At 39.3% G+C, this 72,089-nt stretch overlaps 2 protein-coding genes across 4 annotated transcripts; both read right to left on the bottom strand.

Moving 5' to 3' along the window:
* Nucleotides 1–22,369: 22,369 nt before the first annotated feature.
* On the bottom strand, nt 22,370–22,825 carry LOC149188594 (uncharacterized). The gene has a single exon (XM_089410004.1). The coding sequence runs from the start codon at nt 22,823–22,825 to the stop codon at nt 22,370–22,372; it is 456 nt and encodes a 151-aa protein (XP_089266130.1).
* Nucleotides 22,826–27,991: 5,166 nt separating this feature from the next.
* On the bottom strand, nt 27,992–33,261 carry LOC149188593 (putative LRR receptor-like serine/threonine-protein kinase At5g48740). Of its 3 annotated transcripts, none has more exons than XM_089413053.1 (15): nt 33,033–33,260; nt 32,326–32,863; nt 31,587–32,095; nt 31,377–31,503; nt 31,223–31,294; nt 30,858–30,926; nt 30,691–30,762; nt 30,499–30,570; nt 30,088–30,320; nt 29,786–29,994; nt 29,570–29,696; nt 29,402–29,470; nt 29,062–29,251; nt 28,738–28,870; nt 27,993–28,623 (listed from the first exon to the last, which is right to left on the bottom strand). In XM_089413053.1, exons 1-15 carry the CDS (start codon nt 33,121–33,123, stop codon nt 28,288–28,290), a joined length of 2,847 nt encoding a protein of 948 aa, XP_089269179.1. In that variant the 5' UTR covers nt 33,124–33,260; the 3' UTR covers nt 27,993–28,287. The 3 variants fall into 3 exon arrangements, with proteins under 3 accessions (XP_089269182.1, XP_089269179.1, XP_089269181.1); XM_089413055.1 differs by having other exon boundaries at nt 27,994–28,623; nt 30,127–30,320; nt 33,033–33,259; XM_089413056.1 differs by lacking the exon at nt 30,499–30,570 and having other exon boundaries at nt 27,992–28,623; nt 33,033–33,261.
* Nucleotides 33,262–72,089: the final 38,828 nt, after the last annotated feature.

Below are 72,089 nucleotides of genomic sequence, written 5' to 3'. Positions count from 1 at the left end.
GAAAATCGCTGTGCACACTTATTGCAAATTGTTCTCTGAATGCAGCTTCCACAGATTCATCACACAGTTGTCATGCTACTTTGTGATCCCGATGTACAAAATGATATTTACGAAAGATCCACCTTGTATGTTGTAGGCAACAATGGAGGCATTAATCGACATGGAAGATTGGTATGCCTCACCCCTTGGCACCTTCATACGGATGTACAACGTGGAGAAGCCTCCGCATGTTTAATTGAAGTTTTCCATGGACAAGCTCATCATGCAAGAAGTGTCGTATTACATCTCGACAGGGTTGTCAGCTAGACTGCATAGGAAGAATAAGGCACCTTGGCTCGCTTTTCCTTTGCGGATCAAGTTGTATGAGATACGAAATCTCAAGCATGTTGATGCCGAGACAAAAGAGTTCAAAAGATTTACTTTCAGCACCAGAAGTTTCAATCTGTATGACCCACATTCCTTTGTAAAGGACCACTGAGCGAGAGTGCAATTTCCTTGGATCCACGAGGCATGTCATTGGGCTGTGGAAGACCCATGGAGATATTGTCACAACTTCTCTAGGCTTAATGAAGTGGTTGGCATTGCTATGGAATGGTTAGCGAAACAATGTGAAGCAACATCTAGAGAGCACCATCATCAGCAACAGCAAAAGGTAACAGACCTGTGCACGACAAAGGCAAGAGAAAGGTTGATGATGATGCAGAGGAAAAACAAAGCCACAAGTTCAAAGAAGATCCACTCGTGATGAAAGCAGCTTTGGAGATTGAGTCTAAGAGGTGGCAGCACGGCAAGAGGAACACGCAAAGGCAAAGAGATAGACAGAGGATGGGGGAAGTAGAAAAGGAGTTGCAAGAGTTGAAGCAACAACTCCGGGAAGAACAAGAGTTTCTCAAAAGAGAGAGGAAGTGTAGCAGGGATAGACACAACAGGAGGTGCATCATCCACAGATTGAAGAAACTGCGCCCGTATAGGTTATAGACTCATCCGAGAATCTGACACAAAGCAGACGGGGTGAACAGTCATAGGAGCAGGACTTAGCTAAAGAGATTGAACATATGCTAGAGCAAATGGATACAGATGTGGTGCAGCCAGAGTTAGATCAAGATACAAACTTCATGCCTCATAACCAAGAGGTCGCCCCACCAGCTTCATCAGATCCAGATGTAGAGAAAGTCCCAAGCAATCAAGGAGACACAAAGATCGTTGAAGACGATCTGGAAGTGGAGATGCACAAGATATCTTTCGGCGAGTCGCAACACAGAGCTGTGCAATCGTGTAGACTGCATACTCTCGATGTCCACACATCTCCCACGTAGTTTGCAGAACGATTGATCGTATATGATATGCACAAGCATCCAACAACATTGGCCAATGCTACCAGAGAATATGCCGAAGCCACCAACTCGAGTGTCCGATTCTTGATAGCAGAGAATGAACAAATGGCTAAGGAGTTACAATCAACCAAGCAGGGAGGAGAACAACTCACATCATCTGCAAGAGCAAAGTTGAAAAGAGAGATACTGGATGAAGTATCGTCCCTTGATACAATCATGTGGATGTTGTATTCCATATTTGATACTGTGCATAAGGCAGTTGTCCATCTCAATAGTTGGCAACAACGTTGTGCTAGGAAAGCACAAATCTTGTGAAATCTGCATAGTTCTTTTGACGGCATGCAAACATGGATAATGAGATACAAAGGAGCCCCATTACATTTGCCAAATATGCTGAAGCCCAAGGTGGTAGAGTTGAAGGCATGCATCCGGAGTCAGATCTGGAACTATGAGGAACTCCCACAGCTCATCACCATTTTGCAGGCTTCGCATGCATGGGTGTTCAGAAGCTTGGATGTCATTGTGCACACGCACGTGATCCCATCTATTGGTATGCTCACCGAAGCGAAGTCAAAGAACCAAGTCCGAACGAAGTTGGACAAGTACTTCGATGAGTTGATGCGTGTAGCCACCAGCAAAGACATGGAAATCATCGCAGACATTATGCATAAGTATGTTGCTGGCCCAGTTGCACTCAAGACCATGACACGCATGTTAGCAGACGAGTTGGACAAAGGTTCCAAATCAATGTACCGGATGCAACAGAGGGAAGAGTTCACTTTCAGCAAGATGTCACCATTGAGCACGCGGACACCATCACGGACTACCAAGCTTGGCATCAGTTCGCCACCATCGATCATTGCAAGGATGTCGAAGAATTTGTCTTCCCACAGTTGTCTGAGTCATAGTAGTGTCTTGCATGGCTTGCTCAAGCCTATTTTGTCTCGCATGGGTACATGTGCAGATTGTAATGTAACATCTTGTAAAAGTGAAAGACCAAGTGATGACGATCAAATGTAATAGTCATGTAGTAGTTGAAGAGTCATGAGGGTAGGTGAAGAGTCACAAAGGGAAATGTCAAGGGTCACTCCTTTGCTATTTATAGAACCTCATAACTCATTGTAAGGGATTTTGGTGGCCAATCTTCTGATAGGAGTATCTTAGAGAAAACTTGGAGTGTATTGTAATGAGCCTTGGCTTCTCCACAGTGCAGAGCTAGTACATCTCTTTGGAGGAGTAGGCGACAGTGACTGTAACGTTCCACTGTTGGAACTTGTTGTTGGTCATGGTTGTATTGTATGATTAGATCTTTCATTCTTAATATAACAGAGCCAACACGTTTCATGCATATGTTGTTATTGTATTTCAGCTGTCTTGATTACACTAACGATATATGTATATGTTTGCTTACGCATGTATGTATGGACTCTTTCTATATATGTATGTACGAATCTTGTTGATATGTGTTGTTGGTTTAACAATCACTTTGGATTGTTGGTTCACCTCCCTTCCATCTTGCGATGTATCTTTGCTCATGCGTTCCCTTCCATGCTACGTGTTTCCACGGGTTTCCAAGGGGTGCACTCATTCCACCTTCTGTGTGTTAGAACCCTTCATGCACCTTCCTTGGCTTGCTACGCTGGTCACACCCTTGCTACCAACAAGGACATCCTACTTGCCTCTGCGCGCAACCGTAGTCAAGGTGATGCTGTCCGACCCACTGCTGAGACTTCTACACCAAACAGTCTGAGGTCTAGTTGGGACTTCTTACATGGGAGATCCCTGACATGTTGGCGGGTCCAACACCATCAACACGAGTGGAAGGCTTTAAGTACAACATAAAAGAATTACATCAAAGCGTAAGAGGAAATTGTAACAAAGAGACAAATTCTATGCTTGATCGTTGCCATGCTTTAATGAAGTGGTTACTTTTCATGTTTACATATTAAATGAATACCAACCTCATCTTTACATTTATGCTGAAAAATTTATGGACAAATGATTTAGTAATGATTTCAAGGGAATCCATAATATTTTACAAGAAATTAGTTCTTTAAAAAATTTCTACAATGAAATAAAGGAGCCTATTTTAGAATCTACAAGTCATGAATTTCCTATACTTTTCCTATACTTGTTGCAACTTAGTAAGTGGGCAATGGTGAAAATGATGACAAATAAATTTTAATGTGAACATGGGCAACATGATGCTTTTTGAAAACATTAAACATGCATCTCCCTTTAATCCTAGCCTATGTTTGATCCCTTTAATCCTAGCCTATGTTTGACAGCATGTCCAGAGGCCTCTTTAGAATCCCGATCATAATCCAAGTGATGTTATTTTTCCAATAAAATAATTTTAACTATCTAGCTGTGAATATTTCCGTGATGGTGTAAGGCTTGGTCATGTGATCTATTTAACTCTCAAATTATATGTTCCATATTCAAAAACTTTCCACTTGCATGTGGACACTTGTTATACTCAATATCAAAGAAACATCTTCATTATCCTAACACTTGTTATACTCGATATAAAGCAAACATCTTCATTATCTTAACACTTGTTATACTCGATATCAAGAAAACATCTTCATTATCCTAAGTAAAGGAGAATTCCATTATTTCCAAAAAGAAATCTATTATTTCCGTTGCTTTTAGAAAATAAAACACACAATATGTTGACATTAGAATAAATCCAAGGCCTTTAAGGCTTGAAAGACACCAAGTGTTGAATGATAATTTCATGTGATAAAAATTAGAGATACGCTTAGCAATAGCAAACATACCAAAACTTTACAGATAGCTAAAGAAAAAGCCCAATAATATTAATAAAATCACAAGGCATCGGGCATACACACCAATGTTGCATTTATTATAATATCTATAAAATAATCAGACATAAAATAACCAGACATGGGGCATACAACCCAAGGTTGCATTTATTGTTATTGGCAATTTATTTCTGGGGTCTAGTATTTAAATTATTACCAATTTAAATTATCAGCAATATTAGGGAAAACATCAGAAATTATCTGAAACTTAAAAAATACAAAGATAATTATTTGTTTTTCATATTTTTAACTTTTAAAGCAACATCGACATCAAACATACACATTGCTACATAAATATGAAATTAAAATTGATATTTAAAATGTATAAGATGTCAAGTGGTACGATAAATATGATATCTATCTTGTGTCATAATAGTTCAAAGAATGATACAAAATCACGTCAAAACAAAAGTAGCTATAACTTATGAGATGAATCATGATAATGGAAACAATAGATTTCCCCTTATGTGTTTGATGGAAAACAGTCTCACAACATCTTCAACAATGTTATTAGAACCAAACCAAAAGATTGGTCAACCAAAAAATACATAAGATATTCAAATTTTGAAGATAACATATAATTAATGTGCATCCAGATGAATCCAAACCATTATACACAAATATGCCAAGCATTTCATGTATATAGCAACGGTGCATATAACCAAAATATTGTTGCTTCAGATGCATGTCTAGAATAAATGGCCATCACTACTCAGTCTGGAATAACATGAACCTTATTCTTCAACCACCTGTCTTAACTTGTCTTACACAAATAGAAGAAATGCTCATAGCTAGAGTCAACAAATATATATATCTCTATTTTCAAAATTAAATAATTTAATAACATTCAAATTGCAAATAAATCATTATTGTAATTCTCTTTTAAGAAACATTGATAACTAATATTTAAGAAAAAAAATTAGAATAATTTTCTTTCATTTAAACTGGACTACCAACATATGGCGTTTCCTTTGCAACATTCGATGTAATTGCTAGTTTATTTATTTTTATTTTTATGTAATTTGACTTAATCAAAATGTTAAACAATTCATTACAAAACCTCCACCGTAGTAAACTGGAAAGCAACCATTAACACAATCACAAAATTATAAATATTAATATAACATTCTACCCTACAAAATAAATATTTATTCTCAAATATTCATATTAAAAAATAATGATTTACAAATATTCATACTTTCTCTCTTATTAGCACTGCATCAAATTGATATACGTCTTGGTCTACTTGAAAACGACACCACAGCAAGGCAGATATCCCCTTACATAACTAATATAAGCACCGCAAAGCTGAAAAGCAGACCGTTTGAATACAAAAAGAAGCTAAAATTGTAATATATTTGTGGACATTTCCTAGCATAATGAGATTTGATGAGATTCATTGCAAGCTAAACATAACAATTTTCCGGGAATTTTAAAGCACTAAACTATTATTCGTTGGCAAGTTCAAATTACTATCCACATTGTATTTCATTGCAATGTTTCCAGATTGTGGAAACCACCCTGGCAGCATATTCATAATAGGAGACATACTATAAAGGAAAGGACTAGTCAGAGATTTTAACATAGTGGTTCCATGGAGTCCCTTTATTTTTAAACAAAAATGTAGAGAACAGTGTCAAGTTTTTTGGACAATTAAGTTAACAAAGTCAAGGTTTTTCCTACATGCTTTTGTGATCTGTCTAATTTGTGTCTGATTTGTCTAATTTGGACAATAAAGTTAACAAAGTCAAGGTTTTTCCTCCGTGCTTTTGTGATCTATCTAATTTGGAAAATAAGGGAAAGGATGGAACGCAAATTTTGCATACAACTTTATCCCATCTTCGCTTTTTGTGTGATAGTGAACATCCACTATCTCTACCACTTTTTCGCTTTTCAATCCTTATCCTTATGCGATAATGAATGCATATTTCAACTCATCATTTTTTATTTAGTAGGCCCATTATTTTATTTTATTTTTTTCTTTCTAAAGTCCTCATTAATCTTAACAGGGTAGGATAGAATATTTTTTTATTAAATGTTAACCCGGAGTGAAGAGTGTTTATTGTATCATAAATCCTTCTTAACTTTATTAGTCCTTGTTTTATTTTATGTGGTATAAGATTATTCCTTTGAGTTATTGGTTTTCGGTGGTAACGAGTTTGATTTGATTTTGGAAATTGTTTTAAACTATTTATAAAGTTTAGCAAAATTATTTATTAAATATGATTTTTTTAATGATATTATTTTAATTTAAAATTATATATTTTAATTAGATTAAAAAATTTAAAAAATAATTAATGGTATTTATTTTTATTACATGAGATTTGAATGATATACTTTATATTTTAAATTTCACTTAAAAAAACATGTTATTTTTCAAAACTATGGTCATTAAACTACCCATAACAACTTCCTCATTTTCCCGTGTATATTTATTGAATTTTCTGACTTATGATTGAATATTGTTCTCAGAGATTTTTCTATAAAGGGGACACCTCGATTTGTTCCTCTTCCCTGAATCTTCCATCTTTTGAGATCATTCATGAAAGATGCGGTCGTACATATGGGAAAAAAATAACTTTTCAAGGGGATTCATTTGTAACTTGTTTGATCTTTATGGTGGGGTTAAGGTAATTTATGTAAACTGATATTTCTATCTTATTTTTTGGGCTTATCATGTGTCCCTTGCATTCATGTATGAATAATCACAAGATCATATATGTGTGGTGTAACCCTATTCCGAAAGTACAACATGGTAACCTTACATCATCATTAATTTCCATAGTTTGCAAAGAACAAATTATATATTGTAATGTAAATCTCTTGATATTATACATGAAAGTAGAGATACCATGTATAAAATCTTTTTTTTTTTGTTTTTTGCTAATGCAAGAGACGTTCCTTCAAATTCATTAAACCAAAAATATGTTACATAGTGTACAACTGATTAGTAGGCACTGTGGACCCCCTAGACGGGAGTGCTTATGGCTTAAGGCCAGATTCCCAACCCAACAAAAGTTATCACTTAACCCTTTAGAAAACTTACATCCCGCTGAATACCCCACTATCAAACCCCAGACTTGCCTCTTAATCGTGACTGTCCAATCCATGTGCTCAATCCAACGACAGAGGAGGATTTCACACCGAGAAGACGCACACTGAATTACGCCCCGACCCCACCGAATTGCACGATCATTTCTGATCGTAGATTTTCTCCGCGGAATCCAATGGACGAGATCAATATCGCATGGTGCATTTGTACTGAACTTTAACATGCGATGAGGGCGGTTTACCGCATCATCCCTCAGCCACGTGTTGGAAGCTGTATGGAATCGCTTCCATTTCACAAAAACCACTTTTTGTTTGAGAGTGGTGCGATCACCTCCAAACCGCTCGGGAGGCGATATTTCCTCCCGAAAGCTGAAACCGTGGGTAAAATGGCCGCCGGAAAATTCCTGAACCCCGACCTTCTCCTCCTTATCGCTACTTCTTAACCCGAAACCATGGTTTGAGCTGATCTTTCCCTCTGGAATACTGAGTAGACCATTCAACTCCTCCTTCTCACCACTACTGAGTCCAAAACCTAGATTTGTATTGATCTTTCCAAAACAGAGCCCTCTGCCTAACCTATACCGTTGATTTCTGAAGTTGATATTGTCAGTGCTGCTAAAGCCGACCGCAATCTGCCTTCCACCAACAACCTGTTTGACCAAAAATAGAGAATCTCACCGAGAATTGGTCATTGAGACCTTTCCTTTTTAGCTTTATCTTGAAACACTTCTCTGTCCTTTTCCGCATGGTTATTATAAAGAATTTTTAGGTTGCCTTGAGGCATTACTTGCCACCTTATCGAAACTTTGCGTTCCTTGCAGCTCACACCTTGGTTGGCCAAGATGTCCGCCAGTTTATTAGCCTTTCTACGCATATGGTTGAATCTGACTGAGTTTAGTCCCTAAAGGTGACCCTGAATTCTTTGGAATACCCAGATTAACTTCCAGTGTTGTGAGACTTTCTCTGGCCCTGTTCCACAACTAATTCTCTTTACCGAGTTAACGACTAACTCAGAGTCAGCTTCTATAGTCACATTTCGGCAGTTCTCCTGCTTCAGAAAACCTAAGCATTGCTCCATAGCCATTAATTCCACCATGTTGTTGGTGGCTCTTCCTAAATGACAATGGAAGAGGAAGAGGATGCTACCTGCTTCATCTCGAAGAACCCCGCCAAAGCCTGCAATTCTGGGGTTACCTTTTGAAGCTCTATCTATGTTATATTTCAAAAAACCTTTCGGAGGAGGATGCCATAACTCCTTTTCAGTTTCCATTTTGCTTTCTTTTCTATCTAGGCCTTGTGGGATGATCCCCTACATACCTAACTACCTGAGAATTCTTAAATCAGCCTCTGAGGGAGGGCTTTTGGGGAGATTCCTTACTGAAGAGCTGACCGTTTCCTTAAGTTGTTTTAAGATCTGATCAAACAGGCGAAGAGTGAGACTCTTTCATTTTTTAAGATTCTCTTATTCCTTTCTTTCCAAATATTCCAAATAATAAAGCTTTACATAAGAGCCCAAGAAAAGTTGAGAACTTCATTATCCAAAAAATTTCTTCTCCATCTGCTTAGGGTGTTAGTAATACTCTCTTTGTCCCTGTCGAACTGTTGGAAAATGGTGGCAAATGAGTCCCATAACTAGGATGTGAAAATACAGCTGTTGAGAAGATGTTCCATTGTTTCCTCTTGGGCTTCACAGAGTTGGCATCTGGAAGGCCCCAACATACCCCTCTTTCTAATGTTGTCCCAAGTCAATATTTTCTTGTGATGAACTAGCCACATGAAGAGTTTGATCTTCATCCAACCTTGATGTCTCCATAGGTTTTGCCAGATCCTGTTCGGAGCCTTGGAATCCAGCTCGAGCAAAATACCTTTTGCTTCCTTAATATTAAAGATTCCTTCGTTGTTGTATCCCCATATTAGTTGGCCTTGCTCTCCCGATAGCAAAATCATCCTTTGTTCCAATATTTTTTCAAGAGCCTCTGCTTTTGTTTTCAGCGTTCTATCATTCCTGCAATCTATATTTATCCATGTCCTCCATTTTCCAGTATTGTGAGTATAATCCCAAAAATATTTTACTCTTGTCAATCTTTGGGTATCTATCTCATGCTTAAGGTCCAAAAAATCCTCTTTTAACAGTATTGGTTCTTGTTGCCATTTATCCTCCCAGAATAGAGCTAGATCTCCCTCTCTGATTTCCCAAAAGTTGTTTCTTTGTACTAAACCTCTGTTCTCCCAAGCTTTGTTCCAGATGGCAGAGCCCTTTATATTTCCAGACATCCTTATGAGATCAGTGTATTTCCAAGAGCTAGCATATTTTTCTTTCCAAATGCTTTCCCATTGAACCTTTGGATCTTTAACCCAATGCCACCAGAGTTTGGCCCCTAAAACATTGCTTAGAATCTCATGGTCATCCAAGCCTAGGCCCCCTTGATTCTTGGGTTTACAAATCTTTTCCCATGAGACCAAGGCCCATTTTTTCCTTGTCTCCTCCCTACCCCAGAGAAAGTTTCTTTGGATGTTTCTGAATTGCTGCAAGACTCCTTTTGGGGCAGGGAGTGATGATAGCATGAACATTGGAATTGATTGGAGCACCGCCTTTGTCAGCACCAGTCTACTAGCCAGATTTAAAGATCTGCTTGTCCATTTTCTGACTTTATCCTGCATTTTGTTGATCAACAGTTCCCAAATGTTCTTGTGCAAAGGTTTTGTAGTTAAAGGAACTCCCAAATACTTTGAAGGGAGGGAATCCCTTTGAAAGCCTAGAATTCTGGAGATATTTCTCTGAATAGCAATGTTGGTATTAAAGAAAAAAAAATTGGATTTGGAGAGATTAACTTCCATACCTGAAGCCATGGCAAAGTCATTCAGTATTTGTTTGTACGCTAGAGCCTCTTTGACTGTGGGGATTCCTTGTAACATGGTGTCATCTACAAATTGTTGATGAGTCAAAGCTTGTCCATTCTCCTTCAGTTGAAGACCCTGAATTTTACCCATAGCTCTAGCATGCTTGATAGACTGTCCAAGACCTTCCATCATGAGTATGAAGAGAAAGGGGGAGAGCGGATCTCCCTGCCTCAGACCTCTTGAAGGAAGAAAAATCTCAGAGGGAGAGCCATTAACTAGTATTGAAAAGCTGGAAGAGGTCACCAGGGCCATTAACCATCTTACCTAATTGTGATCAAAACCAAACGCCATTAGCACTTTCCCGATGTAGGTCCAGTTCACATTGTCATAAGCTTTGGCTATGTCTAGTTGCAGGATCATTCCAACTTTCGTCTTACTGGTTAGCGAGTGAACTACTTCATGAGATTGAATGATGTTATCAAATATTTGTCTGCCTTCAACATAACCTGATTGTTCCCCCGAAACCAGAGTAGGAAGCAGAGGTTTGAGTCTGTTGGCCACTACCTTGGATATTATCTTGTATACCATGTTGCATAGAGCTATGGGTCTATACCTATCTGGAGTTTGTGCATTGTCCTGTTTAGGGATTAGGGAGATGAAGGAGGTGTTGAGCACCTTCAAAATAGTTCTGTTCACCCTGGAATCCTCCACAACATTCAAAATATCCTCTTTTACAATATTCCAGCAAGCTTTAAAGAAATCCACATTGAAGCCATCCGGGCCTAGTGCTTTGCCATTCTGCATATCTTTGAGGACCTCACTAACCTCTTCTTCAGTCACTGGTCTGTTAAGATTGAAATTGTCCTCTCTAGACACCAGCTTAGGTATATGCTTGGTTAAGTCCCTGATGAAATGTTCTCTTTCTGAATTATTTTCCTGAGCTATTTCTCGGAAGTGTTGAACTAACACCGCCTCTATATCCTCATGGGATTGTAGAAGCTGTCCATCCTCATTTTTTATCGAAGAGATTCTGTTGTGAGCTTTGTTCGCCATGGTGGATCTGTGAAAAAATCTAGTGTTACACTCTCCTTCTTTTAGCCATTGGACTCTAGATTTTTGTCTCCAGAATATTTCCTCTTGTTTACACAAGTTATCCCATTCTTGATGATGTTTCTCCACTAGATCATTTTTGTCTTTATCAAAACCTTCCTTTGAGCCTCGTCTTTATGTGCTTTAATCTTTTATGTAGAAGGAACATTCTAGTTCCCTGAATCTATAAATCTTCTACCCACCATTTTTCAATATTGCTGATGAATTCTGGGTGTGAAAGCCAAATATTCTCAAATCTGAAAGGTCTATTCCGGGGGGTACCTATGCCCTGGATCTCCATTTGAACTGGCCAGTGATCTGAGCCTCCAAAGGGAAGAACACTCGCTATTATTTCCTTATCTATAAGTATAAGGTCCTCAGAGATAATGAATCAATCCAACTTGGAGGCTACATGAGACTCTCCTCCTCTCTTATTGTTCCATGTAAAGAGGCCATTGTTTTTCTCAATGTCCACTAGTTTCATATTATCTGTAAATATTTGAAATGATAAAGAGTCTTTACCTAGTGCTCTGGTTCCCCATTTTTTTTCCGAAAGTGATTTTATCATATTGAAGTCCCCTCCCATGATCCAGGGTATTCCTACATATCTCTCCCTGAGATTCGATAGGGAATCTGTAAGCCTAAGTTTCTCATCTATCCTTTGAGGGCCATACACATTCGTGACTAGATAGGTGCCCCTATCCCCTACAGGATGAATAACTACTAATAAATAATTCCTTGAAGCCTCAGCATCTATTATGTCAATTCTTTGAGGGTTCCAGAGAGTGAGAATGCCTCCTGCTGTGTTCTCTACTTTAACTTCTAGAAACTCAAACCTGTTGAGCCATTTACTATGTATTTGTCTTAACTTTTGAATGGAACATTTCGTTTCCTAGATGAAAATTATATCCGGAGCTGCATGTTTCATTCTATTACTAAGCATTCTCTATTTTCTTTTATTGCCTAGACCTCTAATATTCCAAGATATCAACTTCATAATTAAAGATTTGTAAAGGAGTAGCTGGTAAGATCTTTCATCTTACCTGAATCTATCATGAGCTTTCCACATTCCATCAATAGCTCGTTCTGCTTTTTTCTGCCTCTTTTCTTTCCTGGGTTTCTAGGAGCTAATCCCGGAGTAGTTTTTATCGTTTTCACACCTTCGTTACTCAGCCTGTTCGTGTTTTTTCCCCTCCGAACCCTTATCCTGATTTTTCCATAAATACAACTGTTGTATTCTATTGAGCTCTTCTTGAGGTAACAATTCTACCCCACCGGTTGTTCCCTGAATCAAGAACCCTTCCAGATCTAGGTGTTCTCTTTCAAGAATCTCCTATAGCTCACATTCCTCCAGTTCCATCTCCGGTTCTGTATCACTCATCATAATCCCTTTCTATTTATCATTTTCCTGTGTTTGTTCACGGTTGCCTTCTTTCTCCTTCTCCCCCGTACTCCCTTCCTATGCTTGATCTTTTGTTGTTCTTTCTTCGTCCTCTTCAAGAACTTGGAACTGATTCTGACTAACCTGTTTTCCCTCCTTTTTCTATTGCTTTTGCCCTCTTTTGCTGCCTTTTCCTCTTTGTACCACCTTGTGAAAGCTGTCCAGATCTTTCATTGTGTTAGTTTTGCTTTTATTCTCTGCTTTACTGAGAGGGCAGTCTCTGAGAAGGTGCCCATGTTCATGACATCTATGACATCTGAACGGGATATGCTCGTAGTCCACCGTTTGTACCCATTCTTCATCAAAAACTTCCAATATTACCTCATCCGGAAGAGCTCCAGATAGATCCATCTCAACACATATCCTTGCAAAGGAAGTATATTTTCCCCTTCTATTGGCTTCAGAAGCTTTGACAAACCTACCTAATTTATTGCCTATAGCAGCTAACGATTCAGGTTGCCAATAATCAAGAGGTAATGAATAGAGTCTTACCCAAACCGGGACCGAAGTAAAAGTTTCTCGTTCCGGGACAAATTTCATCTTCCATGGCCGCATATAGAGACCTATTGCTACGTAGAAGTAGGGCCCTCCTTCAAACACTCTATCTTTATCCTCAATACTTATGAACACCACGGTGAAGAATCCCTTTGACCCAAGATGTAGATCAATGCTCCCTTTTGGTTTCCAGTGGTATTTGATCCATGTTTATAAAGCTTTTTCGGTGGGCCATAATCCCATGAATTTGCAGATAATTGCGTAGGTTTGCATGTGATCCCTGTGCGCTTGTAGTGCAGGATCGTTTAAAACTACTCTGGGTCTAATTTCAGCTTTGGGTTTACAAGGTCCCTTTTGTTTTTCCTCTTTTGTTCCCTGTTTTTTGTCATCTTCCTCCTTGTCTGTAGCACTACTATTCTCCTTCATTTTGGCGCCATCAGTTTCCTCTTCCATGTTACTTCTTCCTTCTCCTACAAATCCTCTGACTTTTTCTTGGGGCTTCTTGCGCTTATTGGCCACGATCTCCTCATAGGAGGGAGTGGTGCTCCCTCCTCTGCGTCCTTCCATGGATGAAATCCCCTGCAGCAATCTGAAACCCTAGCTGTTTGCTCTCCGCCTCCTCTCCCGAATCCTGTTACCTAGTGTCGTTTTTCAGATCCTACCGATACCATGTATAAAATCATTTGGTCATTTACTCTATTATTATCATCATAAATTAACAATTTATTATTATACATTTCCCATACATGTTTTATACTACTATGGAAATTACTTCAAAATACCAATCATTACAACTTAGATGTTATCCTTGGTTCAAATGTCATGTAGCTAACATCATGAAACTTGTGAATAGATTATTCATGGTAGTGATTCTTATTGATTAAGAGCATAGCAACATTTACGAACTACCCAACATAGTTTCTTGAAGATTGTGATATGTTTTTAGCTACTAAATCCATGCTAGTAACAAAACAATGCACTGAACTACCAAAAACCAAAAGAAAAATTTAACAAATGGTCATGTTGACCCATGCTTCTCCTCCATAAACATAAAAAATTATGTAAACATGACCAACAATAAAAATACACTCATAATTCAACATTGTCACATTTAGAAACAACTTATAACTTATGGAGCATCACACTAAGACTTATATATATGCATGTATATATAAGCTATGTACATCGAAACTTATGAAAATTCACCTTTATTCAAAATTCCAACTATTCTAATATTTGTAATATATTATTAATATAGGAACTCCATGTTGCATTCATAATATAACAACTATCAATATTGAATTTCATTTAAAACTAAAAATTGTATATAAAACTTAGTTTAAAACAATATATCCAAAAACAATATTATTTGTGTGCATTGAAAATCTCAATTCATAAGGAAAAGTCATCGGAACTTAATTTTGACAGATATTGAAAATGATATTTGTACAAACTCTAGTATGATCAAAATGTTGTATGGGACTTGTTTAGCCTAAAATTGTTTTCTAGTGTAGCATTATAAAAGTTCACCTATCATCTTAGGATCAAAGAAATCTTTTATAATTATTTGTGCAAATGCTTGTCCATAGGAATTTATTAATATTTGGATTGCCTTATTTATTTGATGACATTATGATCTGAATAGATTCATCTCTATCCCACTAATTCTCAGTGAATGCTTATGATGGAACACAATAATTCTCATTATTATTGAACGTGTGCATTGATCGATTAGTTTTTATCATAATAATATGAGGAAAATGAAGAGGAGGAGAAGGATAAGGACTAGTTGCAATCAATCCAAGTTGGACATGTTGAATTTGTAATCAACCTAAGTTGGATCTATTGCCTATTGTATTTTATATGAATCATGCACAATGACATGAAGTTGTTGTCATTAGTAGTTAATTCCACCAAGTTTGAAGTAAAATTTTCAAAGTATTTGTTTTGGGTAATGATTGAATAATAGAGATAATGAAATGGAATTGATGAAAACAAGATATATGTTCACACCATTGTCAATCATGGTTAGGTACCTTATGGAAGCCTTCAAGGTAACCATGACAACTATCTTGTGGAAAATTAAATCATTGGCTCTTTGGAAACACATAATATGATATTTAACAATTGTTATCTCACTATATCAGAAATTGAATTAAGCATGGTACAAGGAAACAACCAATGAGAATCATATTAAGGAAATAATATCAAAAACTTGCGCAAGTAACTAAAGGTATCCTTCTTTTTAGTTAAGATGTAAAATAATGGAAAGGACACATTAACAATCTACAAAGCGAGTGCAATATAAGAAAAGACAAAGTTTCATGCAATGTTGTTGTCATAGACTTAAGAGACTTATTCAATTTTTTTTCTTGTCATCATATCTAGTTGTGCAACACTACATTTTCTTGACTATAATGGCTTGACCAACTTACACGCACTGCAATGACACTGAATCTCTTCACTTAGTGACCACCCATAAATTTTCTTTATACTACAATAATCATATACAAGCTAAGTCCAAGAAACCCTAATTTATCCAACATTGGGCATATATCCAACCACAACATTAATTCATCCCATCAACAATTATGCTTAGCTAATATTATAACATACCAATACAAACATACAAGGAATAGTAACATCCAATAGTAATAAAACAACCATGGTGCTTAAAACATGGGTGGGCACCCAAGGAAATTTCCTTAACACATTATTCCATAAAGAATGTTGCAAGTATAACAAAGGAACATGGCCAATATACCCATCATGTCTCCAATTAGTGAACCTATGACATAATAGGTGCATTTGTGGGATATTGAAGAATATATCTATTTTTTCGAAGATATTGACAAATTCGTCCCAAAATTATTCTATTGAACCCCCCCATCCAAATACATATTTCTAAATATAAAGCCCCTATATTTACCATATATTTCATATATTTAGTTGCAAATAAGAAATCAATAAGCCCCTATTTACCATATATTCCATAGAAATCAGTAAGCACCCTAATAACCTTAATAGAGATGAAGGATGGACTATAAGTGAGAACTAGATTCCTACTCTGACATCCAAATTAATCTCTCCAAAACCTCCACTCCCCACCTCTCAAGAAACCTGAATTTGTCACATTATTAATAATATTTTATATTACTTTAATAATGTAAACCCATATTTATACTTATCATATAATAAATGATATTAGTTATTCCTTTTGACACATTATAACTAATTAATCAACAGATATTTATAAACATCAAACACACACACACACACACATATATATATAATTTAGATTCCTATCATTAATAAAACCTATATAATTTTTATAACAATAATTACCAATGACATCAATTATCAATATATTTTAATTTTTTTTTTTTTTAACAAAGTCGGTTGCTATATTAATGGCTGAAAAAAGGAGAGGAGTCAGAGCTCCTGAAGTACATTAGATATCGATGGCAGCTTGGATCAGGAGAGTTACAAAATAGGGATCTCTCCTTGATCCTTTTTCTGCTTGTTCTAATTCTAAAATTACCTGAGCTACTGTAGATTCTTACATATTGAGACAACCAAAATTGACTTTTACAAAACATTTTAATCTATTTCAATATGGCTAATTTGCCTTGCGGTAGATTCCTCCGGATTTGGATCCACTTCAGCCTGTTTGGCACTTGAGGAACTGGGAGCAGCTTTATTTCGCTTATCCATCATATACTGCAGGATTGAAATCGATTCTTCCGCGTGGCTGCATCGATTTGATAAGTGACTAAACTGATCATGCAGAGAGGCCACCCTATGCAGAAAAAGATCTATTTCAGCCCGATATTTCTCGTTCAAGATGCGGTTCTGATCTTCAAGCCTCGTCTCTAAAATCCTTTGTTGATTCTCCAGAATGCGTTGCTGGGCCCTGACTTCCTCTAGCTCGTCTTGCAAGTCTGCATAATGCAGACAATCTTCGCTGCGTGCCATAGTTACTGTTGCGAGAGATTGGGAAGATAAGAAGATGTGAGCGAAGGAGGAGGTAAAGCTCACAGCGCAGGGGACCGAAAGGGTGGGGAAGGCAAAAAACTCAGCGGAAGTTATGAGAGTAAAACGCCTGTAGCCGTAGAAGACTGAAGTAGATAAAAGAGAGACTGTCCAGAGGTTCGAAACAGAGCTTTGAGGGCAGAGAATGATTCTGGGACAGAGGCAATAATTTCCGCGGGAAATCACATGAGAACAGGAGTGATTGGGACCCAAGCGACGGAGGGAGATAGCATTGGGGAATGAAGGAGGGGGGAGTAATATAGGAGGGAGCTGAGAGGAGGTGAGGCGGGAGAGGCCGTCCAGTCACGGGATACTGGAGGGTGATCTGCTGGCAGACCTGAATAAAATCAAAATGAATCCATGAGTCAGATCTATTGGGAGATCTGCTGGCGAGCATGATGTGATTATCCCACTTGATGTATATCTTGTGGATTTCGTGTCCTTGTGTTATCTTTTTGCAGAGGTCAATCCCATTGACAGCCCAAGTAATATGACTCATTTCAGACCTGTCAATGATTTTGGGCTTGGCGTTGATGTTTTCAGTTGGGATCATGGAAAATATTGAAGAGTTTCCCTGGAGTTGCATCTTAAGGTGCCAACAGGTCTTCCACATGCATTGTTTGCACTGTCATCAGCCTTCTTATTAAGATTTCGGAGAATATGATAGTATTGGATGTCTTCCATTGCCTGGTGAAGGATTTGGTTTCATCTATTAATTTGTTGAAGCAGAGTGTTGGGAGAGTTTTGCTGATGAACCATTAAGCGAATTACAATTGAGGAGTCCCCAAATACCTGTGCTTTCTTTATTCCCAATTTACCTAGCTGAGTTAGGCCCTGAAACAAAGCTAGAGCTGCGGCTCTGTTATTCGAAACCTTCCCTAGGCTCCACTCATATTGAAGGATACACTCCCCATTGGCATTAATAATCAGTCCCCCTACTCCAGCTATACCAGGATTTGATTTGGATGCCCCGTCGAAGAACAAGGAATAACAGTTGCTCTTTTGTATCCAATTGGCAAATTCCTGTTCTTTTAGTCTGACTTTCCATGATCTAGTTTCTGCTTTGTTCTGAACTTCACTCCTGTTGCCTTCCTGTACTTTATGCTGTCTGTCCAAGATGTAGCTTATTAAGTCTCGTTCCTCGACACTATATTGTGTTGCATCGATTTTTCCAGTGGTGTTGATTGAAATAGTTTCCAAAGCAAGGATTTTAGCTTTGCTGCAGGCTGTTCGTGTATTTGTGCTCTTGTCTTGATTTTTTTTTTGTTTCTAGCTAGCTAGATTCGCCACAGCAAGGTATGGGGGAGAGTGTTCCATACTCTCTTCACCAAGTTACTTCTTTTTTCTTTCCAGGGACAACATTTTCTCCATTTGTAGATTGTCTTAGCTATGGTGTGCTGAGGATCCCAATTTAAATTGCCAATGGAAGACATCTTTCTCCAGCATTCTACATCAAATGGGCATTCGATGAATAAATGATACATTGTCTCTTCGGCCTTGCAGCAATTGGGGCATCTGGATGGCCCATTGATGCCTCTTCTTTTAAGGTTCTCTGCTATTAGTATTTTTCCTTTCAACAGAAGCCATAAAAAAATTTTATTTTTGGGAGAGATTCTGTTCGCCAAGCAATTTTCCAATGAGGCCACTGACTAATCTGAAAAGTGTTGTTGCATATGTGTTGGTGGCCTGCTCTGACTGTATAATCTGTTCCTGTTGAATCCCAACGAAAGCCATCCATTTCATCTTCTTTGATAGGAGCCTTGCTGTGGAGAAGCGTCTTTAGGCAGTTGAGACTGGGTTCTAAGGCGTTGGGAATTTCTGGGAAGGACCAGCCAGTCCAAACATGGGAATGAGGGTCCCAGCTGGATATTTGAGCTAGCTTATGGATACCTTTCTCGTTGAGGTATTTGATGACAAGAGTGGCTTCTTTATGCGTACTCAAAGGTTGTTGTCCCAGGATTTTGTCAGTTCCAAAGTTTATGCTGGCTCCCCCCCTGGGACTTTCGAAATATTTTGGATCATCATAGGAAGTGCTTTCTTGCATAACCTCCAGATTTTAGTATAGTCTTTGTTGGGGATATTGGAGTCAAGAAGATGTTGTCTGGGGAAGTTTAGATACTTGATCTCCAGCACCTTTTTCCACCACGTTGAGGGTCCTGTTATTAACCTCCATACAATTTTCGCGCCAAAGGCCAGATTTAAAAATTTTGGTGCTCTGATGCCAAGGCCTCCTCTATCTTGGGTTTGGATAACCTGCTTCCAGCTGACTAAATTAAACTTGCTTTTGTCACTCTTTCCCCCTTGCCAAAGGAATTGGCGAAGGGCAACTTCCAATTTGTGGTGTAAAATGGCAGGAGCCTGATAAAGAGAGAAGCGATAAAGGGGAAGGGAAGTGATACCTGATTTAAGGAGGATGAGTCTGCCTGCAGGATTGAGCCACAGTGTTCCCCATTGCTGCACTTTCCTCTTTACCTTGTCTATGATCCCGTTTCAAGTTTCAGCCTTCAGAGGGCCCAAACTCACTGGCATGCCCAAGTATGAAAAATGGGTCCATTCAAAATTGCATGTGACACCAAATATGTTGGCAATGCTGTGAGTAACATGGTTTGTAGTGTTCCATCCGTAGATACAGCTTTTGAGCTGATTTACCAAGCCTCCAGAGTACTCCATAAATTCATCTAGTAGTTTCTTGAACCTTCTTGCAATTGTAGTGGAGGCTCCTTCGATTAATAAGGTATCATCATCGAACTGTGAGTGATTAATATTTTTTACTCCGTTCCCAAATTTGATACCAGTTATAAGTCCCACTCTTCTATTGTGGTCCAAAGCTTGACTGAAGGATTCTACCATGAGAATGAAGAGATAGGGGGAAAGGGGGCAGCCCTGTCTGAGACCCCGGGATGATTGGAATGCTTCACCTGGTCTACCATTGATCAGGGGGGAGATCCAGGGCCCGGATATACAAGCAACGATAAGATTAATGAATGGAGATTCAAAGCCCATCTTATTTAGAACCGCAATTAAGAAGTAGTGCCTTACTCTATCGAAGGCATTTGCCAGATCAAGCTTTAAGGCAAATCCTTTCTCTTTTCTGGATAGACTTGAGTGAATGGCTTCTTGGACAAGAAGAATGGAGTCAGTGATATGTCTGTTTGGCAGAAAGCCTCCTTGATTTTCAGATATCAAGGAGGGGAGGAGGGGTTTGAGTCTGGTGGCTAAGATTTTAGTTAGAATTTTGTATGAAGAATTGCAAAGGGAAATGGGGCGGAATCTGGAGAAGGAGGAAGGCCGTTTTCCTTGGGAATGAGGGCTAAAAAGGTGGAGTTGGTGAATCCTCCAAGCTTCCCTTTCCTTTGCACCCACCGAATCATCTTTATCAGGTCTTTTTTTATCACAGTCCAGAACTCCCTGTAGTAGCAGATGGGGAATCCGTCAGGCCCTGGCGCTTTATCAGGGTGCAGGCTCCAGATTGCTCTTTTAATTTCTTCTTCTTCAATTTCTTTGCTAAGATTATCATTCATCTCCTTTGTAACTCCTTTGGGCAGATACTGGAGCAAGTCAGAGTAGTCTTTTGTCCCTTTGACTTCAGTTAGGAGGTCCCTGTAGTGCTTAGAAGCAGCATTCCTTATGGCCTCTTGAGTGCTGTGCCGATTTCCTTCACTATCCAAGATTGTATTTACATTGTTTCTGAGCTTTCGAGTAGTGGCCTGTTTGTGGAAGTAAGTTGTATTTTTGTCTCCCCCTTGGAGCCATAATTGTCTGGATTTTATGCGCCATTTGGTTTCTTCCTCCCTATTAATATAGCTCAGTTGTGCATATAATGCGTTCTCTTGCTCTTTGCTTTGCTGCGTTAGTCCATGCTCTTCAATCCTTGCCTGCACATCTTCTAACTCATTTTTAACTTTCTTTTTGGTCTCCTCTGGTTCCTGGTAACTTTCTTTGGCCCAATCTTTTAGTGCCTTCTTGGTTCTTTTTAATTTGGTTTCCCAAATAAAACATGGCGAGCCTTCCACATGCTGGCTCCATGTTTCCTTAACAATTTCTCTGGCCGCAGGGATCCGATTCCAAAGAGGACTGTATTTAAATGGGATGGGACCGAGAGGACAATGGGTTTCCAAAGTTAGGGTGATGGGATAGTGATCAGAGGCAGAGGTACTGAGGATGTTGGTGTATCCTACAGAAAAGGTTGAGAGGAGCGAGATGTGAACTAGAAATCTGTCTAATCTTTCCATTATATTGCCACTACCAATCCTACGATTGCTCCAGGTGTATCTGCGATTTTTGGGAATGATATCAACTAATTCATGGTCCTGAATGATGGCCTCCAGACGATCTCTAAAGGGATCTGAAGCGAAGGTGCCTCCCCTTTTTTCATTGGCATGCAATATCAAGTTGAAGTCGCCTGCGACTATGATATTTGTATTTCGTTCCCCATCAATGCTAGTCTTCAAATCATCCCAACAAATTTCCTTTTCTCTGTAATGGTTGGGTACATAAACATTATATATGATCACTGTCTGATTGCCTGTTCTGCTGTCAAGAGTAGTTCTGATCCAGTTCTGGTGGAGATTTGCAGCAGTGCAGATCCATTTGCTGCTGTCCCAAATGGTAACAATGCCTCCTGAGGTTCCTCTGGATTCGCTAATACTTCCCAAGTATTGTTTCTGCTGATCTATAATTTTTTTCATTTCATGCTGATCTTGTTTTGTCTCCTGTATCAGCATTATTTCTGGCTTCTCATTGTGAATTAGATCTCTGAGGGCAGCTGTTTTGGAGGGGTGCCCTAGACCCCTGTTGTTCCATGAAAGGATTTTCAACATGGCGCATTGGGCGTGCAGAGAGGTGCTCGCCTCTCTTGGTCTTTACCACTTGTCTCTTTCTCTTGGTGTCCAAGGATGAAGGACTCTATTGGAGTTTGTGTGCCCATTGCTATGTCCTTTTGGGCGTTCTCGTCCCTATGTTGCTTAGCGGATTTTCTGCCAGGTCCTGGTTTTTTGTACGTATCGCTAGATGCTCCATGTTCTTTAGAAGAGCTTCTGGTAATCCTTGATGGGAGGGGCTCGAGAGGGGGTTGAGAAGAGATGATCTGAGGTTGATGGGAGTCTGGGGGCTCAGTGGAGGGGTTGTCAGGAATGGAATCATCAGTGGAAAGGATAAGAAAGGGGTTGGAGGAGGAAGGGAGGGGTGGATCGGGGAGGAGGGGTTCAGATGGGATGAGAGAGGAGGAGGAAGGGTGTTGAATAGAAGGACCAAGGTTGTCAGAATCCTTGGAAGGCTTGGGGGGGGGCTGATTTCTTCTTTTTAACAGGTTCCCAATGTCCGTCTTGCTCATCATTTTCTGCATTTACAATTTTAGTGCATTTGTTAGCAAAATGCCCGTATTTGTGACATACCTTACATTTGAATGGTATCTGCTCATAGTCCAGTTGCTGTATATGGCTCCAGTCGTCCACTTTTAGCTTTATTGCTTCCGGCAATCCTCGACCTAAGTCCACTTCGACACAGATCCTTGCGCAGGCTTGCATGTTGTCCTTGGGCTCGCTACGATCAATGTATTTGCCAACAACATTCCCTATGGCCCGAACCGACTCATCTCCCCAGCAATGGAGAGGTAAGTGAGGGAGACGGACCCAAACTGGAACAACACTGGGGATATCCAGTTCCGGATCGAAATCTGGGGTCCATTTATTGAGGTAGAGACCCCTGGAATCCATGAAATACGGCCCGTTTCTGAAGATCAAGTCCTTGTCTGCTTTGGATTCGAAGTGGAATGTGTAATACCCTCTTCCGCAAAATCTGATTGATATTTTTCCTGGGATCTTGTCTGACCAATTTCATTCAACCCATCTTTGAACTGTTCTTGGTGAAGGCCAGAGGCCTGTGAACTGCCCTATGAGTCCTTTCTTAGCGAGAGATAACACTGCCATGCGAGGAAGGGTTGGAGGCAGCTGAACTTCCTGAAGAATATCAAGTTTTTTAACAAATTTCAAAATTGATGGTCTGGGGCGCTGAGGAGGGAGAGATTTTACCAGATCCGAGAAGGCTCTTTGAGGATCGTGATCCTCCTAAGGTGGATCCGGGAGGGCCATGGCTGGGGCCAAGGCCCAGGCCGCTGCGCTGCTCTGCTGGGGTCGATCTCCTAGGGCTCAGGTGCGCGCGCGGCTCCAGTAGGTATTTCTTAGATTCACTAAAAAAAACTATTTTAAGTTTTTAATTGATAATAAAATTTAGAATTTTTAGGGTTTATTGTCGGCTTTTTATTACAAACCTTGGTGAATTAGTCTTTCACATCTCTTTTTCATCATGAATATGAACCATAGTTGTTGGTTTGGAATTTTGATTAAAAATTATTATGAATGCGATATGGCTCCGTAAACTTGTTTGTAGCTAAATAATAATGATCACATAAATTTAAAAATTTAAATTTCATATATTTATTAGATATCCCTTTTGATACTTTCTAATACCTATAAAATCTCCCATGCCCCACATCATCCCTAATACCTACAATATATTTACCCTATTTTTCACAATCGTAAAAGTTACCCGTTTTATTAATGAAAGTGATAAGATATTGGTCAAAAATATGAAGCCTTCATGAATCTTAGTCTCATTTACAAACTACAATGACAAAGGAGAACAATCTATTGTGAAGCAATTGTAAGCCTTGCTCCTATTGGTCTTGTTTTCCTCTACCTCCTACTAGTCTTGTTTCCTTCTTTTGTCAAGTAACCAATGTCTAGCATCCTAGTATTCACAAACCATGAACTTTGAATGATAGTAGAACTCCTCAATGACTTATCACTCATGAAATTTATGCATTATCACTTTAAGGTGATCTACTTTTATACGAGCTCATCGTGCATTCACACGCCCATTCATCAAATGTTTTCTAAGTGCCATTTGTCATCACTTTGGTGAATTTTCCATTTATCACCCATTGAGTCATTCCAAATCGTGTTAGAATTGCCTAGGTAGTCCTAGTTTTCCTAGTTCATTTGTCCTTGTCTAGTCCATTTATCTAACCATTCCTATGTGCATCCATTTATACTAAATTTCACCCAAGTGCACTAAGGATTTTGGTTGTGTCTCAACTAATTCAACGGGAATTTCATAGGATATGGGATTATCACCACTTAGGTTCACACATTGGATTTTCACCCAAAGCACCCTAAACATGTGTAAAGACATCATGTATGACTCATGACTCTATCCATTTGATTATGCAAGAAATAGTTGGTATTGCCGACTTCTATGTCAACCCTTCACGGTGACCTTAATAGTGCACCTATTTCCACTCAAGAAGTGGTTACATCCTCCCACACTAAACTTCTTGTCATCTCGATAGTGTTCAACTAAGACATTCTAACTACCTAGAAAATCCACTTATAAAATTCTCAACTATTGTTCGCATATTGCCACAATGCCTCTTTCCTTTCCCAATTTGTATCCTCTTTACATTTATTGTTCCAACCAACAATGTACTCATGCCTTAATTTATTTCTACCAAAAAGTTTCACTTGGCTATCTATAATCAATGGAATATCCATTTCTAGCATTGGCTTATCTACAATCAATACAGGGTCTCATGATGGCACACTTCTTTTAGGATTTTATTCATAAATCCTACAAGGCTTTAAGTGACTAACATATAAAACTAAATAGTGAGCTCTCATGTAGTTTGGAAGCTCTAATATATAAGTGCAATTCCAGTATTCTCAAGTACTTTGAATAGTCATTCATATTTCCACAACAAAGCATCAAACATGCCAATTGGTGACTTTAACTTCTATGTGCCAAACTTTAATAAGACCAAGTCATGAACATCAAGCTGATCATCCCAATGCTTCATCCTCTCTACAACATTTGTCAACTAAACTTGAGGAATCTTCAATTTGTCTTACCATCCTTTCATGAACTCCATGGCTAATGGGTTACATCTTAGTAGCATTACAAAAATGGTATGTGTTGTCAATACTTGGTACATATTTCCCACTAAAATTGACTATAGCCCATCATGAAACTCTTATATATGTTGTATTTCAACTGAGCTACATCCAAAAAAATCTAGCCAATTTGATTTCTTTGCTAACAAAGAGTGGTTGAAGGCACGTACAGAGTGCTTGAAGTACTACTTTCTAAAACAAAATTGATATGTTTTATTTTTCCATTGGTCTATAAAGCATATCTCAAACTCATTAGCAACCTAGTTCAAAAAATCCTAAGAAACTATATCCAAAACCATACTACGAACCTTGTGTTTATGATTGACACAACGCTAAATGGGAGAGCCTAGTACTTCATAAAATTCTAAATAAAAACTTTGCAACTTCCCTTGCAACACAAGGCACCTTTGTTGGCATGAATATGGAATACTTGGAAAAATTATCAACAACCATCATGTGCCTATTATATCCATGTGACAAATAATTTTTTTATGAAGTCCATTTAGACACTTTCCCAAGGTCTCTAGCACAACAAATATTTTAGTAGAATAGCTTGAATTTTGGTGTCTTCCTTGTCCTATTGGCACATGAAATAGGTATGCATGTATTCTTCCATGCCTCACTTCATATGTTTCCAATATTTGCCTCACTTCAATAATGACATTACTCTTTGTTTCCTTGGTAGTTAGCCAAAGGAAAATCAAGACACTCCCTTAAAAGTTCCTTATGAAGCTTAGACATATTGGTCACATAAATGTGATTGTCATAAGTATGAAATCCCATTGTCAATGTAAAACTCCCTAATTTTATCATCCTCCACCATCTTGTGACATTCAAAGATTTGAGATCTTTTTATAATCCCTTTTTTTATATTAACTTTCGAATTTGTAAACCTATATTTGAACTCATCCTCCTCCATGGATGCAAGTTGTGCCTTCCTACTTAAAGCATATATTGTTTTGTTCAACTTGCCAAATAATTACTTAATGGTCATACTAAAATTTGATAAGAAATATAACCATTGCCTCTCTGCTTAGGTGACAACTTTGGTTGGGTGATCCAAGTGGATATTGGTGGCTACTCGCCTATTCCACTTGGACCCCACCATTCTTTCTTTCAGTTTCCTTAATTGTAAAACAATTTATTATTTTTGGCAGTTTTTAAAGCCCTAAATGACATTTTGTTTTGAAAAAAGAAAAAATTGCATCTATCTTACACATTCAAAACCAGAAATCAATAAGATGTATGAACCCTTAACTCATTTTTATTTGAAATGTCGATTCCAATCCCATAGAGCCTCAAATGAAACGAAAGAAAATCACATGAGCCCTTGTGATGAAAAATTCTTTGAAAATAAATCAATAAAATCGTATATTATGTGGATGGTCCGCAGAAAATCCACTGACAGGCATTAAAATTTGAAAGGATAATGCCGCAAACAAAAAATCTGAATCTCTCATTTAAGTTTCACATAGAAGACATCGAATTTTAGGAATAACCCATTGGTCTTTGCATGTTCAGCGGCATAAATTGCAGAGGATAAATATACCTAGTGAGTTTCAGATCCTTTTCCTTTGCATCCAATACCTATCGACTGCACACAAACCTCGGCAAAGTGTCACTGGTTATAATTGTGGTTGATTTTCTTGCTATTTTAATGTTTGATGATTGAGATTAAAAAAATAAAAAATATAGAGTAATTATTCCAATTATTTAATTTAGAAACTCTTTCCAATTTCAAAATACACAAACTTATTAACTTTGAATCGTTCCCTGATTATCCAAAAATTGGATTACTCCTAGCTAACAGGGCAAAGGTAATATACAGAAAATCAATGTAATATAAACAATCGTCTTAATCTAACCAGATTGAAAATCATGGAAATTCTGACCATATTTTGATAAAATGTAGGAATTTTTCTAAATTCAAATTATAGCTATCAAATTTCAATATTTTGGATGCTTTACAGGTTTTGATGGTGCTGAATCTATTTCAACCATCACAAACAAGATTCAAACATTACTACTGCAAGATTTTTTTAAAATTTTTTGCCCAAATCACTTTTAACAGTGAGAGCAATTCCTCACCAGTCTACCTATAAACATCCATGTACATTATAAAATAATAAATACCCTTATTCTAGGCTACTATGACGTAAAGTGAGTTGGAACTGCCAAACGATGCAAATGTTAAAATATGTACAAGATGACAGTTTGATGTGGATACCTTTATTCTCATCAATGATACTAATAATAAGCGTGGTTTAATATTTATTTGTTTTTGGAGTTTTTAGCCAGCGGATAGGTTTGGTTTTTTGTTTTTTTTTTAAATTGGCTTTTTTAATATAGATATGAATTCAATATCTGAAAAAACTCGAATTGTCTAGAATATTTAGAATTCAAATTGGAGAGTCTAACCCATCTATGCCCAATTTTAAACTAATCAAATTGGAAAATAAATAAACAAAACTTCCAAATACCTATAAAGTATAACCTACTAATATATCAACTTATAAAATATAACCTACTAATATGTAAACTGCATTCTAAATTCTGTCCCTGCAAATTTTTAAACCAGTACAGGTTGACAGTTGATTTCAAAAAAATAAGTGCCATTGAGTTATATTTACACTAAATAATCATGTAATTTTTTAAAATGGGAAGCGCTAGTTCCCAGAAAAAGCATTTATAGACCCTTCTTTTTTACATATATTACATATCAGTCAAAACTGATGTCACATCTCATTACAATCTTCAATAAAACTTTTTATATGCCCGGGTGCGTGGCATCCGACTGCCCCATGCACTAAATAATCATGTATTTTATAAACATCATATTTTGCTTAGTATCAAATTTGTGCGAAATTTTTGTTGGGATGTGTCTATTCACAGCCCAAAATATTTTATGTTTCATATTGTATTTTGACAGATATACATGCCTGCGAGTTCATGTGTGGAAATCAACACAATATTGTATGTGGATTAAATACTAAAATCCGTTTTTTATACTGATTACGTGCAATGTACTTTGTACAAATTACAGCTTTTTAGAATTTGACGGTGGCAAAAATCCATACAATTTATATTTTAACATGGAAGGCGACAAAGTATGCCGATCCATAGCAACAAATTTCAATTTTCATATAAGCTTGATTATCACCTCTGAACCATAAGCCTTAGATTCCCGTGGCTCACCCCTATCCTTCAATCCATATCAAAAGCGTGCTAATTTATCTTCCTACTAGTGGAATGTTGGAGCTGTTATCGCTCCACTCCATTCCTCTGCGTTTACTCGACTCCACCCTGCCAGCCACCAAATCCCCACCTTCGATGCCAATCTCCTCTGAAACTGAAACAGAAGCTATAATATCCTCGAGTTTGAGAGCCTCTTTGAGCTCTGCCACTACCTCACCCATGCTCGGTCTAGAAGAGCGTTCCACCTGAACACATCTCATGGCTAGTTTGGCAACACGAGTCATGGATTTCATGTCGTATCTTCCGTCCAACGTCTTGTCTATGATCTCTCTTATTTTGCCAACATCGTCATCTAGTATATACGGTGTCGCCTGTGAATATGCCCATAATTTTCGTTAGTGTGTAGTCTAACATGCACTGAAACATTGCACTGCCAGCGCTCTAAAATATTTATGTTTTGGATGATTGATGAGAAGATTCCTTACCCATCGAATGATGTTTATGTCCTCTTCCGCGAGTTTAAGATCTATGGGTGGTCTACCGCATATGATTTCTAGTAGAACCACACCAAAACTATACACATCACTCTTCTCTGTCAACATTTGAGTGCTGTAATACCTGTGGTTCCCCATAGAAATTCAGCTATTGAAGCACAGTGGAAATAAAAAAATGTAATTGAATGTCCTCTAAAATAATTAATTTAAAGTTCGTTACGACTAAAAAAAGCAAATCAAGTACGGTGCAAAATTTGCATGCACTCTTAATCATTCCAAGGTAAAAAAACATTGCAAAGAGAGCAAGTTATATACTCTGGATCGAGGTATCCGAATGTTCCTTTCACTGCAGTGGTAACATGAGTAGCCTGTCCATCAATTGTCATCCTTGAAAGACCGAAATCCGCTACTTTCCCAGTCAAATTGCCGTCTAAAAGGATGTTAGCGGTCTTGACGTCCCTGTGAATTATCATGGGGGTACAACCCAGGTGTAGGTATTCCAGGCCTTCACAATATGTAAATCGCAGGTTGATCAGATGAGATATATGGTTACCCATGATTTGTCTATATGCATTTTCACAGTAACCGATACTTCAAACAACGAACGTTTACATCATACAAATCTAGTGTACATCAAAATGATAAAGAGATTTACCTTGTGCTGCATCTAACGTTATTTTGAGCCTTGCTTTCCAAGTTAGTTGGGAGTTTTCTGCTCTAGGACCTGGAAATGTAAACGAGAACCAGATGCTAATTGTCGGCTGCCTTGCTATTCTATCTACTGAAACAAAAATATCTTCAAACAATGAAATTTACCATTTACCATAAAGATGGTCCCTCAGGGACCCTTTTGACATGTGCTCGTAGATAAGCATAACCTCTCTGGTTTCATTGCAGTAGCCTAGTAAAGATACTAAATTCCTATGATTGATTCTGGAAAGAAGATCCACCTGTTCATGAGATACATGCACAGTAAAAACTTTCTTTCTTAGATTGGATCCAAATTGAATCGTATTACATGGTAATATTTGAGCATTACCTCATTCAGAAATTCGTCAACTCCCTGGTGGGAGAACAATGACAGCACTTTAACTGCGATCTCTTTTCCTTCCGGCAATTTACCAAAGAACACAGATCCAAATCCCCCTCGTCCAATCTCCCGACTAAATGTTTCTGTAGCAGTTGTCATCTCATCTAGAGTAAAGGCCAGGCAATTTGTTGGATTTGGCACCTTAATCCTCGAGCTATCTGCAATCCTCGCAGGCAAGGTAATGTTAGTAAAACAGTAAAAGCACAATTATAATTATAACTGTATCCTATTATAATATTTCTAATGTGGACCTTGGTACAAGAAGGGATTTCGTCCCTTTTCCACCCGACCGCTTTCCTTGACAACGCCGCCTTCTTTCCTCCTGAATTTAGCAGGACAGACCACAACACCGACGATCAACCCTAAAGCGATAATTAGAATTCCACCGAGTGTTGTTGCCATGACAACCTTCCAGTTATTATTTTTTGAATTCTTCAAAGTACATTTCCTCTTCTCCATACGTAAGTAGGGGTTGCCCGAATAACTGCAGCACATCGAAGAGAGATTTTTCAGGTGTAAGGTTACTTCGAACTATCAGTTAAATCATAATTATTATCCGTACCATTTTTTATTATAAAAATATGAGAAGAAATTCTGAAACTCGAAATCCTAATATGTGGTTTGCGTCTAAACATAAGGAACATAGAATAGGATATCAGTACTTGAGTTTCAACGAGCAATTGTGCAGAAGTTGGGCAGGAATTACCCCGCTGAAATTATTGTTCTGTATATTTCTGTGACAATCAATAAATTCAAAAATATTGCAGTATGAAAACTATTAGTTAATTAGTTTTAACCTTGAAAAAGAACCTGAAAATATATAAATTGAAAAAGGAGAAGACAGGAAGACGTACAACTCTTTAAGGTTTCTCAGTTCAGATAACCACGCTGGAACAGTACCATTCAGGTTGTTGTTATGTAAATATCTGGCATAATAACCGAAGTAAATTTTCCTTTTTTCGAAAATGCATGATAACTTAAAGTCGACAAACTAGCAATTTCGTATTGAAAAGAAACTTACAGTCTCTCCAACCTAGTTAAATTGGAGAAATTTGGTAAGGATCCCATCAAGTGATTATTGTCAAGTGACCTGCCAATTTAAACACGGATTAGTAAATGCTGCATAGAGATTATCATTATCTGATATAATATTCAACGAGACACCGTGGCCCTTCGCGGCATCAAAATCTATGTTCCAAGTGGGGCACTTATTAACCGCCAATCATTTCCGTGAGAGGAATAATCGGAAACATATCGACCACAGTATAAATAATCCACCAGGAGGAGATCAACATTTTTTATAATAAGCATTGAATCTACAAAATTTCTGTCTCATTCCTAACCGCTAATTAGGGGCTATTGGAGAAAAAGTAGAATTCTCCTTACAGATTAACTAATGCTGTCAACAGTGCCATATCTTTAGGTAGCAATCCTGTAAGATTTTTTCCAGACAAACAGCTGCCAGCAACAAAGTGTCGTGAGCTCTTACAAATTCAACTATACAATTCGACATGGAAACAAATCAACGAATTAAGCTTACAGTTTCGAAATTCTTATGTCGGAAGAGCTGTTATCGCAGCCAATTCCTTCCCACTCGACCAGATAACAAGGATCGGAAATCCAATCCTTTATGTCAAAACTCCTTTTGAGAGCGTCAAGAGCGTAAACTGCAGTTTAAGAACTACTGGATTAGGCATTGAATAATAATTGCTGTAATTTCAGTATAAGAAGTTTTACTCATTCAACTTACTGTCATGAGAATTTGTTGGCCGATCTGTGTAAACTAGCCAATGATACTCGAAAGCGTTGAGTATAGGAGGACGGTTGGAGTTAGGGGCCTTAATAACGTTAAAATCATATTGAATTTGATCCGGGAGGAATGTCTTCTCTACAGCGGAATGATTGCGTGCGAGAGTAATGGTTTTAGAGCGCACGAGAGTAGTGGCTTGAGACTGTTCTTGACCAGTTATCTCGACGTAAAAGGATCTGGATTCCGACAAATTGAGTGCCTCGATCTCAGCAAAATACAGCGGTAACACTGATTTAGTCCCTTGGGGAGTTGATGCTATTGTGATTGAAATGATGTCCGAGCCGTTTCCAACCCACGCCGTTTGCATGACAGCGGTTGGAGGAAGGTCCTTGGTATCACTTGTTGAAATAGCGTTATGCGAACTTACACGTCGTACATCTTTGCTATCTGTATTTAAAACTGAATCATCGAATACATACCAGACGCGGTCGAATTGGTCCTGAGGATACCTGCACAATTAACCATACAAAGCTATTCAACTTAATCCTTTGACAAAAGAAATATTCACAACTACTCCATAGCGCTAATCGAAATTGGTTTTCACATGTCAGATCCGTATGTCGTAATTTGATATAAATTGAATATAAATTTATAAAGAGATATTAAAACCGATTACCATTTACTAGCTAGTTGATTATGACTAAATAGTAAATTTACATATAATGTTCAAAATGCTCACCTAACCCAAGAATTTCCACCTACATTATAAAAAGCTGTCAAAAACATTGTTCCCGGCTTAGCCTGTTCATACATGCCATCTTGTAACCTCCTCAATTCGATAGCAGAGATAAAGGGATCATCACGCAAAGAGGTTCTAATCAAGCAAATGTGAAGCACCTTGCCAGAACTGACCAATATTCTGTTATAACCTAATGGATTATCTCCATATGCGGCTGTAACGTTTGTCACATGCAACATACCCTGTGTCTCAATAGAGAATTGGAAGCTTGACCCATTTTGGAATCCATTGTAAACTCCAATGTCGAACCACAATCTTAAGACATAAGGCACCTCGGGTGTCACGGGCAATTTATAGCAAGACTTGATGAGGGGCATTGGAAAGAAGCGTAGAGAATGCAAGTAAGTACCATAAGAAGAGGAGGCGTTCCCTATGTCGACTGCTCTACCCACGTTTATGTACTCCGCATCAGTGACCCATGTTATATTGTTTTCCGCAGTGTGATTCGTTTCCCCTCCACAACTGATGCTAAGAAATCCTGCCACACCGTTAGATAATGATTAATAAAAAATATCTTGCCAAAAGTCAATCGATAAGCGCTTAAAAATACAAGATATTAGAGGAAGACGGTATAGATTAGAGAAAACGGAAAAACTTCACGCTCTTAGTAGGAGCGCACTCGTGACCAAATTTTACACCTTTCTTACCTGGTTGAGCACTAATCGCAGTCAACAAACTTAAGAACACGCCAAATGGCGCTAACAAATTGCCCAATTTACCGTAACGAATTTTGGCCATCGTTCCACCGACTGGAAGGTGCTTAATCTGCTTATCTCAGAAGACGACGACTAAGAAGTGCTATTTATCTTATTTCTGAATCAGCCTTCCTTTTCCTCCTCTTTACCTTCTTCTATCTGTAAATTGTGTGGAAGGTACTTAAGCTGCTTCTTTCAGAAGAGTGTTATTTTCATCTTGCTCGGATTTCCTCTCCTTAATGCGTTCCCACATCTTTTCATTGACCGCATGTGTGACATGTCGGTGCAGGTGAACAATAATTAAGTGGAAGGATTCTCTATTTTCTGTGTGATTGGTCGTTTAATTGTGAAGATATGACATGCACGGAATCATGGAAAGTGCTCTGTCGATGATTTTCTGTGTGATTGGTCGTTTAATTGTGAAGATATGACATGAACGGAATCCTGGAAAGTGCTCTGTGGATGATTTTCTGTGTGATTGGTCGTTTAATTGTGAAGATATGACATGAACGGAATCATGGAAAGTGCTCTGTGGATGATGCCTCCAGCCTTGAAATTTCCCACTTTAGAATTTATCATGGCATAATTTTTTTACGACCTTTCAGTGTAGTCAATTGAAGAAAATAAAGCTCCAATAATTGAATCCACGGAAACTTTTCCACTGCATTATATGACGTAGATATTCGCTCATATTTTTATGAACTATTTAGTAGATGAGGCCGTCCTTTTAACTAAGAATCCTTAAACTTTTTAACGAAGAACCGTTTAACATCCTCCTCCTCTTTTTTTATTTCACTTCATTTTATAGAATGCATAAACTTATTAACACTTTCATTTACCATTATAATGAGGAAATTTATTAATATTTTATAATCGGTATAATGAGGAAATTTATTAATATTTTATAATCGGTATAGATTTATTTTAATTTAGGATTTATTAATTTTGGAGCTAAATTACATTTTTTGAATTGTAAACTTTTTGAAAAGAAAATAAATTTAATCTATTTTGAGATTTGATAGATGAATCTAACTAGTATTATATAAATTTCACATCTTATATTAAAAGTATTTTTTATTTATTAAAAAATTGATTTAATTTTTATGGAATATCTCACCAATATCTTTTTAGTAATTGTGAAGGTAGAGGATTCATATATATCTCAAAAGTATAATCTTTTTTCTTTTAGATATAATTATAAAATATTATAAAATTATAAAATATTTTGATTGTGAAATGAGTTATGGTTGATGAGCATGTGATATTGATAAACCATGGTATTGACTCGTACTATATTAACAAAGTTTATTTTCAAGTTAATAATATCCATGGTAAAGAGGGGTGAATATCTATGATTAAGAATTTTGTTATATCGTAAATTTATTATAAGTATTATTTTTTTATTATTAATTAATTTTAAATATGGTTACAAAATTATTATGAGTTCTTGCTAGTTGGTTTTCTCATTAACCATTAATAGTTTAGCATTGACCAATATAACTTATAATGTTTACCTTTGAAAAAAAATATTATTTTTCAATATTATTTAAAAAACTAATTTTCAAACATTTGATTGGATCATAACTTGACATTGTTATTGTAGCCTTTGCATATTGTAATACCATGTAGATAATTGTGTCACATCTATTATGTCATAAGCTATTAATATAGTTTCAATATTCATACATGATATTTAGATTTTTGTGTAATTATTTTGAATCTAAAAATAAAATCCTTAAAAATACTTGAAATATTCAAATAAATAAAATATGTATCATCAATTACTTCTTACCATAATTTAATCAAATAGTTATATACTCTCTTTCTCTTTTCTCTTTCTTACATAGTATGCTTAACCAACACATGGCTCCTCTATTAAATTGGGTTGAAAAAATGTAGGTGGCTTTTTAATTAAAAACTGCCCAGCCTTTGTTAAAAAACCTCAAAGTGCATATATTCAAACTTTATTAATCATATCCATCTTTTGGAAGCCATAAAACTCCATTGTAATCTGTAAGTGAATTGTTTTTAAATCTAGTGTGTTCCCCTATTAGTGCACTTAACCTCTCTGTTACACAACTTCCATAGGAAAGTGATAAAATACATGGAAGTCTTACCTAACCTCTCGGCAAGGTTGCCCTACCCTTTTCTATCACTAGTATTATTTCTTCTTCATCTTGTCAGCTCATCATACCACATTTAAAGTCTGGACATAAATGGCATTTCTTCTTCATCTTGTCAGCTCATATACCACATTTACAGTTTGGAGCTGCAATGCAATAGCATAGCCTAATGCCTAATGCAGACATCCATCTAAATTATATGTCAACTGCCTTCACCTTTTTTATATTATTGTACACATTTGATTCAAATATGGGCATCAAATTGAGGATTTTAATTTGAGCTCAACTTCATATTCGACATCCTACATGTAAAACTAGTGGTCAAATACAAATATGGGCATCAAATTGAGGATTTTAAATTGAACTTGACATCATATTCTATGTTCTACATGTAAAACTAGCAGTGAAATATATTAAGTGGAGGTACGTCAAAATGTAGGCCCGAACAGGATTATTTTTAGAAATTATACGGGGTAGAGGAGACGAGTTTGACTCAAAAATCAGTTGGGCCAAGCAAATTGCAACGGGACAGAGGTTTAAATAAAACACAGAAATTTACTCACGACAAAACAAAGTAAAACAATAGAGGTTGCAACCCCAAGTAACACAAAAGATCTACGCTTCAGAGTAATTTTTTGTAAAACTCTGTAAGAAGAGTAACTCTCTGTAGAACTTTGTAAGAACTTGTTCTTCCCCGCCTACCAATATTTGGTCTAGACCAAATATTTAAGACATAGGATGGACGAATATACAAAATGAGGGAATTTATGAACTTGTAGAAGTTGTGTGCAAGTAAGAGTTTGCGTTGTAAATGTTTGAACATACATTTTACCAACTCTGTACTAAGTGATTTAACTATCTAATGTGTTGTGGAATGGTCAACTTGTACTTCTGCTCAGAACTTCAGTCCTTCCACCGACAAACAAAATTGCAACATGCAGTTGAGGTGTTCCACAAATATGGTTGTTGTTAGACTATTAACTGCAGCAGTTGATATTAATATTTCCAACACTCCCCCTTAATCACAATTGCTGCCATTGACAATTCCCAAACAATCTCTGAGATAAACAAAATTCTCACGTGCCAATGGCTTTGTGACAATATCAGTAAATTGTCCCTAGGACCTGAAATTCTAACACAATTTCACCATTGTTAATCAACTCTCTAACAAAATGATATTTAGCATCAATGTGTTTGGTCCTCTTGTGAAAAACATAATTCTTTGACAATGAAATTGCGGAAGTGTTGTCACAAAATATAATTGTCGTTCCCTCTTGGTCGTGGCGAAGATTCCTCAACATCCTTCTCATCCAAACTGCTTGACACATTGTCACTATTGTGGCGACATATTTAGCTTCTGCTATTGACAGTGACACTATTGAATTCTTCTTGGAGGCCAATGAAATGGATCCAAAACCTAAATGAAAAACATATCCTGGCGTTCTTTTTCTGTCATCGACACTTCCTTCTCAATCACTGTCAGTGTAATCAACCAGCCTAAAATCACTTGTTGCAACGTACAAAATAACATACTCCTTTGTCCTATTGACATACCTTAGAATTCTTTTTGCTGCTTGCCAATGTGTTTCCTTGGGTGTCTCGATGAACCTCGACACCAGGCTTACCACATACATTATATCCAACCTAGTGGTGGTTAAATACATCAAGTTTCCCACCATGCTTTGGTATAATGTTGAATTAGCATTGTTGCTGCAATATTCTTTGCTCAACTTCAACCCCATTACAGTTGGAGTTGGTGTGGGCTTGCTATTTTTCATATTAAACCTCTCCAAAATGTCTGCTAAGTACTTTTCTTGAGAAATAAAAATACCATTTTTTTGTTTGCTTCACTTCTATGCCCAAAAAATATCTTAAGAACCCCAAGTTAGTAATTTCAAACTCACTCTTCATGACTTCTTTGAAATCAACGATGAAGAATTCATCACTGCCCATGAAAATCAAATCATCTACGTATAAGACAACAATAAGAATCTTACCATCACTTTCTTTGATGTAGAGAGTAGGCTCACAATCATATTTTTCGAAACCATTGTCCATCGAGTAAGCTGGTGGGCTCTAGTATTGTAGCAATAATGCTACAACTCCTGGAGCTTCCTATCTCTAATTTTATCAACCCGGTAGTTCGTAACAAACTTGGAAGTGACGGTGCTGTATGCACAAGTACTAGCTCTTGTCGCAGCTGTCCCTTGGTCAGCTGGCACAAGTCCGCTAGGGCTCAAGCCAATTTCTATATGTTCTCAGAAGAAGCTTTCTAAATGATGGACGAAGGCTATCTCAAAGGAAATTAACCTACTTTGCAAGAATGAACTGAAAGCCAACCAAACATGGAAACCCTAGTAAACCCTAATCTGACTAGCTTAATCTTTATGATGCAATGGTGGGAATGCAAACTTCTAGAAATGATGCCATTACTTCTAGTGAGATGAGATGCATGAACTTAAACTACTTTCATTGAGGAGAACACATTTTTGTATTTTTGCTCAAGTGGGTGGAGTTATTGTGATTGTGCTTCTTACTAGGTCTTCACTGTGCAGGGGTAGTTCAAAGGGAGGAAGGCTTGGGAAAGGTCAGGAGGGCTCTGAGAGGTTCCAGGGGATCCATCACATCATTCCACATAAGTCCACAACGTTCAGGTGCTTGGCAACCGTGGTTGCAGGCTTCTACAGGATGTCTGCAGGGGATCCTACAAGAAACTCGGGATTTCTACAGGAAGTCTGCTAACTTCTACAGGATGTCTTACAGCCGGAGTTTTGGGTAATGGAGGAGTGAAGGAACTGTATGGATGGATGGGAAAGATGAAAGAGGAGCTTGAGATGGCCTATGGACAAAGAGATGAGGTGGAGAGAGAGTGGATAGAGCTGGTTGGTCGATAGAAGGGTAGAGGTAATGAAAGGTCAAAAAGATTGAGCAACGTGGATAATAGAAGGGTTGGAAGGCAAATGAGCTGAACAGAGGATGAGTAGGTGGCTTAGGCACGGTTCAGAAAGATAAGAACACGATGAAGCGGTGTTGTACAGTGTAAATGAAACAAATCACCTTTATCTTGCATGTAAACGAAAGTTCACCAACCTATTCTAACTGTTTTATTAGGAATCAAAGAACAACAACGTAAGTTGAAAGGAATTCGTGCATAATGCTGAACCAAAGAGTCATTACTCAAGATAAAATGGCATGGACAATTCTTCGATCGAAAACATTACATCAATACTTGCATGCATATGTTAAAACAGTGTTTTTTTTGGCAGTTGGCACGGTCTACACTTCCGGTCCCCAAACAGAGGTGAAAGTGAGCATGCATTCAACCTTTTTGAACTCAACTTAACTTCAATCTCCCTATGCTAATTCTGAACTAATGAAACAACTGCATTCATGAACCTAACCTACGTAACCAAACTGAAACAGTCAACTCAGCAAACTGTATTTTTCAAGTGCAAGTAAAGGAAAGAAATGCAATGATAAAAAAACAAGTAACAATACAAAGGAAAGGAGGTCTATTGCTCTCAGGTTGGGCCCTTAACCTGAGAGCTATAGCTCCCCTAAGAACTCAGAATCGAATCCAAATCTGACTGCCTTTATTAAAATATCATGATCATGAGTCTAACAACATGCCAAAATTGGCTTACAAAGAGCAAAAACAGAGCTACAGCTCGTAATCCAAAATCTATATCAAAAGTTCAAGAGTCTCATCGAAGGATACAACCTTAATATTTATACATGATGAGGGCCAAGCTGGCCTCCTCAATTAGTGGAGCTTGGTTGTCCAACTGAAAGTAAATTGTTGTTCCTGTAAAATCCATTGGCTGCCTTCTAGCTCGGTGGTGATAGCTGTTGGAGCTCGGAGTTGGGGTGGAGATCACGAGGGAGGTCATTCAAAGCTGTGGACAACCTCCCTATAAACTCGCAATGCCACCTTGGCTGTCTCCTTGTCTCCATCTGCGTGGTCTTTGCTCCCTTTAATGCCAAAAAACCTGAAATCATCATGTATTAGCCACATAGACATAATGCCTGCCCTTCTTCCTAGAAATAACACGAATATACTAAGAAAAGATGCATAAGTGATAAAAAATGAAAGGTTGAGCGAGGTAAGTAGGCCAAATGAGCCCAAATTGTTACCAAAAATTGGGGCTCATCATCACCCCCCAGCTAAAATATTTGCTCATCCTTGAGCAACTAGTCCAACTCTTCATCCTTCATTGCTTTGACTGCTACCCTTACATCCCAAGCCTCTGTAGTAGTGTCCTCCTTGCTGACATGAAACCCAGCCCTTCTGTTTACCTCTTCCCACTGTTCATCATCATCTTTCTCTGTACTGCCTTCCATTAATCCTAGCAGCAATGGTGGGCTGAGTTTAAGGCCAATCCAGCTGGCCTGGAGGTTTTGCATGGATTTCTTATAGAGGGCTACCCGTACCAGGGCTTCCCTCATCCGAGTTGGGGTGTGGTACTCTCGGATTTTCAGACTGTGTGCCAATGTATTCCATCTACGTGTGCATGCTTGGACAGCGTTGTCTCCTAGCAGTCTCTCCATGTCCTCAAAGTGAGCTATGGCTTGGGCCTGTTGATCCATATATCTTAAGGAAGCTTGAGGATCAGTGGACAAATGTTGATGTGCCGAGATTAGTGCAACTGGATCCCCTGGTTCTGGTCTGATGAACAATGGCTCGTTCAGCTCTCGGTTCATGATTGTTTTGGCTTCTGCTGCTCTCTTGTCCTCATGGTTTAGCCATGAGGCAAAGGCCAACAATTGCATATCTCCCAAGGCCGTATTGGGATCCCATGAAACTTCATTAGGCAGGGCCAGATTATGGAGGTAAAACTCCGCTAATTTGGCCCTATCCTCTGATGAACTAGTACTACAAACTTCAGTGAATTGCTGCGGGTCTTGGAGCTGAGAGATACCTCTTTGCGCCAAGGTATTGATTTGGAATTGCAGCCATTGATCTTTCAAGTACAACCCATAGGACTTGGCTGGCTGCCTGCATTGGATGGCATCCATGGCCCAGCTGGCCATGCAGGCCAATTGTGCTTCTTTTTGCTGCAGCTGTTCCCTGAGAGCTTGCACTTCAATTTGTGCTTGCTGTTCTGCTTCCTGTAGAAGTGTGGTTGGCTCCCCAAGACCGGTGTTCAGTTCCTTTTTGCCTTGCTGATCTTCTGTGGTGTCCTTGGAGGATGTACCTGTCCCTGCCCTTAGCTCCTGTAGCTGCAATCTCAGCTTCTGGTTTTCTTCCTGTAGAAACACGCGTTGGCAATTTGCCACGTGTTTGGCCATGGACAATTCACTTCTGGCCTCCTTGAGCTGCTCCTGTAAGGGACCTATGTCCGCCACACCCTTTGACTTTGCTATCTTCATCCACGTGTGTGTACGGACTCTTTCTTCCTCCAATGCAAAAAATAGTGGCACTGTAAATTTCTGAGGTATGATTTTGCCAGCCTCTAAAAAGTTGTAATATGAACTCAGACTTGGCTGAGGGCTGGGCTCTGGTATATGTTCTTTCTCCACTTCCTTTGGTGACTCTACTTCACCCTCCCTTGGTGGTGATAAGGGTGCTTCTCCTTCCATTTCCTCAGTTTCTTTAAGCCTGGCTAAGGTTTCCTGTAGAGCATTTTCAGCATCCTGTAGCCGAGCCTTTTCAGTCAATTGGTCTAATCTTTCTTGCCACGTAGTTTTCTTCGGGCTTCCCCTCTCGTAGGTGACTGATATCCTTGAGGGGGGCGTTTCCTTGGGTGAAGTAGGGGCATCTTCAATGATGATCGGGCTACTGGATGGAGGCTGTGGCTTGCCTGTCTTTATTCTCACACTTCTTCGAGCTTTAAAATATAGAGGGGTCTCCCTCTTTCTCTTCTCCTTTGGCTTAGGAGGTGTGCTGAGACCGGCCAGCACAGCTGCTACCTCCCTTTCACGAATATCAGCTTTCTTCTCCTTGGGTTTCACTTTTTCTGGGCTTCCTGTAGAAGACCCTATTTTAGTCAATTTCGGGCTTCCTGTAGAAGACCCTGTTTTAGTAATTTTCGGGCTTCCTGTAGAAGACCCTTTTTCAATAATTTTCGGGCTTCCTGTAGAAGCCGGTTTCGGCTTTCCTGTAGAAACAGGTGTCGCCGCCTTGGGTTGCTTTGCTGCATGAGTTTTACTTTTTGACTTGGTTGCGATCGCTGTAGAGGCACTCTTGTTGATGTGGACCTTCTCAGCCTTGTCCACTCTGCCTTGCAACCTTTGCTCTCTTGCTGTCAAGATGGGTGTGTCATCTTTCTCCTTGTCATCCTTTTCCTTTTGTTTCTTTTCTTGCGTTTTCTTCTGCTCTGTGGTCGGGGTCTTTTGGCCTTTTTCTTTCTTTACTGCGGCCACTGACTCTTTCTCCTCACTGCTAGAAGAACCGAGCTCTTCGGTTAGCATCTTTATGTCCCCGTCCTTTGTCAAATTCCTGAAGGCTTCCCATGAGAGAGGAACCTTGTATGTGTGGAGCGCATCCTCCACGAGGAGTTTGATCAATCCATGGTGGGCTACCTGGTCTGGTATGCCTTCTTTCAGCTTGGTTGCACACTCAATTAGAGACTGTAGTAGGAAGTAAGGGAGACTGAGTTTGTTTTCTACAGGTAGCTCCATCTGGTGCCATAATTCATTGAGTAACTGAAAGTGGTACCCGTATACAATGCTAAAACGGCCTTCGCAGGTGATGTACTTCATAATTTGCAGGCTCACTTCATTCCATGGTGGCAGTAAGCTGGTTCTACGAACCCCATTTTTGTCTTCTGAGAATTCCTCCTCTGGTGGAAAGAATTCTTTCTTAGCTTGTTGGCTTAGTTTCCTTTCTTCTTTGTCCCATGGTAATCCCATTGGGAGCTCCGTAACCCGGCTGATGAATTGTGGGGTGAGTTTGAGGATCAGACCCCTGAAGGTAACGGTGGCCAACGTTTTAGATTTCGGCCTCAGGGCTTTCAAAAATTCTTCTGCCACTTCGTCATCATAGCCCTGCAATTTGTCACAGAAGGCTATCCATTGTGCTCGTGTGAAGAGCTCCACCACCTCAGGATTTTCTCTTAACTTTGTTGAATCAGTGGGCTCCCTTCTGATGAACCCACCCGGCATGGTGAAAAACTGCTGTGTTAGCTGGAGGTGGCAACTGGGAAAGAAATTCGGTCCACTGGAACAAAGCGTAGGATTATGCCTCTGTCATGCACATAATTCACAAATCTTACCCCCTGCAAACCTTTAACACAGCTAATTACACTGACATCCTGTAGGACGACAGTTCATGCATGGCAGACAACAATTGCAACAATTTTTCTTCGACCAGACTGTAGACGACGATTCTGCCACCTTCAAAAACCAATTGCATGGAGAGTTCAGGCTTACCTTTTAATCCGCCACCTTTTGACGTGAGGAACCCGACTTCCTGTAGAAACAGCTTTCCTGTAGGAGCAGCGCGCGATTTCCGGGGAATACTGCAGTGGGTCTGCACTCTTGCTGTAGCTTCACAGGCGTTCTGATGGCCAAAGACTCGGAGTATCGGGCTGCAGAGGGATCCGGATGATTACTCGAGTCGCCAACGGTGAATGATAAATGCATGAGGTTGATAATCTAGCCGATTAGATTTGAATCGGCGGAATCCGTGGCGCGGGGGTGAGCTGTCCCTGCCGGACCGTTGGTCGACGTCACACCATCATTCTTCTGCATGTTTACTTACTGCCGCATCATTCCCGCAGATCCGCCGCCGCCATTCTCGTTAGAACTCGTTTCTCCCCGAGTGGACGGTTCTCACGTGTCCACTGCCCGTTTTTTCCACGGCCACCATTCACACATCCAGCTCGACCAGCTGACTGGTCGACGTGGCCAATCGATTGACCATACCACCGCTCAACCCATCCATTTCACACTTTGCAAACATTTTCAAAGTAAAATTCATGCAATTCGTCGGAAGAAAGGGTCGAGACACTTACCTGTGCGGCCGCAACACGATTGTTCAGGCTCTTGGACGACGATGAGTGGATTTGGTTACTGCTGCTTGATTTGCACAGGCCCGGAGGTTCACATTCATAGGCTGCTGATGATGGATTGGATGCTTCAGCTGCATGCGCCCGCGTTTTCCTTGTATATGGCGTGCACTCTAGCGGGCTTAACTGTTACGGGACTCCTACAGGATGTCCTGTAACAGTTTCTTCCTCCTCGGGTGCATGCTGCACGACGAAGGCAATGGCCCCACGATTACGCTCACAGAGCTCATGGATGGCTGGGATGGATATGGTATGACATCTCAGTGTTTTTTCATCTCAACAATTGCTTTCTCTTGATAACTCAATGATCTGCTTTGATGGTGCAGGTAACGTCATTGCATGTCGACGGGGATGGTAGAAAGAGGTGACAACAATGTATAAGGGTGCCAACAGTAGCTTGCATGCGTCCAAACCGACCCTTGGTCGTTAGATCTCCTCATAAAATGAATTCTGGCCCGTCCCGAACTTCTACAGGAAGTTTCCTGTAGGAATACAGAACTTCCTGTAGAAGGGTTGCGTTTCCTGTAGAAAGTCTGCACCTTCCTGTAGAAAGTCTGCATCTTCCTGTAGAAAGTCTGCCATGATGAAATTGTGCACATACCTTGGAGGAACTGAGTATTCTTGGAGGAGGTGCTGGTGAGGTCCCCTGGCAGCATGATAAGGATCTTTGGCTTTGCATTAAGACCTCCTCTTCTTCATAGAACACCTGCAACCTGCATGCATTTTCACATTATAAACTTGTTGTCCCTATCTTTTTGCTTATTGTTTTTTTTTTTTTTTGAAAGATAACAGGGGCGCCTCAATGAGGTTTTTTGCCATCTGCCTTAAGCGCCTCTTTCACTCAAGGATCTTTTCAAATCTCTCTCTCTTTTTTTTTTTTGAAAGACAATAGGGGCGCCTCAATGAGGTTTTCACCCCTACCACCTGCCTTGGGAGCCTCAGAAAGGTTTTCACCCAAGGATCTTTATTATTTATTATTTATTATTATTATTATTATTATTTTTAAATCTTTCAGGGTATGCCCAAAGCAGAGGCAGAACCCTTCTCTATGACCAATACATATTTCTCCATAGTTTTGATGAACTCTTGTCTTGAGAGAGGTTTCCTGTAGATCTTCAATCGATGCCCATTGACAAGCATGGGGATGGCTTCCTCATCAATGGTTCGAATAAGAACAGATCCATTGTCATGGCATTTTTCCACTACATATGGTCCTAGCCATCTGGTTCTCAGCTTCCCCTTGAAATCTTTGTATCTGGAGTCATACAACAGGGCCCAATCTCCTGGCTGGAATTGCTTGTCATGGAGATGTTGGTCATGCCACACCTTTCTCTGAAGTTGAACCACTTCTGAGTGAAGGAGGGCCTGCATCCGGTGCTCGTCCAGTCCATTCAGCTGCAATAACCTTTCTTGTTGTGCATGGCTGAGATCTAGATCTAGCTGAGCTGCCATCCTCAAAGTGTTGTACTCGAACTCAATGGACAGCAAAGCTTTCTTCCCATAGACCAGCTCATAAGGTGTGAAGCCGGTGGTGGTCTTCCAGGTGGTGTTGTAAGCCCATGTGGCCTCAACCAGGCGATCTGTCCAATCTTTCCTACTGCTGCTCACCACCTTAGTCAAAATCCCTTCCAATGCTCTGTTGGTGACTTCCACTTGCCGATTTGCCTGTGGATGATAGGGGGTGGAAGTCCTATGCTTGATCTTGTGATGAGCTAGCAGGTCTTCAATCAAGTTGGATGTGAACTGGCTCCCTTGATCGATGACCAGCTCTCTTGGGTAGCCAAATTTGTAGAAGATGTTTTCTCTTAAGAACTCGGCCACCTTCTCTTCTGTTGCTGCCTTGATTGCTTTAGTTCTGCCCACTTTGTCAAGTAGTCAGTGCACACAATGATGTAAGACCTTTGCCTCGAAGGAGGGTTGATTGGACCCACAAAATCCATACCCCACTTCTCAAATGGCTCAAGAGTCACTTGAGGTTGGAGAGGCATCTCATCCCTTGGAGTCGGTTTCCCCATTCTTTGGCATCGGTCACATTGGCTGATATATCTTCTGACATCTTGATGAAGTGTGGGCCAATAGTAGCCTGCCTGCAGGATTTTGAAGGCAGTCCTCTTTGCTGCAAAATGTCCTCCACAAGGCCCATCATGACAGGTGAGGAGGATATCAAAGACTTCCTCCTCCCTTACACAACGCCTTAAGATCTGATCAGGGCCAAGCTTGAACAGATTGCCCCCGATCCAAGTAAACGAGGCACTTTTTCTGATGATTCTGCTCTTCTCTCTTGAAGATAGGTGCGGAGGGAACTGTGCGGAAACAAGGTAGTTTGCTATATCAGCAAACCATGGAGAGAGTACTGAGATAACAAACAGATGTTCATCGGGCATCTGGTCATCCACTGTTCCATCCTCATCTGCAGACAAATCCAATCTAGATAAAAAGTCAGCAACAACATTTTCTTTACCTGGTTTGTCAACAATGGTCAAATCAAACTGCTGCAATAAAAGTAACCATCTAATAATACGAGCATTCACATCTGGTTTATTCATTAAATATCTAATTGCAGCATGATCTGTATGTACAAAGGTTTGATAGCCAGTAATATAATGTCGAAACTTGTTCAATGCATGGACCACAGCCAAGAATTCTTTCTCGGTTACAGTGTAATTCAGCTCGGCTTTGGACAAGTTTTTGCTAACAAAGTAAATGGCATATGGAAGTTTCTGTTCAACTTGTCCTAAAGCTGCCCCTATGGCTTTGTTCGAGGCATCAGTGTGGATGTGGAAAGGTAGGGCCCAGTTTGGGCCTCTCAGGATTGGGGCTGACACCAACTTGTCTTTTAATTCATTCAAAGCCCTCTGACAATCGTCAGCCCATTTAAACTACACATCTTTGCCAACATGCCAAACAATGGCGAGGCTAGCTTGCTGAAGTCTTTAATGAATATCTGGTAATACCCTGCTAATCCTAAGAAACTCCGGACATCCCTTACCTTTTGGGGAGGTGGAACCTTCTTGATGAGAGCAATTTTGTTAGGATCCACTTGTAACCCTTGGCAAGAAATGGTATGGCCTAGCACTGTCCCTTCAGTCATCAGGAATTCAAATTTTTCAGGACTAAGGGACAAGTTCATCTTAATGCATTTGGTTAGGACCTTTCCTAGATTGGACAATGCTTCCTGGAAGTTGGACCCATAAGGAGTGAAGTCATCCATATAGATTTCCACCGCATCATGGACCAGTTCCGAGAAGATGCTCAGGACAGCTCTCTGGAAGGTAGCAGGAGCATTGCATAGCCCAAAGGGAAGAACTCGGTAGGCAAAGGTACCCCAAGGACAAGTGAAGGTGGTCTTATCTTGGTCTTCCGGGCTGATTTGGATTTGGTTGTACCCGCTAAACCCATCCAGGAAAGAGAAGAACTTCTTTCCTGCCAGTCCATCCAACACTTGATCTATGAAAGGTAGAGGGAAATGGTCTTTCTTGGTAGCTTTGTTCAGTTCTCGGTAGTCCACACAGATTCTCCACTTCCCATTTTTCTTGGGAACCAACACCAGAGGGGACACCCATTCACTATCTGAGATGGGGTAAATGAATCCGGCATCCAACAGTTTTTGCAATTCTTCCTTGACAATGTCCTTAAGGGCTGGATTCATTCTCCTCTGAGGTTGCCTAACCGGTTTACAACCCTCTTTGATGTATATATGATGGGTATAGACCGAGGGATGGACTCCTTTCATCTCATTATAGCTCCAAGCAAAAGCATCTAGGTGACTGGCCAACAGGCTACACAGCTCCTTTTCCTGGGAAGGAGATAGGGAGGAGCTGATCCTTAACGTTCTTTCAGGGCCGAACTCCACATTCTTAACTCTCGGAGTGACAGGGTTGGTGGCATAAAGGTCCACTAAGGTGCTGGCTTGGGCATACTCCACCAATTTCTCTAAGGATAGTGCACTAGAAGGTGGATTCTGGATCAAAGTCTCAATCAAGTCATCCTCGGTTGGGGGGTCTCTTCTAGTGGTATCTAGGGTGCACAAAGGTGCTGAGTACACCTCATCCTCTTCTCCTTCCTCCAACCACAGTGGTAAGTCATGCTCTAAGGAGGGTTGAGCAGGAGGGTATAGGACTAGCTGCTTGGACATAGGACCGTTTTTGATGGTCATGTTTACTGCACGGCAACTGATGTAAGCATCTGCAGTGGCTAACCAAGGCCTTCCCAAAATGAGAGGATATCCAGTAAGCTTTGCCTTGGGTTGCAGAACCAAGAAATCTGCAGGGTATTCCCAAGAGTCGACAGAGACCAAGACATCCTCCACAATCCCTTCGGGAGTCACAGTGGAGCGATCTGCTAGTTGCAGTACTTTCGAGGTCTTCCTCAAGGAACCCTGAAGATTGAGTTTGAGCATGGTATCCCTGGTCATCACATTAATGGCAGACCCCAGATCAATCAAGGTGTGAGGTATGATGGTGCCATTGATGTGGACATCTACTACAGGACTCCCAGGATCTAGGTACTTTGGGCAGATGACTTGTCCTAACATAAGGTCAGACAGTTGCCCTAAGACATTGATGGTTGAAGCATCTCTCTTTCGCCTACCTGGGTGTTTAAAACACTTTTCCTTAACCAGTTTGTTGTATATTGGCACATCCTTGATGGCTTGGAGAAGTGGTATTTTCACACACAACTGCTTGAGCTCTCCCAGAAGCTCATCCTCCTCTGGGTTGGGTTGTGTGGTGGCTGTTAGTCTCTCAGGAAAGGGTGGAATAGCCTTTGGTTCACTTTCCTGTTTATCCTCCTCGTCCTCTGGGGGAGGAGGTTGGTGATCTGGAAGAGTCTTTCCAGATCGAAGATTGATCTCCTGGATCTCCACAGCATAGGTAGGACATGATGTTTCCCCAGTGTATACCTGTTGGGCCTGTCTATTGTTGGGGTTTGGGTTCGGTTGAGCAGGCATTTGAGGTTGCCTTGGAGGAGCAGGAGGTAATGGCTGAGGTTGAACTTGTGGTGGAGGGAAAATGGCAGGAGGAGTGTTGTACTGGGGCCTCCACCCCGAATGAGGTGCATTCCACTGAGGCTGTGGCTGGGCATGTGAATGATATGAATGAGAAGTAGGTTGAGTAGGGTACTGAGGTGGATAAGACCATGGAAGAGGCATAGACCAGGAAGGATGAGCAGGGGGACCCCAGGAAGGCATAGGAGTCGATTGGTTGGGGCTGTAATAAGCTTGGGGTGCCCCTTGCATCCCCTGCTGGTAAGGTCTAGGTCCTTGTGGCCGCCTTTGGTTGAGGTAATAGAGAGGTTCAGTGTGAGCTTCTGTCCCTTGGTAAATAGCTTTAAACCCAAGTAAGGTTGGACATTGATTTGTGGGATGGTCCTCCTCACAAACGAAGTACAATTCAACCGAATGCAATGGGCATTCGTTCTTAGGGTGTCTCCTTGTACATCTAGGGCAGAAGATAGCCAAGGCCCTCTCAGCTTCTTCCTTCTTCTCCTGGATCCTGAATGTGTCTAGTTGCATGGTGATGGTCTGTCTCACCTCACTCTTAAGATATTCTAATTGATTTGCAAACTCATGCTTGGAGAAAGGAATACCAGCTGAGAGAGGGTTGCCTCTACCTCGTTTCTGGGCTGCCCTAGAGTGGTTTCTGAACACAGTCTTGATGTCCTCATAAGGCAGCTGGTAAATATCTCCCCCAGCTAACATGTGAAGGGTATCTAAAAGGTCTTCAGGGACTCCTCGGAGCAGGACCAACTTGAGGGATTCAGGGTCAAGTGTGCACCTGGCCCGCTTATAGCTAAGTTGGAACCTCTCCTCATAATCCTCTAAGGACTCATCATTTCCCATGGTCATCCGAAAGATTTCTCCCTTGGTTTCCTTGGACCTACAGTAGTCCCGGTACTTGGTATTGAAAGCTTGCTGCATCTAAGCCCAAGTGTTGATACTATTCCCAGGTAAACCCATGAAGCAGCGTAATGCTGCATCCTTAAGAGTGGAAGGGAAGAGTTTCAGCTTCTGCTCATCTTCAGTATAGTCATAAGTTCTACAAAGGACAGCAAACTCAAACAGGAAGGTATCAGGATCTTCAGTAGTCAGTCCATGGAAGTGAGGTAGAGCGGAGGGACTAATGTTTTTCATTTTCATGTCTCCATTGGTCTCTCGGATGGGGAAGGCACCTTCTATTCTCTCATCTTCTCTTCTATTGTCAGCCATAGCTTCAGATGGGATGGTCTCTAATTCTTCTTCTGCTATAGGATCTTCGTATATCTCAGGAGGTTCACCTATAGGTTCTTCTGGATCACTGTCACCTAAGAAGAGAGAAGGGTGACTCAGTGATGTGGTGGGGGTGTTGGGTAGGAATTTGCCTGTTTTATCTCGGTTCCTACGAGGCATGGAATGGAAAGACTTTTTGATTACTTTTGTTTTTTTCTTTGGTACATGCAAAACTGAAACAGATTGATCTACAACTAACTATCTTGCTGAAAAAAATGCAGAATTGAAATGAAAGCAGGAAAGGACTAATCTATTTTGCTAAAATGAAATTGCAGGAATGGAAATGCTAGTCTACGCTTGTAGAATTGAAAGGCTAATCTATGCTTGCAAAATTGAAATTGCGGAATTGAAATGCTAATCTATGAAAGAAGGAAATGTCTATGCTACTTTTGCAGAATGGAAATGAAATAAACTACTTGGCAGAAGGCGAGAGTAAGAAAATAGAAGAAAAGCAACAATTACTAATACTCTGACGCTTCGCCGGCAACGACGCCAAAAAGATGGTGGGATCCAGTATTGTAGCAATAATGCTACAACTCCTGGAGCTTCCTATCTCTAATTTTATCAACCCGGTAGTTCGTAACAAACTTGGAAGCGACGGTGTTGTATGCACAAGTACTAGCTCTTGTCGCAACTGTCACTTGGTCAGCTGGCACAAGTCCGCTAGGGCTCAAGCAAACTTCTATATGTTCTCAGAAGAAGCTTTCTAAATGATGGACGATGGCTATCTCAAAGGAAATTAACCTACTTTGCAAGAATGAACTGAAAGCCAACCAAACATGGAAACCCTAGTAAACCCTAATCTGACTAGCTTAATCTTTATGATGCAATGGTGGGAATGCAAACTTCTAGAAATGATGCCATTACTTCTAGTGAGATGATATGCATGAATTTAAACTAATTTCATTGAAGAGAACACATTTTTGTATTTTTGCTCAAGTGGGTGGAGTTATTGTGATTGTGCTTCTTACTAGGTCTTGACTGTGCAGGGTAGTTCAAAGGGAGGAAGGCTTGGGAAAGGTCAGGAGGGCTCTGAGAGGTTCCAGGGGATCCATCACATCATTCCACAGAAGTCCACAATGTTCAGGTGCTTGGCAACCGTGGTTGCAGGCTTCTACAGGATGTCTGCAGGGGATCCTACAGGAAACTCGGGATTTCTAGAGGAAGTCTGCTAACTTCTACAGGATGTCTTACAGCCGGAGTTTTGGGTAATGGAGGAGTGAAGGAACTATATGGATGGATGGTCAAGATGAAAGAGGAGCTTGAGATGGCCTATTGACAGAGAGATGAGGTGGAGAGAGAGTGGATAGAGCTGGTTGGTCGATAGAAGGGTAGAGGCAATGAAAGGTCAAAAAGATTGAGCAACGTGGATAATAGAAGGCTTGGAAGGAAAATGAGCTGAACAGAGGATGAGTAGGTGGCTTAGGCACGGTTCAGAAAGATAAGAACACGATGAAGTGGTGCTGCACAATGTAAATGAAACAAATCACCTTTATCTTGCATGTAAACGAAAGTTCACCAACCTATTCTAACTATTTTATTAGGAATCAAAGAACAACAACGTAAGTTGAAAGGAATTCATTCATGATGCTGAACCAAAGAGTCATTACTCAAGATAAAATCGCATGGACAATTCTTCGATCGAAAACATTACATCAATACTTGCATGCATATGTTCAAACAATGTTTTTTTTGGCAGTTGGCACAGTCTACACTTCCGGTCCCCAAACAGAGGTGAAAGTGAGCATGCATTCAACCTTTTTGAGCTCAACTTAACTTCAATCTCCCTATGCTAATTCTGAACTAATGAAACAACTGCATTCATGAACCTAACCTATGTAACCAAACCGAAATAGTCAACTCAGCAAACTGTATTTTTCAAGTGCAAGTAAAGGAATTAAATGCAATGATAAAAAAACAAGTAACAATACAAAGGAAAGGAGGTCTATTGCTCTCAGGTTGGGCCCTTAACCTGAGAGCTATAGCTCCCCTAAGAACTCAGAATCGAATCCAAACTTGACTGCCTTTATTAAAATATCATGATCATGAGTCTAACAACATGCCAAAATTGGCTTACAAAGAGCAAAAACAGAGCTACAGCTCGTAATCCAAAATCTATATCAAAAGTTCAAGAGTCTCATCGAAGGCAACAACCTTAATATTTATACATGATGAGGGCCAAGCTGGCCTCCTCAATTAGTGGAGCTTGGTTGTCCAACTGAAAGTAAATTGTTGTTCCTGTAGAATCCGTTGGCTGCCTTCTAGCTCGGTGGTGATAGCTGTTGGAGCTCGGAGTTGGGGTGGAGATCACGAGGGAGGTCATTTAAAGTTGTGGACAACCTCCCTATAAACTCGCAATGCCACCTTGGCTGTCTCCTTGTCTCCATCTGCGTGGTCTTTGCTCCCTTTAATGCCAAAAAAACCTGAAATCATCATGTATTAGCCACATAGACATAATGCCTGCGCTTCTTCCTAGAAATAACACGAATATACTAAGAAAAGATGCATAAGTGATAAAAAATGAAAGGTTGAGCGAGGTAAGTAGGCCAAATGAGCCCAAATTGTTACCAAAATTGGGGCTCATCATAAGCGTCTATTCTGCTATACCATGCACGTGGTGCTTTCTTTAACCCATAAAGAGATTTCCTCAACTAATACACTTTTTCTTCTTGGCCTTTTACATCATAACCAGGTGGTTGCGCAACATACACTTCTTCTTTCATCATTCCATTCAAGAACGTTGATTTTACGTCCATTTGATACACTTTCCATTTATGTTGCGCAACAATCGCCATCATAGTATGCACTATCTCCATCCTTGCGATTGGGAGAAATGTCTCCGCATAATGTTTTCCATGCTGCTGCTTTTATCCTTTGACAACTAGCCTTGCTTTATACTTTTCAATCTTCCTGTCGACATTGCTCTTGTTTTATAAACCCACTTCACTCCAATGACTTCTTTTCCTTGAGGAAGGTTCACTAACTACCATGTGTCGTTCTTTTCTATTGCTCCTATTTCTTTCTCCATTGTCGCAACCCATTTTTCTTCTTTAACTACATCTTCAAAATGTATCGGGTCATCTACATGACAAAATAATGCAAATAAGGGATTTAGACCAGCACTACTATCAACCTTTTTTTTTCTAGTTAAGACTAACCTAAGTACCCACGGGGGATTTGAACCGGTGACCTATTGCAAGGAGTGCCTTAACAGCGCACCCATTCACCGTTAATCCAAAGCCCCGTGGGAAGCACTACTATCAACTTCATCTTGCTCATAAATTTCATTTAAATTTCTGAAATTTGGTCTTCTTGTGCTTACTGAAGATGGGTTCGACATGTCACTTGGTGTTGTGCTTTGCGGCATGCTTGGATAAGAACTTGCTTGACTGCGTGACAATATCCTATTATTTGTTGATGGCGTTACTTGTTGCCTGCTTTGTTGCACTTGAATAGGAGTAGAGGGAGTCAATGTTGAGGAATTTCTTATTGTTGTCAATTCCTCTTTGTCCTCATGTGGTTGTCTTCTCTAAAATTCCGTTGCATGCTTCCTTTTCAATGAGCTGCACATCTCTATTGATTATGACCTTCTTGGTTGATGATTTGTAGAGCTTGTATGCCTTGGATTCATCACTATATCCAACAAATATGAATTTCTCCCCCTTGTTGTCCAAATTCTTCCTCAACTCATCTGGGACATGTGCATACGCCATAGATCCAAACACTCTCATGTGAGTGACACCATGCTTCCTTCCACTCCATACCTCTTTATGAACTACATTCCTGACACTTTTGTTTGGACGCATATTCATGATATATGTTTCACAAGTGACAACTTCAGCCCAATAATCATTTGCAAATGCTTTGCCTTCAAGATATTCCTTTCCATTTCCATATGGTCCTCTTCTTCCTTTCCACGCCACCATTTTGCTGAGGTGTATACCTTGTTGTACATTGCTTGTGAAATCTATGTTCCCTGCAAAATTAAAGGAATTCATTTGAGATGTATTCACCACCTCTGTCAGTCCTCAAGACTTTGATGTAGTGTCCACATTTCTTTTCAACACGAACTTTGTATTGACGGAAGCACTTAAACACTTCACTTTTATGTTTTAGGAAGTAAACCCATGTATTCCTTGTATAATAATCTATGAAGGTCAAAAACTAATGGTTTCCACCAATTGATTGTGTCCGAATTGGTCCACACAAATCTGAATGGAAAATCTCCAAAGGTGCCTTTTCCCTTATTGAGTTTCCTATTGGAAACATTTCTCTATGTTGTTTTCCCAAGATACATCCTTCAAATAGGCTGTCTGGTTCTTTTATGATTGGAAATCCATTCACCATGCATTTCCTATGTAGCAAATTAAAACCTCCAAAGTTGAGATGACCAAATCTCAAATGCCATAACCGATTTTCATCTTTGACCTCTACTTCATGGTTCGCTTGTGTAACAGTTGCAACTTTTATTTCATCCTTTTGTAAGTTCATTGATAGTTGTGCTTGTGCACCTTATTCTTTCAAATATGATCTTAGTTTTAGGGGAAACATTCTATTGCTTGTCATTTGGACTTTTGTAATCCACTGTCTCCTTGGAGGCCTATCCAAAATTGTGCACTTGTCATTCTTGAAAACAATTGTAGCCCTTTTGGATGAGTTGTCCAATGCTTATGAGGTTATGCTTCAAACCAGGGACAAAGTAAACACTTGAGATGTACTTCTTCTCCCCCTTCTTTGTTAGGATATTAAATCTTCCTTTTCCCATGACAAAGACTTTGCTATCAGTCCCTAATGTCACTTCAGATTTCACACTTTCATTTAGATTGGAAAACATTTATATATTTTGTCACATGTGGTTGCTACACCCTGAATCTAGATACCATGCATCACTTTGTTTTTCTTTTGCTACATTATGTTGGGCCGTTAATATGCCATTATTATTATCACTTTTGAACGCTTATTCCACCAATTTCTACTATTCTTCATCATGTCATTTATTATAATTTATTATATAAATCCATTTTATGATGATTTATGCTCTTATGGACAAATATTATTTCTTCTCCTTTATTTCTAATAAATTGATGATTATGCACGATTTTATCAATGATAGTTTTAATAAATTGGTTGTAACATTATTCACCATTTTTAGCCTCCAATACAATTTCCAGATTGAAGATTTGATCATTAAATATTCCACCTCAGAAATTCGCTGGAATAAGAAGTGACCGTTTTGCAGTTGAGATTTGGGCAAATGAAGAAGAATATGGAAAATCTAGAACATGGGTTTTTTCCAGAACGGACCAAATTAACTTTTGTAGAGAACGGTTTGCCTAAATGCGGCTTGTATTGAGAGAAACACATGGTTCTTTTAGCATGATTCTCTCAGATTTGTTGTGTGGTTGTTTTCCAAATCTCGGCTACAAAGCCAAATTCGCCTTGCTCTTGTTGAAAGCTGGATGAAAATATATTTTCTTGTTGATCAATTGGTTAGAAACAATCCAATATTGTTATGAGAGATCATATTTACTATTTGATTTCTCCTCTTTATGATTATAAAAAGAGAGTATGTATTATGTATTGGAGGGGATGGTTGAGAGATTGTAGAATTATGATTTGAGAATGATGAATGCAGAATTATGATTTTAGAATTAGAGATTCAAAATTAAGGATTCATGATAGAATAGGATGGAAAAACTAGGGAGAATTGAGGATTCAGAATTGGAAATTCAAGAATGATGATGGGATAGGATAGAATAGGAGGAAAAGGAGATTGTTGCATTACCATTGTAATTCTCAAAGCTTCAGCTGTTGTAATAATTTCACAGTTTGATGATGAATAAATAAAAGGGTTGTTGTTCATTCTTCTCATCTGAAGTAGCCTAGCAGCATCCGCTGGTGGCTAAGAGCCCAACCACTAGTGGATTACGCTGCTGCTGTGTATTATATCTTTCCAATTGCTGTCGTGTGATGGTTTGATTTAATTCTTATTTCTTTGAATCGTATTGCCTTACAGTTTCTTGTTTTTGCAACGAGCTATTATAATATTTTATGAAATTGTTTTATTGCATAAGTTGAGATTGAATCGTGTGGCTGTCTTTTCCATCATAATAGAGATTATCATTCTTCTCAACGCATATTGTTATGTTGTTCATTTCAAATCTAAAGCTTCGCTGTTCATTTTAGACTTTGATATTCATTATAGACTGTTGGTTATTCGATTGCTTTAATTACAGTTTGTTGTCCATTTACTTTGCTATTAATTTCTGTTGGTTAATTATGCAATATTTTGCTTTTAAAGAGTTTTCCTAATTTACTTTCAATAGCAACTTTAGTTCAATTTCCATTTCCTTTTAATTGTTTTAAAGCAGGGTTGTCAACTGTAGAGAACATTGGTTACTGCTTCCTTGTTCTCAGATTGATTGTCTTGTTCTAGTTTGATTTAAATTGTATCAATCTCTAGAGAAATGAGTTATTGCTACTATATCCTCGATTGATGTTTGCTGAGTGAATAGTTGGATTTGAGAGCATTTGAGTTTATGTTGTTGTAGTTAGATCTCTTTTTCAAGTATTCATTTACTTTTGGATTTTAAGCACTATACTGAAAAACATTACTCTTGAGTAAATAGCCGCCTCAGACTGAGTACACTCTTGAAATAAAAAGTCGTCCCTGGGTTGAAAATTAATGTGAAGATAATTAAGATTTAAAAATACACCTTCTTATCGCTCAACATTTTGGCGCCGTTGCCGGGGAGAGTGTAGCCATTTTTAAAGAGTAGTGTGCATCTGATGAGTGCCTGTTAGGAAAGAATTGGGTATTAAAAACGGAAGGTAAGAACCTGTGTACGGAGCATATAGAAGCCCTGCTCCCCCACCCGCTTTCCAGCAGAATTGTTAACGAACTTAGGGTAAATGTTTGAATTTTTGTGTGAATGACTAAAAAAAAAATAGAAAATTTGAAAAACAAATCTTATGATTTCACTCAAGTGGTGATGTAAGCACCACCCATTTCATTAACCGATTGACGAGAACATTTGAAGAAGGAGCCTCGAAGAAACACATGAAAAACATCTTCTATTATGGTAAGAAATGGTTCACATTTCTACTTTTAAATTTCCTATCAAAGATCTAGGAGGAGTGACACAAATGCACATAATTCCCCCATCTTCTCTACCAAATTTTCATGGTTTAGCAAATGAAGATCCATATACATTCTTATTTGAGTTCGAAATAGTTTGTAAAGGATATGATTATTGTACTAATGATCAAAGGTTGAAAGTGTTTCCTCTTACTCTAAAAGTATCAGCTCTCCAATGGTTCATGAGCCTAGGTGGGAACTGCATTCAAACATGGGAGGACATGAAGAACATATTCTTGAAGAAGTAACAAGACTATTGCAAGGCCAATGAAGATATTTTCAATATGATACAAAGGGAAGATGAAAGCTTCGAGGACTATGTAGATCGATTTCATTACAACCTTCAAAAATCAAAATATAAGAATTTGGAAAAAGAGATCTTAAAAACACTCTTACTCAAAGGAATCAAAGATGAATTTTTAAAACTCTTAAATCTGATGGGAAAAGGTGATGTTTTTCAGTTATCATATGATGATGTTTGTGAGTTCTGCATAAGATATTCAAGAGGAATCTCCAAGGCTGGTAAGAATTCTAGAGATGTTTGTTCTTTCTTTTCTAAATCTGCTATAAGAACAAGAGACATAAGAGCTGAAATCAATGCTTTATTTGAAAATTTTAAAGTTGATTTTATTAGCTCTCTAAATGCAAAATTGGATGCTTTGCAAGTTCATAAAAATCAAGAATTTGATGAAGTGTTTTGCCCCCATGACCGAAAGGAGCATCCCATAGATAGTTTTTCTTCCTTATCTAGGATGGAAGTATCAATATCAAAGAGATGAGGAAGCTGCAACAAGTTCAAAACCATGGAAATCATGGCCTACAGGTATGGTTCAAAACATTTCCTCTCCATTCTCTTACTTGCATAATCCATTATGGAATACTAATGTGTTAGGGCAGCCATGTCAATCTCAATATAACCACCACCAATCTTGTCTACAAGTTTGGCATGGTTCACCTTATGATTGCATGACTACTCTCCCTCATCTTGTAACACAAACATATTCTCCATATTCTTCACCAGCTCTCCCACAATATCTTGCTTTCCAATCAAAACCATTCACACAACCCAATCAACCACGTCATCAAAATGCTCCATTCCATACACAATTTCCTGCTCAACTAATTCCACACCCTCACCACAATAAACCAATACAACATGCTTACAATGTTGAACTGCAAAATTTACCCACCCTTCCCACCCATTCTATCTCACATGTGCAATTTGAAAAAACTTACTATGAGATTCAGAATGTTTCAAATCCAAAAATTGTATAAGTTATTAAAGAAAATGAGGTTTCTTCTAGTTTGCACCAACAAACCATTTTAAAAGCTCAAGAAATTCATGATACAATGGCTATGGGAAATCAAGAAAGTAACGAATACATTGAAGATTGGTTTCACTCCATCATTTTTTTGCAACATCACTCCATACTTCAACAATTTTTGACACCACCTTTTCAAGGGAAGTTGGCTTTTCATACCCTAATATTCATTAATATGCATTTTTCAAATTTGGGTATGTGCATACATGAAGCCCTATTTCTAAAATGGTTCCACTGGATGTACTCATATACGTAGTCATATTCATTTTTTAAATCAAAATAGGTTAGTGTAGAAAATAAAATAAATAAGGAAATAAATAAATGCATTTTGTTTTTTTATGTAAAACTAGTTGTTTTTTGTTACAACACACTATTGAAATCAACATCGGTGATAAATGTTTCAATTCATTTGTGTATGTAGATGAATTATAACGGAAATAATATTTATAAAAACACTCATATTCATTTTTATCATCAATATAGAAAAAACGCTTGAATATCATATTTTTTTTGGCTTGCGGGCTTGATGAAATTTATGGAAAAACAGTTGGGACAATCATGTTTTGAGGGACCAAAAGTGAATATTTTTAAAATATGTTTCTACCTTAAGTAGCTCTTGATGTCTACTTTCCAACCCAGTTTGAATCACTCAATTTGGATTTGAAACGAAAAGTTTAGAAACAAAACATTGACGGGGTGTCTAGCGGGCAGCTCAGGAACATAGTTGGGACAGTCAATTTTTGGAGGCCTAAATATTTGAATTTTTAAAACCTGTTACTATGGTAGATTACCCTATTAATCTAGTTTATAAGGCAATTAGAATCACACATTTTCGATATCGTATGGGTAAGTTATGATCAAAATACTGATTGTCTATCGTAAATCAGCACCCTTAAAACTATGTCTTTCTGGCTGTTCCTTACAGTATTTGACGTATCAATTATTCTTGTCTTCAAAACCTTCTTCTATTGGAAATAAATAAATTAATATACTTTCATTTCCAATTTGAATAATTTGAATCCGACATCAAAAGAAAAATTTATGCTTGTAATATCAACTGTTGGTCTAAGCTAGGTAATCGAAAATGACTCTGTTATGCAAGTTGTTCTAACTAAAATTGAGATATCATATCATTGAATTTTTAAAACCCGTTTATATTGGAGATACACCTTTGAATTAGCTCTCATTTGGCTTTGGAATCACTCAATTTGGATGAAAAACAAAGAAGTTGTGATTAAAACACTGCTGGTTAGTATGGTCGACCACTGCTCTCCCACAGGTGACAAATAAATTTTACTTTGTTATTTTCTCTATGGATTTGTTCTATAGAGTAACTAATTGTTAGTTTTTTGCATAATTCCTGGATTAGGGGAGCCCGCGCACCTCTCTTTTTCCATGATTTAATATTTTATTGCAGGTAGATACTCATTTTTTGCAAGTCCTAGGAGAAAAAGAAGTTCAATTTATGGACAAGTGATTCTTGAAAGAAAATTTAATGAAACAAAGGAATTTCATCCAACTCATTACCCAATGGATTCATAATATAAGAAATGAATAAATGATTTCCATTTGAAGATTCATGTCTTGTCACTGCTGCCAAAACATTTTTCAAAGATATCATTTTTTTTTTTACATAATATCATAGCTGTTGTAAATTAATTTATTTACATACTGTTTTTAAATAAAATGTTGTTTATTTTCTAATCTCTCTTATATTTTTTGTTTCGGGTATTGCTTCACTCAAACTCTAACCCATCCTCAACATCAATACAGTGAATAGCTAATTCATTCTTTACGTGCTTGCATTTTATGCTTGTGCATTTTGTTGTTCCTTTTCTGAAGGGACATCATTTGTGTGCACTTTTGTTGTTTATGTTATTCCTTTTCCAAAGGGACAACATTTCTGTTTTGCTGTTCCTTTTTCAAAAGAACAACACTTTTTGTTTCAGTCGTTCATTTTTCTCTTTCATTTTGCTGTTCCTTTTCCACGGTTCATTTTGTTGTTCCTTTTCCACGGTTCATTTTGCTATTCCTTTTTTCATGGTTCATTTTGTTGTTCTTTTTCCACAATTCGTTTTGTTGTTCGTTCTTCACAGTTCATTTTGTTGTTCCTTTTCCAAAGAAACGAAACTTGCGTTTTTGCTATTCCTTTTCCAAAGGAATGACAATTTTCATTTTTGTTGTTCATTTTCCAAAAGAACGACACTTGCATTTTTGTTGTTCCTTTTCCAAAGGAACGACACTTTTTATTTTTGCTGTTTCTTTTCCAAAGGAACGACACTTGCGTTTTTTCTGTTTCTTTTCCAAAGGAACGATACTTTTGATTTTTGTTCTTCCTTTTCCAAAGGAATGGCACTTGCGTTTTTTCTATTGCTTTTCTAAAGGAACGACACTTTTAGTTTCTGCTGTTCTTTTTTCCAAAGGAACGACATTTGCATTTTCACACTTTTTTTGAGTGTTTTTGCTATTCCTTCAAAGAAACAACACTTTGGGAGTATTTTTGAGAGCAACCCTTCCGTCCTCTTGTAGGATTATTCCTAATTCATCTCAACCACATTTTACTGATTCCCTTTCATGGCATGAAATACACTACTTTTATGAGGACAAGAGTTATGGATTCTTTTGAAGCGAGTTAATATCATTCACGTTATGATATTTAACATGACAACTCCTTGATGATAGATTATTTTCAAAAGGGATGTCACACGGAATAAGTCGATCTTGCGAAAAAGATAGACCTTCCTAGAATCTAAAGAAGACCTAATGACAAGCAAACCAATCACACACCATCTTTCTCTAAATATGCTTTTATAAACAAAGGCAAACAAGTGTTTTAGGGCCTACCTTAGGTCCAACGGAAGTTTGTGGAAGCCTTCGCTCCTTCGATCCAAATGAGCTCCCTTGTTGCGGATCTGCAAACACAAACAAGCAAACAAATTAAATAGCACCTGAAAAGCCAATATCATAAAACACATTTAACATGAAAGTCAAGGAATTCATGAAATAAATAACATGAGATACTTGTTGAGAAAAATGAGTTTGATTGTGTTAATTCAAAAGAAGAAGAACTTTACATCCTGTGCCTTGACGATGTACAAGCTCCTCCCAGGGTCTAGCAAGAAGTCTCCTCTACTTTGACAAGTTTCACTCTCTTCCAATGAAGCCAAAAAGGTATGTCATCTCTCCTCTTAACCTCAACTAGGAAGTCTTAATTTCACCAGCATTTACCCTAAAAAATGTTCAGCTTCTAACCTCCCTAGCAACCAACCCAATGCCTGAATTTATAGTGCAATGGAGGGAAGTTACTAGGTCCTCCTTCAAAGGGATAAAGCCCTCCTTCAAAGGGATAGCTCCTCTTATCAAGGGATTAGCTCCTTCTCTTTTGGGATGCATGAACCACCTAAGAGTGGCAAATCCACGTCAAAATTCCTTCTAGAATCATCTAGAATTAACCAAAAGTGAGTTTTTTAGAATAAACTTGCGCCTTTTTTACTTTCACAAGGGTCCACACCCACACCTTTAGGGACAGAGCGGGCAGGTCCACAGTTTTTGTAAACAAAAGGTGCGGGACTGCAGGTAACAGTGAGAGAAAGTGCGGAACTAGAGTTTCATTGATTTTCAATGTCTTTCTCTCCTTTTCAAAGCTTGACTTGAAGAGCTGAGGTCTGAGACTTGCTTAGGAGGATAGTACAAGTGATGATAGACCCATACTGACTGCAAATAATCATGGTGACGATATTTTTGTGTAACAGATTGCCCCCTAAAGTGCGAATTCTGTAGTAGATGAGGATTTCATTTATCATTTAGGAAGAGTGAAGTAATTTTATCATTTCGAGAATCATCTTGTGGAGAGCCTGGTTGTAACCTCTAAAAACATTCAATGCAAGATACATATATGAGATCATATCATCGCTGAGGTAGGCATTCCCATACTCAGATCAAAACTGACTTAGAAAACTAACTACTGCTCTGATATACGAATGATCTTGTAATACATCACAAGTATAGAATCATGTGGACACAGTATTGACGCAGCCATCTGTTTATGAATAGTCCATTATATAATGAATACAAAATTCCTCACAGCTTGGATTGTGGAAACTAGATCTAGGGTCTTCATTTCTACTTCCCGAAACAATACGATTCTATCCATGCGAATGAATGTGTTGGAGTCGAACATGGTAGAAACCACTTGATTACCAGTTAATGATGTAAACTGTTAACAAGTGTGAGAGAAATCACCAGTGATGTCAATGGCTCTCAAAGTACCCAGTACAATCCATGAGATGTGAATAAATGTGTTGATGTCGAACATGTCATGGAATCTTTTGATCGAAGTTCAATGATGCAAACTGTCGTCAAAGGCGAGAAACTGGCCATTGAGGCATGCAGATCCCAAGGTACTGATGATTTCTAGATCATCTTTCTAGATAATGAGTTGAAGTCGATAGAAAGCGATCCGTCGCAGGCAAGCCCACAACACGAAATCATAGATCAAGTTGAAGAAATTTAGTTGCAAGGACTGACTCAGGGATGGTCAAGATGGATGACATATATTTTGCAGATGAATGGCTTATTGGCAGTGACCTCTTGAACACATAACGACACGACAGATGGCTTGGTGACAATTGACCCAAAGTTAATACCCAGAAACCGGCTGAAGACTTTCAATGTGGTTTGATCAACTGTTAGGCAAAGGATTTCCCAAGCCAGGTGAATAAAAGTGTCGTGTTCAAGAGTGGTTACAAAGTATGACAAACAGGCTCATTTTTCTCTCTTTTCCCCCACCATTTCTGGCAAGTACCTCTTTATTTTTGACAAGCTTGAGGAGGATAACATTTGCTTGATTAAAAGCTCATCCTTCGGATGAGTCCAACTTAGTTTAAATTTGAACCCTAAGAAGGAGTGGTTCGTTCCTGTTTGTAATTGAACAGGTCCTTTACTGTGAAATTTTAACGAGTCCAGTATAGGAGAAACTCGACGTTTTTCAATTTTAGAGAGTCTGAAAAAACTTAAGAAAACTCCATGGTTAACCTTTTTCGTAAATTTGTGTCTCCCAAGCCCGAAAAAGTATAAAATAATACTTGAGAGAACTGCTTTATCTTTTACGACCAAGGAGTACTTTTCTTAATTAGTGCCCTTGATCCGAAAAAGTAAAAAAGTGATCAACGACATGTCGTTTTATAACCAATATCGAATTTGAAACGACAAAAATCTAGCAATCTTTTCTTCTTTTTACGGTTGTAAAAGAGCTATAAGTGGACCATCTTTTAATTTCGTTTTAACGAGTCTAAAAGAAAAACTCGGCGATCTTTTCATGTTTTAGGAGTCAGAAAAGAGCTTAAAGGTGACTCTAAATGTTTTTTCGTCGAAAATGATAGATTTCGCCTGAATAATCCATTATCCTGAACAAAAACGCAAACATTACTCGTACCTGTTTGAAATGAATAAAAATGTTACAAAAAACACCTTTCCAAAGTGAAACATAAACAAATTTGAAATTTATTCACTCAAAAAACTTATAAAAAGGGCCTTCGTCAATTCATTTTTACCATTTGAGTTTTGGGTGAGAAAATAGTGCTTTTGTTCAGAAAACTTCCCGTGAAGATTGCAGAAAACCCAACCGTCGGAATCGAGCGCCATCTTCTCCAGGTAATCCACATCATCCTACTCTTCATTTTTAACTGTTTCATTTATTGTTTTAGGCTTTCATTTTATTTTTCGGAGGGTTTTTAGGCTTAAAACCCGCGCGCAGGGGCCCGCAGGTGTACCACTGCTGGCCTGCGGACCCCAACTTTTTCTCCATTGGGAAAAAGTCAGGGGTCCGCACCTTCCATGTAGACATGGTGCGGACCCACGCACTGTGTCTAACCCGGAGGGTGCGGTCCCCGCCGCAAGGGTTTTTAACCCAAAATTTCTCAAAATTGGCCCAAACAAAATAATTTCTAGCATCCTAATTTATCTTTTTACTTGATGCAGAGAGTACATCATGCTAGATTGGCGTGAACGAGAGCATGAGGATGTGGACGCTGCCGCATGGAATCATCAACCTTCGCTTGATGCTTTGAAGGCGTGCGGTTTGTACAAATTCTGGGCCATTCCTAGCATGAGGGCTCAGGTGGATTTCTTATAGTCGCTGGTTGAAAGATGGAGCATACAGGACCAGTGCTTTTTCATTGGTGGCCACCAGCTCGAAATCGAGCCAGCAGACATATATTTCTTGACTGGTTTTCCTAAGAGAGGTGAAGACTTGACTCTATTCGGGGCTAGGCCAGGTGGCCAGTCTGCCGATAGCCTCCAACTAGAGTTCTGCAACAGCCAGGCTAGAGACAAAGGGATAGACATAAAAACCATATCCCTTCCTAAACTCATGGTGATCGTGTTTACTGTCACCAGACTTTGCGGGAGTGCCGCATTACATATTGCCACCGGATCCCAGATGCGTATGGCAGTTGATTGCTTTCGAGGCACCATCTTCAACTGGTGCGATGCTGTGTTGGCCAATGTGAAAGGCCAACTGACCAGGGCCAAGCATGGACAACTAGAGACCTTTGGTTATGGGGCTTTGGTTGTAAGTTTTGGTCTGGAGAGGGTTCCCATGTTGATCCCACAACACCTTACTATTGGAGCTGGGCTTCCTCGAGAGCCCAAACTGATGCGATGGGTCGCAGTTATGGCCCGTCATCCGGACGAGAGGATAGAGGTTGCTCGATTCAAACCTGAGTATTTCCAATGGTTGGAAAACCAGGTCTTTTCTATTTAGGACTTCCCTTACGCTAGGGTAGATTTTCGTGGTGACCTAGACATGGCTCTTCCACCAGGAGAGCAGTGGGATGACTCAGGTAAAATCATTTTCAAAATTTTTCCTATTTTATTTTTTTTTATTATTTTTCCATCGTCCCAAAACTGATAGAAAAAGTTTCAAATGTAGATGTGGGTCCACAGCGACCAGGCACTCTCTGGCCTTACGAGAGGAAACAACCAGTTGCAGCCGCGCCAGCCCCACAAGACGAATCAGCAGAGGTTTTGGCCGAGTTGGATGGTCATCTCGAGTACTTGACAGGAGATATTCCAGAGACCACTATAGATGACATTCCTCGTCGACTTCAGCGCTATGTGATTGGGGTCCCAGGATCTTTTAGGAGGTTCCTTTGCAAGGTGGCCCGTGCAGTGGTTTCTTATCGAGATCATCACCAGTGATAGGATGATCGCCTATTGTGGGCACATATGACATTTTTGTTTTTTGTACTTATCATTTTTGCTGATCATAAGGTGTTTTTCAACCTATGATCGAGGACGATGTATTTTTTGACACACTCCTATATATATATATATATATATATATATATATATATATATATATATATATCACTATTACCGGCTTATCTTGTAAATCATGTTATGGAATGGTTTTAAATTTACATGTATGATTATTGCAAATGTCTACTTAACATTCGAGAAGCAATTGCATCTGCTAATGTATTTAAAGATCTTGGAATATGCTGATATTCAATATAATCAAATTCACGTTCCAAGAGACGCACTCTCAAAAATAATCTTAATAACACTGGATTTCTAATGGCATACACTCTATTAAGCTGTAATACACCGAGTTCAGAATCTAACCTCACTATCAAACTCCGAATCCCAAATGAAATAGATTCAGATAATAACTCAATCACTGCACTATACTCGGCAATGTTGTTTGTTGTTTGACCGAGGCTTACCCCATGCATAGATACTAACTCGTCAGAGGGCGAATAGATAACCCATGCTGCGGAAGAAATGTTCCGTGTATTACGACAAGCACCATCAACGAAACCAATGTATGTTTGGAGAGGCATCGACATCTGTAATATCAAGAGTAAAACCAAGATAAGTAGGAATAATGACGAAACAACACTCTCTAAGCTAAGCACACTGTTTAAACTAAAACACACCAACTAGAAAGAAAAGCTATCCTAACTAAAAATCTCCATACCCATTCTTTAAGCATAATACCTCATCAAGTAAAGACCATTTCTGCGTTTACCTAAAGAGTCCCTGTCAAAGTCTACCAATTCATAGGCCCCTTTTGCTAGCTTTCGCTTGACAACATAGGGAACAAGCCACATAGGAACGAATTTTCCAGCGCCTAATTTATCATTAGCTTGATCCTAAACTAAGACTAGATCTCCTTCTGAAAAATTTTGAGGGGTCACATTTCGATCATACTGAGCTTTCATACGTTTTTTGTGAGTTTCGATCGCCAATGCAGCATCACGTCGATTCTCATCTAATTGCGCCAAGTATAACAAACGTTTTTCCTCTTTGGAAGTGGCTAGAAGTAACTCAATGGCCATTTGCAGTGACGGGATTTCGCATTCAATGGGTAACACAGCTTCCAGACCATAGACTAGTTGTAAAGGAGTGAACCCTGTTGATGTTTTTACTGAAGTTCGGTACGCCCAAAGTGATGAAAATAGCATGTTATGCCAATTCGACCGATGAATCCCAATGATTCGTCAGATCATGATGACTAAAAATTTGTTGATGGATTCAACCAGACCATTAGCTTGTGGATAATAAGGGGTTGAACTATCGTGACGCAAGCCAAGCTGGCCTGTAAGTTCGGTCATCATAACGTTTCGAAAATGACGCCCATGATCAGTGATTATCGCTTGTGGGACACCAAACCTAGCAATTATATGATTGAACACGAAAATTGCAGTTGTCTTGCCGTCTGCCTCAAATGTAGGCATCGCCTTGGCCCACTTGGTAAAATAATCTACTGCAAGGATGATATACGCATGCCCCCCGGCTGAGTGAGGCTTACATGTAATAAAATCGATACCCCATTTGGAAAAAGGACCAATGGCAATTATAGGGTGGAGAGGTGTAGGTGGAGCGCGCATCTTTTGATCAAAAATTTGGCAGTTGTGGCATTTTCGGACTGCAGTAATACAATCTTTAAACAAAGACGGCCAGAAGTAGCCAGCGCGCAATATCTTTTGGGCTGTGGTATACCCAGACATATGACCGCCACACGCTCCAGAGTGACAGTCATTTAGAACCCTTTTAGCTTCTTCGTGAGTTAAGCAACGTCGAAAAACAAAGTCTGCCCCACATCGATAAAGAGTATCTCCAATAATCCTGAATTGTTGGGACTAGAATCGTATTTTCCGACGTTCTGACCTTGAAATTTTTGGCTGAAAGGATTGGGTCTGGAGATAAATGATGATATCCCCATACCATGGATCTAAAGTGTTGATTAGAAACAAGGTTTCGTCCGCAATGGGCTCCTCTGCCACACCAAGAAATCACACATTAATTCCGCAAAAACTAAAGATTTCTTAGACTTAGATTTCTCAAATTCCAAGTCGAACTCCTGCAGGATAACAATCCATTTAGAGTACTTGCCCCCTAGCAATTGCTTGGTCAAAATGTAGATCATAGGGTTGCAATTCAAAATCACTGTAGTTTTACGTAGTAAAATGTAGTGACAAAAACGTTGGACAGCTTGAAAAGCTGCCAATGTCAATTTCTCCACATGTGAGTATTTTAACTCAGTTGGATTTAAAGTTCGACTAAGGTAATATATCACATGTTCAGTTCCGAATTCATCTTCCTGAACTAAGACAATTCCAATGGTGGAATGAGGGGTGGTGAGATACAAGAAGTAATCGTGGTTGTAGTTGGGAGGATGCAATAACGGTGCATGGGTCAACGCGTGTTTGAGTGCATCAAAAGATTTCTGAGCTATCTCATCCCAATAGAATGGAGTATTCTGTTTCAACAACTGGGTAAAACCCTTTGTAACCTTGCCATAGTTAGGAATGAATCGTTGTAAAAAATTTGCTTTCCCTTGCAAACTTTGGAGTTGGCGAAGACTCGAAGGAGGAGGCAATTTGACAATAGCTTCGACCTTCAAGGGATCGATGCAAATGCTGGCTTTCGAAACTAAAAACCCCAACAATCGACCCGTTTCTATACAGAAGACACATTTGTGTGGGTTCAACCGAATTCGATAATGGCTACACCTCATAAAGATTGCTCGTAAATGGACAAGGTGATCTGCTCGATGTAATGAATGAGTAGGCAAGTCATCGAGATAGGATTGCACAATGTGCTTGATGTCATGAAATGCATAAGACATGGCCCTTTGAAAAGTTGCTCCGGCATTCTTGAGCCCAAAAGGTAACTTGCAATAAGAAAATGTCCCCCATGGACAAATGAAAGCCGTTTTTGGTTGATCGGCAGGTAGAATATTGATTTGATTGTATCCGGAAAAACCATCCATGAAGGAGAATATTTCGCTGCCAGCACAATCATCAATGATTTGATCGATATATGGAGTTCGGTAATTGTCCTTTGGACAGGCTCGATTGATGTCCCTATAATCGATACATATTCTTATTGTTCCCTGCTTTTTGTTAACCGGAACAATATTCGATACCCAATCCGTTAACGCGATCGGATAAATGAAACCTGCTTTGAGTAATTTTTCAACTTCTGCTTTAATTGTAGCAGCTTTTCTTGGGTGAATCTGACACAAACGTTGCCGGACGGGTTTAGCGTCCGGGTAAGTCTTGATCTCATGAACAACAATCGCGGGATCAATTCCTGGCATTTCCTCATAGGACTAGGCAAACACGTCACAGAATTCTTTAAATAGGGCCTTATATATTTTAATTTCGTCATCTGTACACGAGGCACCTATATGAATGTTCTCAACAATTTCAGGCTTAACCGAAATGTCAATAGGAATAGTTCGAGAGATGTTCCCCAAATTTAACTCGGAATCACGATGTTTCATTGGATTCTGAGCTTCCTTGACATATTCAGTCGTAAAAATTGATGAAAAATCATTTTTGAAACGATCATTCTCAGGTAAAAACGAAGATATGTGATGGAGATCTTCCCATGGTAAATCATCTACACATAGGATTTCACGAATTTGCTCATCAGAGTGAACAAGTTCAGAAAACGTGATCGAATCCGAGCTTGATGTGAAAAGTGATTCTTCACGAACCACATTCATTAGGTCAATTTCGGTTGAAAATGGGTCGGTAAACGAGTGCACGGCCTCATACGCAATTTCATATGGACTCAAAGGCATGACATGACCAAATGAGTCTATCTCAGATTCAGAAGGAATGATCCAAGGATCATCATAAACAATGGTGTTTGACGTAATCATATGAATGGTTGCAAATGAAGACGATGCGTTGATCGGAGGAAAAGGAAAAATTCCCAGTAAACCGACATCTTTAACTATTCCTACTCCAACATCCTTATACGGGATAGTCGTTTTACCGACATGCTGAATAATTTCAGAAAAGGCTGGGTCGGATGAAAAGTAAGCCAGCTGGTCTATTGTTACGATCTTTCCATTATGAGGAAACTTTATAACTCGAAAGATCGATGAAACGACCGCTGTCATAGCGTAAGACCAACTTCGACCCAAGGGAAGGCTGTAATCTAGAGGGGCATCAACCACCTCCGCATCTAGATTAATGGTTTTTCCTTCAACCCCTATAGGAAAATCCTGTAGAATGCCAAAAGGATGAAACCCACAGCCATAAAAGGCCTTTAGAATCTTCGGGGATTGATTTAGCGAAGGAGAACCAAGCGATCTCCAACACTGTATCGACATAATACACGTTGAGGCTCCCTCATCAATCACAGTCCGATGAATAGGCCTGTTTTTTACTATCACTGGGATCTGGAAAGCCATTTGATGAGGCAAACGTGGTGTACTATTTTCTAGATAAAAAATTATTAGGTTCGAGTCCTGAACGTCAACAGCTCCTATAGCCGACAAAAGTAATTTACGCTATGCTGGACATGATTGCAGCACCTCCAAAGCCGACATTGCTGAGGGTGAAACAACTAAATCCTCAACAATGTTATAGTTCTGAGCCACTCTCGCATGTGGATTGAAAGCTGACTTTCGAAGTATACCCTTGGCGGGCGGTTTGATTACCAAGTCTGGATTAGGTTTCTCGATCTGTAGTGGATCGGAACCGAGAGCTAAGGTTGATGGATTAGAATGAGAAGATTCTGCTTCTTTACCATCAACAGGACTTTTACTACCATAATCTTGCGATCGAGTCACAATCCTAACATGGGACATCATCAGTATGGGTTCTTCATTGGCACTCGAGGAAGAACCTATCATCTTACTGTCTTGAGCTGGAAAAGGATCCTTCAAAACAGTAGGCGTTTGGGAACCTTTGACAATCTTTGCAACCTCAGCACGATGAGGGCGGTCTCTTGTAAAATGTTCATCATCCCAAATGAGACAAGGATAACAAGGTTTGCGTTTTCCATCATTGGATTCCGATTTTTCAGGTTTCTCCTTTGAATTTTTGTCTGTTTTATTCTTCTTCTTTCCTTTCTTCTTCCCACCGGATTTTGATTTGGCTGTAGATGACTCTACAACGTGAATATCGGCAGAAATCTCTGCAGAAGAATCTCTTGTCAGGGAATCAGGCAAGGTTATGATAGGAGAAGAATTCTTGGAAGACTTCTTCTTACTTTTAGTGTTAACTGTACCAATCATACCATCAGCGGCATGAGATACTCAAGGAGCTGCAGCGATTTGATTTTGCTTGGGAAGATCGGGGATTTTCTTGTGTAACGTACCTGACTGAGTATAGACCAAGTCAAGGTATTGTGCTTGAGCAATTACTTTCTCCTCAGTAACAACTCTGGCTTTAGCTACATCTTCAGTGATCTTTGGCAACAAAGTTTTTACAAACCACTCAGCCAAGATCTGATCCGGAATAAAAGCCTTCACTAAACGTCGTCGACCTCTCCACTCATGAATATGATTTGAAATGTAAGTGGACGTCGATTGTTTTAATGAAGTTAACAATTTCGTGCCATTGTCATATCTGACTGGCAACTGAAAATGAGTTAAAAATGAGGTAGCTAACTGACTAAAATTATAAAAAATGCCTCGTGGTAACTCAATGTACCACTTGGCCGCAAGACCAATTAGAGTGCGCTGGAAAAGTCTTAGATGGATTGAATCATCTGAAATGGAGTTAGACGCACACCAGAGGTGGTAAGTCATCACATGGTTCGACGGGTCCTCTCCTGATTTGCCTTCGAACTTAGGAATATCACTAGGAAACTTATTCGGCATTGGCGGCCAAAACGGAAGATAATTAATGGGATCATTTGTTAGGCACGACAAGTCAGGCAAGTCCAAAGTTGCGATAAACGGTAACTGACGATTAGGGTCCCTAAAACTCTGGGTCATGAGACCAGCCCCAGGAGGAGGATATCCAGGATAACTAGGAATAGGAATTGCATTTGGGATATTGTATCCTCTCAGAAAACCAGGATTAACCGGACCGTACTGGGGTTGTTGAGGTTGTTGATAAGTGTACCTAGGGTACGGTTGATACTGATAGACTGGCTGTTGCACAGCATGATCGAATTGGTACTGTCCCTGGTACGCTTGATAAGTAAATTGTGGTTGACTTGTGACAACCGTACTTGAACCAGGTTGTCCTACAGGCATCTGAACTGAAGTTTGAATCATGGATCCAGACGGTGGTAAAGATGTCTGAGGAGTAGATATAGGAACAGTAGAAACCGGAGCTGTCGATACTCCAGAAGTAGGTGGGGTAGATTGAATAGATGTTGCGGTAGTTGCAGCAGTCGTTTGAGGTGGAGTACGAGGCGTACTAGGCCCAGGCTGAGAAACTACCGAAGGTACAGAAGTTTGAATGTTAGACTGGACTGGTTGCTGGGGTGTACCATAAACTAAGGGTTGTCCAGTTTGAGATGACAACTGTACATTTGGCTGCAACATCTGTTGAGTTTGCGATGGATCTCACACTAAATTCATTTCGGGGTACGGACCCATAACAGGTTGAGAATATTGAGGACCATAACCAGGTTGAGGGTAAGATTGATAATTCAAAGGTACATTTCCCATTCCTTGAACATATGATTTACCGGAGGGTGGTTGGAAACCTTGGTTCGAGTACTGACCTTGGGGTTGATACCCTTGAGGTACGTACTGATACTGGGGTTGACCTTGAGGTATAAATTGATACTGGGGTTGACCTTGGGGTACATATTGAGTCTGGGGTTGACCTTGAGGAATGTACTGTCCCGTAGGTATGTAATGTCCTTGAGGTTGCCCCCCAGATGC

Source organism: Pinus tabuliformis, chromosome 3_1 (assembly GCF_031772625.1).
Source record: "Pinus tabuliformis cultivar Carrire ecotype Pingquan chromosome 3_1, CPIR1, whole genome shotgun sequence".
In the NCBI taxonomy this organism is placed as follows: Eukaryota; Viridiplantae; Streptophyta; class Pinopsida; order Pinales; family Pinaceae; genus Pinus; species Pinus tabuliformis.
This window is presented reverse-complemented; position numbering and strand designations above follow the sequence as displayed.

Excerpts from the sequence above, each read along its gene's own strand:
- LOC149188594 (XM_089410004.1), bottom strand. The coding sequence starts at position 22,825 with ATGGATTCCAGGGGTCTCTACCTCAATAAATGGACCCCAGATTTCGAT.
- LOC149188593 (XM_089413053.1), bottom strand. The coding sequence starts at position 33,123 with ATGGCCAAAATTCGTTACGGTAAATTGGGCAATTTGTTAGCGCCATTT. Across the intron at positions 29,995-30,087 it reads AAATCCCTTCTTGTACCAAG|ATAGCTCGAGGATTAAGGTG; the intron begins GTCCACATTAGA and ends CGAGGATTGCAG. Across the intron at positions 28,624-28,737 it reads ACATAAACATCATTCGATGG|GCGACACCGTATATACTAGA; the intron begins GTAAGGAATCTT and ends GCATATTCACAG.